At 40.8% G+C, this 72,089-nt stretch overlaps 2 protein-coding genes across 2 annotated transcripts; both read right to left on the bottom strand.

Moving 5' to 3' along the window:
- Positions 1-295: 295 nt before the first annotated feature.
- On the bottom strand, positions 296-40,562 carry LOC495464 (uncharacterized). Its single transcript, NM_001095116.1, is given in 6 exon segments — positions 296-848; positions 7,325-7,357; positions 8,960-9,073; positions 31,163-31,444; positions 39,905-40,177; positions 40,487-40,562. Coding segments are annotated over 6 exon segments (789 nt in total). The 5' UTR covers positions 40,560-40,562; the 3' UTR covers positions 296-834.
- Positions 40,563-58,121: 17,559 nt separating this feature from the next.
- On the bottom strand, positions 58,122-68,626 carry LOC121397044. The gene is made up of 2 exons (XM_041572857.1): positions 66,799-68,626; positions 58,122-61,635 (listed from the first exon to the last, which is right to left on the bottom strand). Exon 2 carries the CDS (start codon positions 60,737-60,739, stop codon positions 59,078-59,080), a length of 1,662 nt encoding a protein of 553 aa, XP_041428791.1. The 5' UTR covers positions 60,740-61,635; positions 66,799-68,626; the 3' UTR covers positions 58,122-59,077.
- Between the last annotated feature and the right edge of the window lie 3,463 nt (positions 68,627-72,089).

The following is a 72,089-nucleotide window of genomic DNA, read 5'->3' on the forward strand; positions in this document are numbered from 1 at the left end:
CAGCTGGGGAGTGTGGTTGAATGCGTGCGTACATGCAGGCAGGTGGTGGGCGGCTTTGGGGATTGATGATTTTTTTGCGGGGAGGCCAAGCACACAGTTCTTATGCCACTGGTAAAAGACAGCAGTATCAGAGGAAATGAACAAAGGTAAAGTAAGTGAGATAAGTAGAGGACAACATTTAAGAAAATAGAAATAAATGAGAGAGAAAATCTTACTGCACATTAAGTTGTATGAAATACCAATTTTAATTTGGAATTAAAAAGTAATATTAGGAACAACACACATACAAACAAAATTTTTTTTTTTTCAATCTGATCTACTGCAAATAAGTAAAGAAAACATAAAGGTAATCCAGAAAGTATTTTAGTCTGTGGTACAAAGGACTAGATCTTAGCTTCTTTGTCTTTCCAGATGGTAGAGAAGCACAGGTTTGTCATTTTGCTCCAATGCAACCATTTGGAGTCAGGTGGATTTTGGGCATAAATTACTGCAACTGCTAGTGACAGTGTCCATTAAACAAAATGACATTCTGTATGCCCAAGATCAAGCAATACTCTGCCAGTTCAAAATACTTTGCAGAAGTTATCCCAGGTACCACAGTCCTTAAAGTCCTCAAAGTCCTTGTTTTATAAAACAAAGATGGCCCATATACTGTATATGTTAAGAAAAAGTACAGAATAGTTTGTAAAAGTCACAGGGTTGAGATTTGAGTTTTAGTTGATCCCACTAAGCAGAGCATAATTTCTTGATTATGTTATGAGTTGATAGACGGTGCAAATGAAGCATAGAAAGCAGCCCACATTTGATGTTACGAATATGTCTTCTCTTGATAGATTAACTCATTAGATCTGGAAAAATAACAAAAAAATAACATGTTTTATAATAATTTACATATCATAACTCAGTTCACTGCACTGACCAACTAGCACCAAGAATGTAATATACAGGCTGCACCAGAATACAAATATAATGGGGCCCTGAACTTCATACCAGTCATAAGCAATAATACAATATTGCAAATACCTTCTTTCCTGCTAAGGTTCTGGCAATGACACTCCTAACTGCATCTATCTAAACATTTTTTTCCATTGGATGAGCTACTGGTAGCCACAAAAACACACATTTCTGTAAAATAAACCCATCAACTATATGTGACGTTATTAAAGGGCATGTAAAGGCAAAAAAATAAATCCCATTTTTACTTTCTTTAATGAAAAAGAAACCTATCTCCAATATACTTTAATTAAAAAACGTGTACCGTTTTTATAAGAAACCTGACTGTATGCAGTGAAATTCTCCCTTCATTTACTGCTGTGGATAGGAATTGTCAGGTGGTCCCTAACTGCTGAGCAGGGAAACAATCATACTTATGAACAGCAGGGGGAGCCCCCGCCTTACTTGCCAGCCATGCAGAACTCAAGCAGCTTTGTCTTAGTCTTGCAAAGATGTTTAACAAAGTCACAAGATGGTGACCCCCTGTTGCCAACTTTGAAAGCATAAATCATTTGTTTGATTAGGCTTGTGGTACAGTAAGTTCATGTTTATATTTAGTATACAAAATACAGCATTTCTAACCTTATTCTATTTTAGACTTTACATGCCCTTTAAATGAGTTCTCCATCCTACTATTCATATTATCTGTTGTTATAGTTATGGAGACAAGAAAAGCTTGTATCTTCTACACAAAGTAATTTATATAGTGATTAGACCCCTGACGCTTAAAAATTTGCATTCTTTAGTTTTTTTGTTCTCTTTCTTTGGGGTGCATTTATCAAAGAGTGAAGTTAAAGATCGCCATAGTCTGCTATAGTAAAATTCCGCCACTCTCCATTCATTTCTATGGCATTTATCAATGGGTGAAAGTGAAAATTCACCCTTCAATAAATTTGCCTTTCAAAATCCTATAGAAATGAATGGAGAATGGCGGAATTTCACTCTAGCGGACTGTGGCGATCTCTAACTTCACTTTAAGAAGTATGCCCATTAGTGTTCCTTGCAAACCAGATGAGTCTAGGGTAATGTTACCAGAAATTCAAGGACAAAGGAACATTAGAGGGCATTATAGACAGATTGTGGGGGATCTTTTCCCATAAAAAAAGATCTAAGAATCAGAGGCTACTCCAGCACTGTACTTAGGTCTGATTACACACGGAGGCAACGCATGACGTCACTTCAGCTGACTAAACATCTGGAAAAACCCTCACCCCTAGCTCTGGTGTTGGATTTCGATAGCAAGTCTCTGGTGGCTGGGGAGATTTATTTATTTATTTATTTGTTTAGAAAAAATAATCTATTATATAAGCACCCATGGGTTGCCCTCCTAGGGTGCCTATATATAAAAACAGCCCTGCTTTAGACTGGAGGAACAGAAGTTTCATTTAAAGGAGAGTAGGTGGTTCTTCACAGTGAGGACAGTGAGGTTGTGGAATGCCCTGGAGATGTTGTTGTGATGGCTGATTCAGTTAATGCCTTTAGGAGTGGCTTGGATGATTTCTTGAACAGACATAATACCAAAGGCTATTGCAAGGCTATAAAATCTACAATTAGTATAGATATTTGTATATACCGTTTAAATATCAGAGTTTATAGATAGGCCTTTACCAGTTTGTGTGTATATATATATATATATATATATATATATATATATATATATATCATTCATTTGGACTCTTCATGGAAAGGCTTTTTCAGTGCAGCTGTCGGGTGATTACTATGGAGGTAGGTGGGGGTGAGGTATTGTGAGACCTGGGTACGCCCTGTGATTTCCAGCTACCATAGTAATCACCCAGCAGCTGCACCGAAAACTTCTTTCCATATAATCCATATGTTAGTGGAGAGTGGAGCAAAGAGACGATTATTAACTTGTGTTTCTGCACCACTTAAGAACTATTTAATCACCACAAACACATTAACTGTGGTAATTGGTACTCTAGGAGGTTGTGGAATTTGAACTCTCACGATAAACCTCCTAAAGCTTTATACCACTAAACAGGGCCGGACTGGGGGTAAGAAGCAGCCTGGCAAAAAGATCAATGTAGCCCACATGTAAACACGAAATGTCTTGTACACATCCACTATATTGGGGTAAAAGTGCAAAAAATTATTTACATAAAGAGCTGCCTTTCTCACGTAAGTGTAATTCATGCAAAATATGTTAAAGAATCTGCAGCCTTGTGCCTTTATATGGTCACAGAACCCCTCGGACTTCTAATATCCCTATATTACAATAAAGCAACATTAACACTATAGTGTAATTTTTAATTAATGGAATCAAATGCAATGCCTGAAATGACCCCGCCTCACAAAACACAAAAATAAACTGAACAAAGTCCACATGTCCACTTACAGGTGCAGACCCACGTTTATCAGAGCCACTTTAAAAATGGGAATTACAATGTCATAATTTTATGGTATGTTTCTGTAAAGACAGAGAATTTAAGGGGCTGTTTCCAGCTGTATTGTGCTTAGTACAGTGGAATATTTTTGTTGCCATAGTTTTAAGGGCTCTCTCTGTACATTTTGCTGAACTGAGCTTCACAACTCTGGAATAATTTTAGTCTGAAGTAATAATCTCCAGCAAATTGCTTTGTTTGGTCAACTACAAAAACACTGCTGCCCACAACTAGTGCTTATCCTTTCCAAAACATATACAAATGGTTAAGCACAATAGATAAATCAAACAACCTTTCACAAATTTGCACACAATTAAAATAAGTATAGGTACAGTGTGGATCTAAAAGATTATCAATAGATTGAAGTTGGCAAACTCTAGTACCTGACACCATTTCATTGCTAGAGTTCTGGATCTCCATTACTGAAATGTCTGGGAGATGCTACACTTTATCCATACCTCCCAACATTTTGGAAGTAAAAAGAGGGACAAAAAATTTTTTCCGGCACATAGCGCAGCAATTTTTTGACCACACCCCTTTCTTCGGCCACACCACCTAATAACCATGTTTGTTTTACAAAATTTGGCAGGTTATGAAAGTTTGAAAATATTTCTCCTTATCTAAACTGTGTTTTTGTGTCTCAAAATTGTTACAAAGTATCTTATTTGCACCTGTTAGCTGTTCTGTGCTCTCAGCTAAAAGCCAATTAAGTGAGAAACTTTTTTTCTTTTTCTGGCTGTTCAGTGCAGAGAAAAGAGGGACTTTCCAGTACAAATGAGGGACTGCGGGTTGAGCTGTCAAAAGAGGGACTGTCCCTCTGAAAAAGGGACAGTTGGGAGGAATGCTTTATCTACTGGAAGAGCACTGTGTGTGTGTAGAGGCACAAAAGGGATGTAGCACAATCAGGGCAGGTAGACGGCTCACAAATAGTGAATCTCTGCTCCTGCGCATTCCAGCAGCCCCGTGTCCCTCAAAAGCACAGCTTTCGCCCCACCCCCACTGTACAATGTGACCAGATGATAGAGATGCTTTCCCCAACTCATCTGACACCCACCCAGCATGCTGCACCATCCCTACTGCTTTCCCACTCGATAGAGGAAACATACTCACAGCCCCCCCCCCCCATTAGTTAAGCCACTGCATACTCCATGCTGATGGTGCTGAGACACACACACAGTACTGCAGCAGGAGAGGAGTGGGAGGGGCGGAGCCACAGTGGGAGATAGCATGGAGGAGCGGTCCTAGAGCAGGCCGGATGCAGTGAAAGGAAGTTAGGTTTATCAGGTAGGTCCACTTAAACAAAATATAGAGCCACCCCTTGGGCATTTGCCAGTCCAGGCCTCCCACTAAAACAGCAAAGATAACTAGTAATACACTCTAAGTCTCTCTTGGATTTGAACTCTCACTATTAACCTCTGAAAGTTTTATACTATTAGTCTACAAAATTACTAAAACAGAAAAGATAACTGGCAATACACTCCAAGTTTTCCTTTTTTAGTTTGGACTCTTTTTTTTGGGCTACAGACATGGTGGTTCCACCTTTGAAGGAAAAACTTTTTTGAAAAGGTTTTTGTTCGAATTATTTTATCAAAAAATGGTATAGTGTTATGAATTGTGGTCAGAAGTGTGTGTGAATTCTTAAGGTCCCTCTTGTTGATTATTTTTACTAATTTATTTATGCTGTATTTATTCGCTGTTTTTAATTGTTTATGAATTAGTAGACTGGCCAGTAACTGATTATTTAGGTCATTGATTATATTGAATTAAAGAATATAATTTTTAATTCCACTATCTGTGTTTTAATTAGCCATGCAGGCTGTGTATTCCATATGTGTTTGGTTTTAAAGGGGTGAGGTGGCAACCCTATCAGTATGTAAGGCCAAAAGTATATGGAATCACCATTGTTAAGTTGGAAAGGCTCGGGAAATTCAGTTAAAGGGCATGTAAAGGCAAAAAAATAAAATCCAATTTTTACTTTTTTTAATGAAAAATAAACCTATCTCCAATATACTTTAATTAAAAAATGTGTACAGTTTTTTTTTATAAGAAACCTGACTGTATGTAGAGAAATTCTCCCTTCATTTACTGCTGTGAACAAGAATTGTCAGAGGACTCCTAAATGCTGAGCAGGGAAACAATCATACTTATGAACAGCAGGGGGCGCTCCCACCTTACTTCCCAGCCATGCAGAACTCAAGCAGCTTTGTTTTTTTCCCTGTAGAGCAGTTGTTGACTGTGTAGAGATTTGTATTGGATTTTATTTTTGCCTTTACATCCCCTTTACTGTTTTCAACTCCAGCTGCAGCGACAAAGCTCATGGAGACAGATTTAAACCAATAAACTGGGATTCTATTTGGAGGATGATTTTGCTGCAGCTACAGAGTTAAAGAAAGTTTGTATTAAATAATACAAAAACTATAAAATCCACATTAGATTACATGACCACACAGGACCCAGTGCAGTCTGCCTATTTTGATCTTTAATAGTCTTGATGTATTGGCTTCTGGCAGATATTATTTGGCTTGTGCTGTTTTTAATTTATGACAATCCCTAAGCAGCCGAGACCACATTGAGCATGTGTGCAGTCCTGGTCTTGCAAAGATGTTTAACCCGCCCCTTTATGGCACCACCCCATCACTGCCCTGCCTCTGACGACACTGGTACCACCCCCTGTCTGGATTCCAAGGTAAGGAAAGGTCTCAAGTTGGCAATCCTAGGTTTTATGCTATAAAAAATCATGCAAAGGTCAGAGGGAGAGAGCTCTCCTGGCTGCTGAATGCAATTATATTTGGAGCTTAAGGCTAAGGCCACACTAGGCGATAGCGCCGCGATTTGACTCGCGGCGACTTTTCGCCGCGACTTTTAAGCCGCAATCGCTGGGGAAACTTTTGTGCTGGCGTCTATGGGGAATCGCGAAAAATCGCCAGCGTAAAAACACACGCGGCGATCTTTTCTCTACTGTCGCTCGAAATTGCCTCGCTAAGCGATTTCGAGCGACAATAGAAAAAAGATCGCCGCGTGTGTTTTTACGCTGGCGATTTTTCGCGATTCCCCACAGACGCCAGCGCAAAAGTTTCCCCAGCGATTGCGGCTTAAAAGTCGCGGCGAAAAGTCGCCGCGAGTCAAATCGCGGCGCTATCGCCTAGTGTGGCCTTAGCCTTAAGCTCCAAATATAATTGCATTCAGCAGCCAGGAGAGCTCTCTCCCTCTGACCTTTGCATGATTTTTTATAGCATAAAACCTAGGATTGCCAACTTGAGACCTTTCCTTACCTTGGAATCCAGACAGGGGGTGGTACCAGTGTCGTCAGAGGCAGGGCAGTGATGGGGTGGTGCCATAAAGGGGCGGGTTAAACATCTTTGCAAGACCAGGACTGCACACATGCTCAATGTGGTCTCGGCTGCTTAGGGATTGTCATAAATTAAAAACAGCACAAGCCAAATAATATCGCGAGTCAAATCGCGGCGCTATCGCCTAGTGTGGCCTTAGCCTAAATCTTCCTTCTCTGATCAAACTGATTTCCAAAGACTTTGACTGTGTGGTTGATTCATAGTCTCAACATGTTACCTGTTTACATACCTTTGCATTCCATTTGTGGTCCTGTAGCAATCTCACAGCAGGACCGACAGCCACTGATTCTGACTCTCAGCTGCCAAAGCAGTGGTGTAACTACTGGGGGTAGCAGTGGCTGCTTGGCAGGCAAAAGGATGGCTTTGAATGATGAGCAAGGTATGGGGCAGATAGGCATCCCCTTCTCACCCCCTATGTGCTTTTCCCCAGCCCTTCAATAATAAAGCTCTGACTATTATGACTAACACTGTCAGCTCTGTATTAGTGAAGGGAGATTCCGGGCTTTTAAAAATAAATATACCCTAGATCTTTTTAAAGCCATCTGAAAAGAAAATCACAAATGTAAATAAAGTATCACTTACTTTCATTCTGTACCATTGAAAAGCGAGTCATAGCTGTGAAAAGAATACAATATAATTAGTTACAGAAACACAGTTCTACATAGCAGAAGCTTGTTTTTATTATTAGAAAATTAAGTTGTGTCAAGTATTAGAAGAGAGCACCTTATCCCTTACCTCATACACCCTACCACAACAAACACATTCAACATAAAAGCACACCCACAAAATAGAACACAACCCCCACACACAAAAAAATTCTTTGGGCTTTCCATCCTGTCTCCACACCTACCTGACCACTACACCTAAAATCTAAAGCATGCTAGCACCAAGCTGTAATCAGAGGGATTTTCTGCTAAAATTTTACATGGGCTGACACACTATTTGGTTGTATAATCACACTACAGCCTGAACATAGTAAGTAAATATAGTGTGACTTTTTTCTTTTTTTTTCTGCCCCCCCCCAGTTTTATTATTTACCTTTTGATGTCAACTTAGAAGTACACTGCTCTCACAATATGGAAAAACAAACAGGACATACTGATGGCATATGGATGGCTGTGACCCATTCCACTTCCACAAACCCACTGCTCTCATCAATGGGAAAAAACATACCAAAAATCACCTGAAGAGTACCTTGATGTAAAATCATGGACAACCTTCAGTTTTGTGCTTGTCCCAGTTTACCTGTGATATTGTTTGGGAGGGGGGGTCTACACAAATTTATACCCCTGCATAGATTGTTATACAATGCTGTCAATTATGTCTTTCTCTGGATAATTCTGTGTAGATTTTTGTCTGTCAATTAAAATATGACTCTGACTCCTGCATGAAAAGGTACAGATTGCTAAGAAGTGCAACCAAAGAGTGATTTAATTGTTTCAGTAAGAGTACAACACGAATCACTAACTCAGTCTCTCACTCACCTTCCACACAGGTTAGACTAGCACAAAAAGCACCACCAACACCAACCAACACCCACAAAACTCAAACAAAACTTGCTACCACCACTAGCATACTTCACACTGGTGATGAGAGAAACCAGGTACTCTAGTAGGTAAGGGTTAAGATAATTGGAACACATACTCTTCCTACCAGCAAAAAAAGGGTGGGGGAGATGGGGTGCAATCCCACAGATTGGGTATTTATGCCCTAATTTATCAGTGTGAGCCTCTATTATTTTAAAATGTATTTATATAGCGCCAACATATTGCGTAGCACTGTACCCTGTACCCTGAGAGTTGTGATACCACGATTTGACAAATAGTGGAAAAATGTTCAGAGAGATAAAATGTATGCATTCTAAATCACACTATGTGGGATATATACCGACTGCCAACTACATATTCATCATGTCAAAAATATAGATGTAGTCTCTGCACAACACACAGACTAGCATTTCCATTCAGCATGCAGAGGGCTAAGGCTAACACACTTCTGGGCTAGGGGCCTTAATGTCCCCCCCCATTTTATTAACTCTTACAGGCCTGTATCATGACAAAACCTATAACACATACCCCCACAATCAGAAGAGGAATAGAAGGGAAATAGAAGGAGGGAATGGTATATAGAGATCACAAATTTACATTTATTTTTAACACATTTTTATTTAATATGTTACTATGGTTAGTTATGTTTAGTTGGCCCAGAAATACTCACTCTTCTTACTCCGGAGGTAGACTACAAGGCCGACAACGATGAAAATGGATCCAAGCACAAACCCAACAATACCAGTCAGCATCTTATTGCGAGCAGAATCAGATACATCTGGCTCTGTGGGAAATACAGGAATCCTCTTTAATAAAGGTTCATTTTTAGAAATAATAGTTAAAGAATCAGTACTGGAATCCATTTATTTTAGAAATAAAATTAAATTTGAGGTTCTCTGCCATACTGTACAGTACTTAATCAATAGTAAATCAGTGCCAGACCAAACCCCCCACTGTAACTTTAATATTAGAAAAATTGTCACAAATACAAAAAAGAAAGTAATTGAAACCACCCAACTTAACTTTTGTATGTTAAAGAATTAATAATTCTACGCAACTTTTCAATTGGTCTTCATTAAATATTTTTCCAACTATTTCCAGCTTTCAAATGGGGGGGGGGTCAGTATCCCCATCTAAAACACAAATGCTCTGTATGGCTACAAATATATATGTTATATCTACTTTTTATTAATCCTCTTTCTATGCAGGCCCTCTTCGATTCCTATTCTAGTCCCTTATTCAAAGCAATGCATAGTTGCTAGGGGAGTTTGGACCCTTGCAACAAGATTGTTGAAACTGCAAACGGGGACTAAAAAAACCCCACCGCTCTAACCAATTTTCAATAAAACCCAAAGCTCACCCGGCATTTAAATTGACCTGCATGGCCCCAGGTTCATCTCTTAAGGGAGTAGCTTTCTCTAAAAATGGATTCAAACAGTATAAGTGTTGAAACTGCAAACCTGCTGAATAAAAAGCTAAATAACTCAAAAACCACAAGTAATAAAAAATTAAAACCACTGCAAATTGTCTGAGAATATCACTTTCTACATCATACTAAAAGTTAACTCAAAGGTGATCAACCCCTTTTTAAACTATTTGAAATTAATGCATATTTTGAAATTGAAAAAAAAAACTGTGTGGCCGATTTTTCAGCCAGATATCTGTTGAGGAGGCAGTCACGCACATGGGCATATAACCTGCCAATGGACTAATTAGCTGAAATCTGCATGTCCATGGTCAGCTTAACCTGAAAGAGAACTATCGTGAAAATGAAAATTTTATATAAGCTTCATAATAATGAAAAATTTAACTAGCCTATGTGGTGGAGGGCCGATAATAGGTCAGTTTTGGCCACTCCCCCTTTTAAACCACACCCACTGTAAACCACACCCGTTACCACAAGAACTTTTAAGATCATATCCACATTAATTGTGGTAGCACACCAAAAAACCAAATGGTTGGTTCTCACTGCAGGGAAATCCCTCAAAATTTAAGTCATGTTAAAACATACCCTTAAATCCATATGCCTCATTCTCCCCTGTGGATAATACAACAACCCCCCAACACATGATTAAACACCTTAGGAGCCCTTAACAACAATTTCCAAATGCTAACAAACCCCCAGAACAAACCCCTAACAGGCTTACATTCCACAGGTAGCGTAGGGCAAGCAGAGAATGGCACACACAGGCAGCACTGTGGCCACGCATTATTTGGAAATGGGACACAGGCTTCCCACCTTTAAATATATAGCCATAGACCATGTTCCCCCTTTGAGACGTGGGGATGATAGATCTAAAATTCTTTTACAGAGGGAAGTGTTTTGGATAAAAAAAAATTAATACTTTAGCCCCTGGAGGCATTAATGAACACTGCTCCCTCTTATGCTTCTTAAATCAGTGAATATTTTCAGCAAACTTAATATGTTACTTCCTTTGCCCTAATGTCTCTATTTATTACATGCTACAATGTTTCAGCCTTTAGATCTCAGTGGTGCTGTTTTTAATCAATGTTTCTTTTCCATTGATGTCTATATTTGCCTAATCTAAGAATTCTCTATGCGTTTCTTGATGCAGGTTTTATTTTCTTTTTGGTGAAATTACACACATGTGTCACATGTTTTAACTAGTTAAATCTTTGTCTTTTTATTCTGAATCAGGTCTCGATAAAGGTGTTAAGTGGAGACGAAAACGTTGGCCGATTTTAAATATGACAATTAAGGTTTAAATTTTATTTTTATTAAATCCCAGTGTGCACCTACTTCTTGGATGAATGAATATATATATATACACGGGCGCAAGCAAAAAGAGAATACTTCCCCCGAGGAACAAACAGGGGAAGAAGGGGAGCAAGTAGCATTTAATCTCTCTTCTTTTCAACTAAGTGAATTACAGATGGCAGTATTGGGAAAAGGTTTGAACTTTTGTTTAACGGCTCCAGTGGATCATTTCCAAATGGACATCGACCTGTACAGGTTTTATCGGACTCTACGGTTGAAGGTACATTTTTCTACTGTAGACTATAGAAACATAAAAGTAATTAATGTGGATGAGTCTTCTTTGCTCACTCCACAAAAGTTTGGTCTCCGCAGCAAAAGTAGGTTTGTTCCACCAACTACCTACCCTGCCGTGGAAACATATATTAATAACATACAACAAGACCTTGAACAATTGTATCAGCAGGGGTCTGATATCCCTAGAGTGATACATAATGTTACTAAGGCAGAAAGAGAAGCTTTAGATAATTTGATGAATGAAAACACGAACACAATCAAACCCTCAGATAAAGAGGGTGCGATTGTGATCAAGGATACTGCGTACTATATAGAGGAGATTTTGGGGCAATTATCCGACAAGGCTGTCAATAAGAAACTAGATAGAGACCCCACTACAGAGATTTCTGAGAAAATTACACACATGTTAACTGCTAAGGCACATAATAATGTGATTTCTGATAGTTTAAAAAACATATCTTACTGTCACTTTTCCACGTATACCAACTTTATATACATTACCCAAGTTCCACAAGGATCCTGTCCATCCTCCAGGTCGCCCAATTGTGTCGGGTATTAATTCTGTGTTTTGCCAGTTGGTGATATTTTTGGACAGGATCCTTGGACCCTTGGTTACCACTACACAATCCTATGTTAAGGATAGTGGGCATTTTTTTTGAAAAACTGGATAGTCTAAATATACAGGACAGTGAGTATGTCATGCTGGCCAAATTTGATGTGTCCAGCCTGTACACCTCGATACCCCATGAGGAGGGGTTAAGGGCCTGTGAGTGGTTATTACGTGCTAGTGTACAATATCAAGATGAACAAATTGATTTTTTTCTTGAAGCTTTGGAAATCATATTGAGAATTAATTATTTTATTTTTCAGGAGAATTTCTATTTACAGTTACGTGGAACCGCAATGGGATCTAATGTCACCCCGTCATATGCCAATACCTTCATGGTTTGGCTTGAAGAACAGTTTGTATATCGTGATGATCTCTACCAGATGCACGCGGTGGCCTGGTGAGATATATTGATGATATATTTGTAGTATGGCGGGGTGACGTTGGCTCCCTATCGTGGTTCCACGAACGTTTCAATGCATTTCATCCATCTATTAAATTCTCACATGTGTTTAGTACAAATGAAATTTCTTTTTTGGATGTCCTAATTTACAGAGATCATGGCTTGCAGACTAGGCTATGCTCAAAGCCCACCGATCGGAATCAAATATTACACTTTGGGAGTAATCACCCGATACACACTAAACAGTCTATACCAATTAGTCAAATGATGCAGGTGCACAGAGTAGTGAGCAATCCCACAGTGAGGGAGGCACAAGTTGGAGACATGAGGGATAGATTTAGACAGAGAGGTTACCCTTCACAGGTCCTTGAAAGAGCAGAGAAAATAGTCAAAAGTAAAAAAACAAGGAGAACCAGGGAACGGAGGACCACTTTTGTTAGCGAATATGGACCAATGAGCAACAAGATTAATGTGATTTTACGTAAACACTGGTACATACTACGTAGAGCATATCCCACAATAAGAGAGTTTGCTTTACCTCCTTTGACCTCACATAAAAGGGGCAAAACAATTGGTTCAGTGTTATCCAGAACCAAGACATCTAAGGAAGACACTGGTGCCAATACATTCTTGGGCACTAGAAATACGGATATGTATCAGTGTTTAAATTGTGTACAATGCAAACATGTAATCCGAGGAAAAAACTTTGTACATCCTGATACCGGGGAGGACTATATCTTTATACCATTGATACACATGGCTTGAGAAAGGGTCAAGATGGCTCGAAACGTCGCCGAATGATATGTGCACATACTGTATATGGTGATGTGAAGTTTTTATCTTTCAATACAGAATTTAAGCATTAACAGTGAGTGCTGTCCATCCTTTTGTCTGTACATATTATGGGAAACTAACCGGAGTATCCCGAAGGACGAGCACCACATCTATATTCACTTTAGCGTGAGTGCTGTTACTAACCTTTTGTATATCTCTCTCTCTCTCTCTATATATATATATATATATATATATATATATATATATATATATATATATATATATGTATATGTATATATATATATATATATATATATATATATATATATATATATACATATAATATATATAAATATATACACAAGTACCGTGATGGTGCTTTGGGGAATAAGGTTACCTGAGGAGTGGGCGGTGGCAGTTGAGGGCAAAAAGAAGAGGATCGTGCACAGCTACCCCCAACATTGCACTACAGGCAATTAGAGGAGAGAGAAAAAAATATTTACATACAGATAATTAATCCTCTAAAACGAATGGTGTCTCCCCAGTCCAGCAGTCAAAGAGGGCTCTCCTCCACCCTTAAAAGACACTTTTGAAAATAGGATTGCTATATACCTCAAAGGTAAAAACCATTGAGGGGGAAAAAAACAGACAAATAATATAGTGTAGTACATATATGTCCACATATACTTATACACCTTAATGCATATACATTCTGTGGAATACAATCCCCTATAAACAAAGGGTATTGAAAAGTAGAAATTGCACCCGTGGTGTCTAGTTGAAGTTTCACAAGAGCCTGCAATCCAATTTCCTAGTGAGTTTAGCAGGTGGTCATACTTACAAGAAGTAAGTTAAAGAAGGGCTTTAAGATTGCTAGGTGTCCTGGTTCGCTCATAATCTTCTTGTCTCCTTGGTGGGTAAAATGAAGCAACATGTGTGGAAGCGTTTAAACAGTTTTAATAAATAGTAAAAAATTACACTCACAAACATTTCTTCTTTAAAATCGCTTTAAGAACATTGCAGCGCATCCGTCTGGTAATCCGAGTCTGTTAGCGTCTCTCTTGTTCCAGCACACGTGTCTTGGGTCCCCGGCTGCTGCTTCCACACTCCTATTTCACCACTGACATGTTTCGCTGTCTGACTTCTTCCAAAGATCGATGTATTTTTTTTCCGGATAGTTGCTCCTTTTACCCACAAAAGTTCCAAATCTAAAAACGTTATTGTCCCCCGAGCATTAGGTTTAACTCTTAAAAACATCCCATTTATATTATTTGCAACATAGTAACTAATACAAAGTGTCCTATAAAAATACATTGTAACCTGGAAATCCTTATGTCAGAAAAGCTCTTAGATTAAACATTAAGACAATGGGGGGTATAAGGAGTTTAACCTGTGAATCCACCAATTTTCCTTTCGCAGTGTGTCATTCACCATGTCTCATCCCCTCCAGTTAATTGTAACTCTTTCAATCCTAACCATTTTAAACCTTTCGGATATTTGTTATGCTTTTCTGAAAAGTGTCTCGATATAGAGTGTTTTAGGAAACCTTTACAAATATTATTTACATGCTCGCCTATCCTTTCTTTTAGTTTTCTGTTCATTTTACCTATATATTGGAGGCCACAGGGGCACTCCAACATATAAATCACGTTTTTGGTATCACATTTGATAACTTCCTGGATTTGGAATTGTTCCCCAGTTACATTACTTTTAAAAGTTTTGGATCTCACACCAAACCTGCACGTTTTGCACAGACCACATGGAAAGAAACCTTTGACATATCTCCTTTCTTTTTTTATGTTCTCGGTTTTTGCAAGTGTGTACCAGTTTTTGTTTTAAATTAGGGGCTTTTTGGAAAATTATTTCAGGTTTCTTTGGAAGAACTGCTTGTAATTCTTTATCCAAACTCAGAACATTCCAATGTTTCTCCACTATTCTCCTTATTTTTACTGCTTTACGATTATTCTGTGTTATAAAACACATATCAAAATTTTCTTTTTCTTGTTTTATGGTATTCTGTGTTTGTTTTTCTTTTCTATACTCTATTATCTCATCTCTGTTTTCTTTTCTCACTCTGTCATATGCTTCTTCTACAGCTTTTTCTTTGTATCCCCTTTCTATAAATCTCTCTGTAAGGGTCTGAGATTTTTCATCATAGTCACTCAAATTACTGCAGTTCTTTCTTATTCTCCTGAACTGCCCCTGTGGGATGTTCTTAATCCACTGTGGGTTATGGATGCTGCTTGCCAGGACATAATTATTTGTATCTACAGTTTTAAAAAATGTACGTATATGAATTGAGCCTTCCTCTATATATATCTGTAGATCTAAAAAATCCATTCTCTCCGGGAAAATTTTAGATTGAAATCATTTTGGTTCAATAGTTTCACAATTTTTTTAAGTTCTACTTCCCCTTTATTCCAGATGATCAATACACGATCTTTATATTGTTTACATAGTGACAGACCCCCACCTGATTTGTTCTAATATGTGCTTCTCCCAGTACCCCATGAATAAGTTTGCGTAACTGGGTGCGAAACGTGTTCCCATTGCGGTCCCACAGACCTGGAGATAATATTTCCCATCATCTTATGGTTTAAGATGAATTCTATTCCTGTCACAATAAACGCCTTACACTCTGGACTCATGTTCTCATCTAGAGTTAAATAATTTTGTATAGCTTTTAGCCCTTGTTCATGTTTTATGCAGGTATAAAGGGATTTAACATCTAAGGTGACAAAAATCCATTCTGGGTTCCAATTCAAATTCTTCAGGGTGTTTAAAACTTGTGTAGAGTCTTTCAAGTATGAGGGCAAGGTATTCACATAAGGTTGTAACTTGGTATCTATATAATGGGAGAGATTACTAGTTGGTGAATGTATTCCTGAAATTATTGGTCTTCATGGGGCTATCAGTGGATTTTTATGTACTTTGGGCAAAATATAAAACAGAGGGATTTTTGGGTGTTTCGTTATTATATAATTTTTTTCATTTGTGTCTATCACATTTTCAAGTTCCGCTTTTTGTGCCAAATTTTCTAATTTCATTTGAAATGTTTCCATTGGGTTGCTCAGTGTTCTCATCCTTTATTAGTTTCTCACATTCAACTTTATACTTATCCATATCCATTATTACTGTACCCCCGCCCTTGTCTGCTGGCTTTATTATTATATTTTCATTTCCCATTAATTCTTTGAGGGCTTGTCTCCCCCTTTAGATTAGATTATTTTTATTTCTATTTCTAACGATCCTATTATGTTTTCCCAATTCCTCTGACTCTTTTAACACCAATTTTTCATATGTCTCAATTTCTTTCCCTTTTTATTGTGAGGGTATTGGATTGTCTTTTTACTTTCTTTGTTTTTAAGTCCCTATTTTCATAATTCTTTACTTCAGCATTAGTATTTTTTTAGGGTTAATTTCCTTATAAATTTCTGTGCATCAATAAAAAGATTAAAACTATTAGGTTGATTTGTTGGGGCAAAGTTGAGTCCTTTCTGAAGAACCTTTTCTTGATCTTTAGTCAATTCATATGTGCTCAAATTAAAGATACCATTAAATTCTCCTTTTTCTTATTTTGCTACATTTTTTCTTTTCTCCTTTTTTCTGTTTCCCTTGTCTCCATTTGTGTTCTCTTTTTTTGATGTGTTTCTTGATGTTCTAATGTCCATCCATTTATTCTCATCAAATCCTGGTGTTATTCTTTCTCCCTAATATGTTTCTGTCCCACCTGTATCCACCTCTTTCCCTCTCCCATTGTGTTTCCTGACCCCTCCTTAAAAAATGTTTATTCCCATTTTGCTTCGATCCTCTACTTTCCCCCTTATGTTCCTTCGATGATTTGTCTTTAAATTTAAAACTAGGATTCGTTTCCCTTACATTTTTATCAATTTTAAGTACATGCACAAAACACAGAATACCATAAAACCATGTTTTATAACACAGTAAAATCCTAAAGCAGTAGAAATAAGGAGAATAGTGGAGAAACATTGGAATGTTCTGAGTTTGGATAAAGAATTAGAAGCAGTTCTTCCAAAGAAACCTAAATAATTTTCCAGAAAGCCCCTAATTGAAAACAAAAACTGGTACTCACTTGCAACAACCGAGAGCTTAAAAAAAGAAAGGAGATATGTAAAAGGTTTCTTTCCATGTTGTCTGTGCAAAGCGTGGAGGTTTGGTGTGAAATCCAAAACTTTTAAAAGTAATGTAACTGGGGAACAATTCCAAATCCAGGAAGTTATCAAATGTGATACCAAAAACGTGATTTATATGTTGGAGTGCCCCTGTGGCCTCCAATATATAGGTAAAACAAACGGAAAACTAAAAGAAAGGACAGGAGAGCATGTAAATAATATTTGTAAAGGTTTCCTAAAACACTCTATATCGAGACACTTTTCAGAATAACATAACAAATATCCAAAATGTTTAAAATGGTTAGGATTGAAAGAGTTACAATTAACTGGAGGGGATGAGACATGGTGAATGACACACTGCGAAAGGAAAGTTGGTGGATTCTCAGGTTAAACTCCATATCCCCCCCATGGTCTTAATGTTTATTTTAATCTTAGAGCCTTTCCGACATAAGGATTTCCAGGTTACAATGTATTTTTCTAGGATACTTTGTATTAGTTACTATGTTGCAAATAATATAAATGGGATGTTTTTAAGCATTTAACGTAATGCTTAGGGGACAATAAAGTTTTTAGATTTGGAAATTTTGTGGGTAAAAGGAGCAACTATCCGGAAAAAAGATACATCGCTGGGGGCGTGGCCATGCAGTGGACCTGATAAGATGTGTTTTGTCATCTCTCCGCCCCCGGAGGACTTACAGAGCTTAAATAAGCATTAATAACAGGGCTTACCGACTCAAATAACAGGGTTACCGACTAAATCTTCATGACCTATACCTATTAGCATGCCCAGAGGCAGACAGACTAAATAGGTACAAGCTCCCGGCAAGCAAACTACAACGCCAGCTCGTCGACTTACAGCAGCGAGCAGAACCAAGATGGCGGAAAGTGTGCAATCTTCGCCATCAACTTCTCTGCACCGTGACTAGAATGCAGATAAAGCTGACTCGGATCCGGAATCTCCTGCGCAGCATTTGGGTGATAAGATCTTGATCTCCCACTTTAAGTGTCTGCTCCAAACAGTTAAACGCGGTCGCGACCAAAATCACTGACCACGTTTTTCTAGGCCAACACAAATCAGCGATTGAGGATAAAGTTGATGACCTCGTCAACAAGGCCGAATCACGGGACTTACAAATATCGCAGTTAAAAACGCAGCTCATAGAGCTTCAAGACCGAATGGAGGATTTTGAGAATCGCTCCAGGAGCTCAGAGGTCTGCCGGACTCTGTACAGAACCTAAATGAGGAGATACCACAACTTCTTAGCGCGCTGGTGCCGGACATTCCACAGTCTCAGCTAATTATCGACAGAGTCCAATGCGGCTTAGGGCCCAGGAAAGAGGAGGCTCCACCGAAAGATATAATTGCAAGGCTTCACTATTTCACTGTTAAAGAGGCCATTATGACCGCCTCCAGGGCAGCTACCCTGTTGGAATATAAATCCTTCAAATTTACAATCTTTGCAGATCTGGCAATATCTACAATACAGAAAAGGAAACTTATGAAGCCAAAAACATCTGTGCTCTTGACACAATGGATTCGATACTAATGGGGTTACCCATTTAAAATAATCTTCAACTACCAGAACCGTCAATACTCCGCAACTACCCCTCAAGATGGGTTAGACCTACTGTCTCTGCTAAAGATGCTTCCATCAGGGGAGTTTTCTCCGACCACTTCAATCCCGCAAGGCAGAGTGAGAGATCTGTTTCCCACTTATGGCATAAGAGCCCAAAACAACAGCAAAAAATAAAATGACTTTCCATTTAACACTGTTATCCTTTCAAGTCATCAGGTTAAGTCCCCCGGGGGAATTTCTTCCTTCCCCTAACTAAGGTCGTATATTAACACCTTCACTGATGTCTTACATGAATGTACATTCTTGCATATAGTCAAAGTTATATGTTTATTTTTCCTGTTAAGTATATTGTTGTTATGCACATCTTGAATGTTATCTTGGTAAAATACTTATCGTATTAATACTGATTTTTACTTGGCAATCCAATCATCAGCACCTCTTGACCCTTCACTATGGCACTTCATTGTGTTTCTCATAATGTAAAGGGGTTAAACTCCCCTGCAAAAAGATCAATGGCTTTTCGACATTATTGTAAAATAAGGGCTGACATTCTTTTCCTCCAGGAGATGCATTTTTCAAAAAATTCTACTCCAAAATATTTACATCACGCTTACCACCTTATGTATACTGCCAGCACTGTTAAGAAACACAGAGGTGTGGCCATATGTATACACAAGAAAATGAATTTTCAAACCACTAAAGTTAAAATGGACCCAGATGGCAGATTTTTGATATTAGTGGGTCAACTCCAAGATAACCCAGTTACTCTCGCATTTATATATGGTCCGAACAAGGCACAGTGTGCACATTATATGGAGTTTTTTTGCGCTCCTGGAGGAGGAGGGTAGAGGCCCAATTATATTGGCAGGGGACTTTAATGAAGTGATCAATCCCAAGGTGGACAAACAAAGCAGCAACCCCCTGATGCGGCCTAAGAAGGGCCCCCACTAATTTGCAAACTTTTTAGGTCAATATTCCCTTGTAGAAGCATGGAGAGAAGTGCACACTTTCAAACGGGATTTTACCTTTTATTCTCCTCCCCACAACTCCCAGTCAAGAATTGATATGTTTTTAATTAACAAACAAATTTCCCCAAATATTGTACGATCTGAGATACGCTCCTGCCATTGGTCTGATCATTCCATAGTCACCCTTACACTCTCTAGCATCATTAATAAACCCGCTACTTTCAGATGACGTATGGATGACACTCTGCTCTCAGACCCACTCCATAGAGAGCATATAGACAATCAAATTGCATTATATTTCTCAACCAATAATTCCCCAGATATTAGTAATGCCACATTGTGGGCCGACAATAAAGCCTATATTAGAGGCATATTGATACAATTGTGATCCCGAATTAAAAAAACCAGAAATGATAAAATACAGAATCTTATGTCTTTATTGCAACATACTGATGACCAATACAAAATAAACCCAAATAATAATAACCTTAAAAAGGAAATTGAAAAACTTAGAACACTTAGAACAGAAATCAACCTCTTGCTTACAGAAGTTGAGATTAGTAAAATGCAATGGACCAAACAAAAATACTTCCGCAAAGCAAATAAGACTGACACAATGATGGCAAGAAGCCTCTCTAACAAACTATTCCAGTCCCCCTTTACTCATCTAAAGCTGAAGGATGGCTCAATGACAGCAAATCCTAAGCAAATTGTAAAAGAATTTGCTTCCTATTATAAGTCATTATATAGAAAACATCCTGACCCAGACCCCAACAGGCTGGAAAACTTTTTACATTCCCTAAAATTACCAACCCTAACAGCGCAACAAATAACTTTAATGTCTGACCCTATTTCTCCAGAGGAAGTCAAGGAGGCAATAAAACAAATTAAATCTAAAAAATCCCCTGGTCCGGATGGCTTCTCAGGAACATATTTTAAAACATTTGCCCCAAAAATGATTCCATGGCATACACTACTATTTAACGATATCATGCTAGGTAAATGTAAATTCGGCCAAGAGGGCCTTTTAGCACAGATAGCTGTCATCCCTAAGCCTGACCAAGACCCTACTTGTTGTAAGAATTTCTGGCCCATATCCATCTTAAATATAGATACAAAACTTTTAGCTAAAGTAATGGCCACTAGACTGAACACTTTTATTGAAAGGCTTATCCATAAGGATCAATCCTGTTTTATCCCCAACAGGCAGGTCACGGACAACATTCGAAGAATTGTAAACTTAATCCACATAGCCAAAGGTAATACCACTACTTCCATGTTCCTCTCCCTCGACCTTATTAAAGGCATTTGATACCATCTCATGGCCTTACTTACAAGAAGTCTTGAAAGTTTATAAATTTCCCCAAGTCTTTTCCCAAACAATTATGGCCCTCTATGATTCACCTAAAGCGAAAGTCAACTATCTGGGCTTTAGTTCAGCAGAATTCCCTATTCTAAGAGGGACGAGGCAGGGGTGCCCATTGTCCCCCTTATTATTTGCCATAGCGATAGAACCGCTGGCATAAGCCCTTCGCAACAATGACAAAATAATGGATTAAGGTGGGACAAAAAGAATATAAGCGTGCCTTATATGCGGATGACATTGTTCTCATCTTATCCAAACGTTTGACCTCACTGCCATACCTCTATGAGTTGTTATCAACATACGCTAACCTTTTAGGATTGGAGGTGAACCCAACTAAATTGGAGGCCCTCAATATTAATCTCCCAAACTATTATAAGAAATTATTAGAGATAAATTTTGGATTACACTGGCAACCCAAAACAATAAAATATTTAGGTACAAATATACCCACGGAATACACGATGCTGGCACAGGTCAATTCTACTAAAACTGGCCAGAGGGTACATGCTATGATAAAATCTTGGGGAAAACTGAACCTCTCATGGCTGGGAAGAGTAACTGCTCTAAAAATGACTGCCCTTCCTTTGCTATTGTATCTATTTCGCACTCTACCGACGTCTTCTCCTAAAGGCTTACTCGAAGCCCTGCAGAAAGCCTTTAACCATTTCATTTGGAATGGGAAGAGGGCTAGATTGAACTTTACCACGGCCTGTCGTAACCGCCAGAAAGGCGGCCTAGGTATTCCTAATTTAAAAGGCTATTATCTAGCTGCACAATTAGCCCATCTAGTTTCTTGGCACCAGGAAGATGAAGCTCCACTTTGGGCCCAAATTGAACAAGATTCCATGCCAGAAGTCAATATGAGAAATCTACTCTGGTCAACAAATTCTACAGTAAAATCTTATAGCAACCCAATAATAGCCCATTCTATGAAAATTTGGTCCGAAGCAAAAGGGTCATATAATCTAGTTTCTCCTCATAAACCAGCTATGAGTTTACTAAATAATCTGGAGCAGTCCCATTTAATCACTATACATTCGCTCACCCGGATGAACAAAATGGTGTCATTCCCACGCTTACAATACACCTATAAAGCTCCTCAGACTGAATGGCTACGTTACAGCCAAATTACGCACTATATAAAATCACTACATGAAGGGTCTGTGTTCCCTCTTCCCACTGCATTTGAGAGGTTATGTTTACAACTTTTACCCAATAAAGGGTCATTATCTTACCTGTATGATCACATGATTCACATGAAACCAATTAAATCATTAAAATTTGTAAAACAATGGGAAAAGGTATAGCGACAGTGTTTTGATAATTATACTTGAAATGGCATATTTAGAGACACAGAGAAATGTCTGTTAATGTATTAATACAAGAGACCTCCAAAAAGGTCCTACATCAATGGTACTTAGTGCCTGAAAGACTGTCTCAGTGGTACCCAACCTCTGCCATGCTGTGCTTCAGGGCTTGTAATCAGACGCTTGGTCACTTATATTTTTTCCGCAGCCAAACAAACGATTGCCAAACCCTGGAAATCAACCACACTTACATCCAATCCGTGAAAACCAGACTGGACAATCTGTTAATAATGGAATGACTCACCAGTATTGAAACTGTTCAATCCAAAACATATAATAGAATCTGGGGCCCCTGGTTGGCCTAACGTAACATTTCCCAAGGTCTACGAACGTGAATTTATTGGAATTCACAGGACTATGCCAAGTCGCTAAGCAACCTTATAGCCTGAACTTTGATAAGTAACATCAAGCCCTTTAATTGCCTAATGAGTACACTCAAGATGTGTCTATTTCTCTAACCCTTTTTACTCACTTATATTCCTCTCTCTCTCACTTTTTCCTATTTTTCTTTTCTTCAATCTGGTTGAATATTTAACTTAAGCACAATACTGATTCACTTGTTGTTATTTGTGTATGGACAATCACTGTACCAAAATAGCTTATACCCCGGGAAATCCTGGCAAGTACATTTAAATATTGACATATGTTTAAAACACAAATAAAAATATTTGAAAGAAAAAGATACATCACTCTTTGGAAGAAGCCAGATGGCAAAACATGTCAGTGGTGAAATAGGAGTGTGGAAGCAGCAGCCGGGGACCCAAGACACGTGTGCTGGAACAAGAGAGACGCTAACAGACTCGGAGACGGATGCGCTGCAATGTTCTTAAAGCGATTTTAAAGAAGAAATGTTTGTGAGTGTAATTTTTACTACTTATTAAAACTGTTTAAACGCTTCCACACATGTTGCTTCATTTTACCCACTAAGGAGACAAGAAGATTACGAGCGAACCAGGACACCTAGCAATCTTAAAGCCTTTCTTTAACTTACTTCTTGTAAGTATGATCACCTGCTAAACTCACTAGGAAATCGGATTGTGGGCTTTTGTGGAACTACAACTAGACACAACGGGTGCAATTTTTACTTTTCAATACCCTTTGTTTATAGGGGATTGTATTCCACAGAATGTATATGTATTAAGGTGGCATGCAAAGAAAAGTTTGGGTGTGAACTTAGCACTTAGAACAACTTTTAGCGTATATGTGGACATTTTACTCACACTATATTATTTGTCTGTTTTTTTCCCCCTCAATGGTTTTTACCTTTGAGGTAAACAGCAATCCTATCTTGAAAAATTGCACTCCAGGCACCTGCCTCTTCTGTCTACCCAAAGTTCCGGTCCTGATAAAATAATTTTCCTGCCCGACTTGTTAATGGATTCTGGGACTTAAAGCCCCTCTGCTCTCCATAGCAGGAGGTGCACAGGTTCCCTGGAAAATAGAGAGACTGAAGAATCCCAGAATCCATCACTTCACAATGGAACAAGATGAGAAAAGGGTGCTTAACTTTCTAAGCATAAGGGTTATATTGAAATGGTCCCCGCTAGCACAGATGGGTTCCTTTCAAAACAAATTTTGTCCCCACTACTGTGGTTTGGTTTTCCTGAAATTTCTGTAAATGCACATTTTAGATTGGAGGGGGTCTAAAGGGTGTGGCTATAAAAAGTGGAAGTTCTTTGCCGTAGTATGCAGCCTACCCTTCTCTTCCTGGCACTCAGGCAAAAAGCATCTTCTGCTGCCTATGCCTAGCATTAAAGGGACGGTAACTTTCAAAAAGGTTTTAAAAAAATGACAGTATAATGTACTGTGCCCTGCATTGGTAAAATGGTTGTGTTTGCTTCAAAACCCCAACTATAGTTTATTTAAACAAGCTGCTGTGTAGCCATGGGGGCAGCAATTCAATCAAAGGATACAGAGTAGATAAATAAATTCTGAAGAATCACATTGTATACTACAGAGCATATCTGTTATCTGCTGTGTATCCTGTGCATTTTCTCCTTTTTCAGCTTTGAATTGCTGTCCGCATGGCTACACAGAAGGTTGTTTATTTAGAGCTTCTTAAGCAAACAAGCCCATTTTACTAGTGCAACAAAACAGGAATTATTTGCATTAATGCATGTATCTGCATGCAATTTCAGGCTGAAGGGGCAGATTATTGCTCGCTACAGGTATAAAAGAGCGTGTAAGCAGGGGCATTATTACAGAGGAAGCAGACCGTGCAGTTGTAAGGGGGCCCAGAAGTGTAGGAGGCCTAGTGAGAACTTAATTAATAAGCAATTTCAATACATCTTGGCGGAGTAAGTCAACTTACCCATCCTTTGGGGCCCTAAACTTGCTGTGGGCCCTGTAACATCTAGTACTGGTAGTCGACAAGGGACCCATAGCAGTGAGGGAACTCACCAAAGATGTGAAGGTAGCACTCAGAGGACAGGTTTTATTTTTACTTGTTTTGTATGCTAAATGGTGATCCCTGTTTATAAATACATTGCCTTAAACTGATGAAAAGTGTCTGTTGTGGATCCCACAAGTTTACAAGTTTACACCTTACTCAAGTCAGACTTTTTATAATGCAACCACATGGATCACAATTACAGTAAATACTATACTACAAGCATTTTAAAGGAGAACTAAACTTTAAAATTGAATATGACTAGAAATGCCATATTTTATATAATGACCCTATCAATCCAGCTTAGGTTGAATTAAAGTTGTCACAGGAGCTTTCCATTTTGGATTTTGTTAGGAGTGTCTGCGACATGCACATGCTCAGAGTGCTTTGCCCAACTGTTGAGAAGCTAAGCTTCAGAGTTGTCACAAATCGTCAAGCAGCAATGAGGTTTTCCTATCATATAAATTGATGCTACAGGGATGATTATTAAATTCTGATGCTATTTGTGCTGGTTTCTGAACCACCATATACCAATAATTATTTACTAATCAGCATCAGCTTTATTTTGTGAAGTTTATATGACATATATATTCAGTATTTAGTGCGTTGGTCCCTAAGCTCAGTTACTAATATCAGCACAGAACATGTGCAGTGAATCAGCAGAAAAGAAGTTGGGGAGCTACTTAATTTTGGAGGTCCAGCTCTTTATGTTTAAAGAGACAGATAAAACCTCCTTTAAAGGGGAACTAAAGTCTAAAATAGAATAATGCTAGAAATGCTGTATTTTGAATACTAAACATAAACATGAACTTACTGCACCAGAAGCCTAATTAAACTAATGATTTATGTTTTCAAGTTAGCCATATGGGGGTCACCATCTTGTAACTTTGTTAAACATCTATTCAAGACCAAGACATGTGCACATGTGGTTTGGGCAAATCATATCTGCCAGAAGCCGATACAGCAAGACTGACTAATCAGAATTAGGGATGGGCGAATTTGACCTGTTTCGCCAAAAAATTCACCACCGGCGAATTGTCGCAGACGGCCATTAAAGTCTGTGGGCGACAAAAAAATTTTGTTGTGCGGCGAAATTTTTTTGACGCGCGTCTTGTTTTTTTTTTTGACGCATGCCGCCATACAAGTCTATTGGCGTCATTTTTTCTGCGAAAAAATTTGCCCATCCCTAATCAGAATATACAGACTGCACTGGGTCCTGTGTTGTCATGTAATCTAATGTGGATTTTATAGTTTTTGTATTGTTTAATACAAACTTTCTCCAACTCTGCAGAACCAGTGGCTGCAGCAAAATAATCCTTCAATGAGAATCCCAGTTTATCTGTTTAAATCTGGCTCCATGATCTTTGTTCCTGCCACTGGAGTTGGAAACATTAAAGGGAATGTTAAAGAGATACGGACACCAGATTATTATTATCTATTATAATTATCTATTATAATATTGGCTTTGTAATCAACTTATAACTTTGCCATAAAGTATTTGCACAATGCTTTTACATTACCTGTCTGATGCCCCATGTTCCTGTATGAGGGGGCTGCCATATTTGTGCAGCAGGAGTCCGTTAGTATTAGAAACTCTTACTGACAGGCTGAGATGGGACAGTCAGGTTGGCAAAACAGTCAGGTTTAGAAACTTCAACTAACAATAACTTACAAAAACAAACCTCTCAGCAAAAAATGATCAACATGACTTCTAGGTAACTTTTAATGTACATTCATATATTAAAAAGTAGTTTTTTAGTGCTAGTATCACTTTAAGGCTATATTAAAATAAATCTCTACACAGTCGCCGACTGCTCTACAGGGAAACAAACAAAGCTCTGCACGACTGGGAAGTAAGGTGGGGGGTTCCCCCCCGCTGTTTCAAGGTGTGATAGTTTCCCTGCAGAGCAGTTAGGGACCGTCTGCTATCCACAGCAGTCAGAGAAAGTAAAATAAAGGGGGGATTTCACTGCATACAGTCAGGTTTCTTATAAAATGGTACACATTTTTAATAAAAGTATAATGGAGATAGGTTTGTTTTCATTAAAGAAATTAAAAATGGGATTTAATTTTTTTGCCTTTACATCCTATTTAAAGTTCACCTTTAGTTTTTAACTTTTAGAATGATGTTTCCAATTGGTCTTCATTGTTTGTTTTTTTTAATTTAGATTTTTGTTAGTGTTCTGGTTGCTAGGGTCCAATATATTATATTGAGGCAGTTGCTGGGATGAGAGACTAGAATATGAATAGTAGCTGGACTAAATTAAAAGATAAATAATAAAAAGTAGCAAAAACAAAGTTGTAGCTACACAGAGCCATAGGTTTTTGGGTGCTGGGTCAGAGATCCCCATTTGAGGAATGGGAAGAGGCAACAGAGGAAGGAAAATAATTCAGAAACCTTAAAAAATAAAACATGAAGTCTAATTGAAAAGCTGCTTTGTATAGGTCAATTTACAAAATACTAAAAGTTAACTTAAAGATGACCTACCCCTCTTTATGCAAATAATTGTGGATTTGTGTTAATCCTCAGCATATCTACAGCTGCATAATTCACAATGATCATGTTTCAGATTCAGTTTGAATTTAAACTGTGATAAATAAGACCCTAATCACATTAAATGAAAAATACACCCCAAACAATAGTTACATAGTTACATAGTTAAATCGGGTTGAAAAAAGTTCAGGTTCAACCCCTCCAAATGAAAACCCAACATCCATACACACACCCTCCCTAATTTTACATAAATTCTATATACCCATACCTATACTAACTATAGAGCTTAGTATCATAATTAGGGATGTCGCGGACTGTTCACCCGCGAACTAGTTTGCGCGAACATCGACTGTTTGCGTTCGCCGAATGTTCACGAACGTTGCGCGACGTTCGCCAATTTGGGTTCGCCTTAGCTGGCGCTTTTTTTTGTCATTTCTCCCCCCGACCAGCAGATACATGGCAGCCAATCAGGAAGCTCTCCCTCCTGGACCATCCCCACACCCCCTGGACCACACCCCTTCCATATATAAACTGAAGCCCTGCAGCGTTTTTTCATTCTGCCTGTGTGTGCTTGGTAGAGCTAGTGTAGGGAGAGAGCTGTTTAGTGATTTGAGGGACAGTTGATAGTAACTTTGCTGGCTAGTAATCTACTTGATACTGCTCTGTATTGTAGGGACAGAACTCTGCAGGGATTTGAGGGACAGTGAGTTTAGGTTAGTTAGCTTTGCTGACTAGTAATCTACCTTCTACTGCAGTGCTCTGTATGTAGCTGCTGTGGGCAGCTGTCCTGCTGCTGATCTCTCATCTGCTGACTGCTGCCTGTAACCCAATAGTCCTTGTAAGGACTGCTTTTATTTTCTTTTTTGTTTTTTTACTTTGCTACTATAAGAGCCCAGTGCTATTAGTCTAGCTGTGTTGGGGAGTGGGACTGGTGTGCTGCTCCTCCTAGTAGTTCACCACTACCAGCACCAACCAGAGTCAAAATTGTTACAAAGTATCTTATTTGCACCTGTTAGCTGTTCTGAGCTCTCTGCCAAAAGCCAATTAAGTTAGAAACTGTTTTTTTTCTGGCTGTTCAGTGCAGAGAAAAGAGGGACTTTCCAGTACAAAAGAGGGACAGGGGGTTGAGTGGTCAAAAGAGGGACAGTTGGGAGGTATGCAAGTGCCACCTAGCTTTGTGAGCTTTTTCACATTCTGTCTAAATAACAATAATAATTCCGAGTCCAAAACTGCACTGCATACTCCAGATGAGGCCTTACCAGGGACCTATAAAGAGGCATAATTATGTTTTCATCCCTTGAGTTGATGCCCTTTTTTATGCAAGACAGAACTTTATTTGCTTTAGTAGCCACAGAATGACACTGCCCAGAATTAGGCAACTTTTTATCTACAAAAACCCCTAGATCCTTCTCATTTAAGGAAACTCCCAACACATTGCCATTTAGTGTATAACTTGCATTTATATTATTTTTGCCAAAGTGCATAACCTTGCATTTATCAACATTTAACCTCATTTTCCAGTTTGCTGCCCAGTTTTCCAACTTAGACAAATCACTCTGCAAAGTGGCAGCATCCTGCATGGAACCTATAGTTCTGCACAATTTAGTATCATCTGCAAAAATAGAAACAGTACTTTCAATCCCCACCTCCGGGTCATTAATAAACAAGTTGAAAAGCAAGGGACCTAGTACAGAGCCCTGCGGTACTCCACTAAAAACACTGATCAAATTAGAAAATGTTCCATTTACCACCACTCTTTGTAGTCTATCTTTTAGCCAGTTCTCTATCCAGGTACAGATACTATGTTCCAGGCCAACATTCCTTAATTTAACCAGTAACCTTCTGTGTGACACTGTATCAAATGCTTTAGCAAAGTCTAAGTAAATCACATCCACTGCCATCCCAGAATCGAGGTCTCTACTTACCTTCTCATAAAAAGAAATTAAGTTAGTCTGGCAAGATCTATTATGCATAAAACCATGCTGGCACAAACTCATAGTATTATGATTTGCTATGAAGTCCAGTATTTTATCCTTTATTAACCATTTTAAAAGCTTTCCTACCACTGACATCAACTGGCCTATAGTTTTGAGGCTGAGAACGGGATCCTTTTTTGAATAGAGGCACCACATTAGCAATTCGCCAGTCTCAATGAATCCTGAAAAATTAAGTAAAGAGGTTTGGCAATCACAGAGCTAAACTCGCTAAGTATCCTGGGATGAATACTATCTGGACCTTTGTTAATCTTAACATGTTCTAGTCTCTTTTGAATTTCCTCATGTGTGAACCAAGCATCATTAGTTGTTTTATTAGAATTGGGACTATTAAGAAGGAAACCTTCACTTACCTGGTTCCTCATTTGTGTAGGTATCTATAAAAATATATTGCATTAAACAATTCATATGTAAAACCCTGCTTCCTCTTAATAAATTATATATATATATTCATAATGATATACTTTTTCAGCAGTATGTGCCATTAGGTAATCCTAAATAGGAAATTTCAATTTTAAGTACTAAGAGCCAACCCCTGGGTTCATACAATTCACAGTGCACAAAAACATGTTTGGTCATACTATCCAATTAATAGACAAAGTTCTGTCTTTTACTTCTACATTTCTTCCTGTTACAGTTGGAGCTGCAGTATTCCTGGTCAGGTGATCTCTAAGGGGAAAATTCACTAAGATGTGAAGTTGCGCCAGGCGCAACTTCGCCGCACTTCGCCAGGCGTAGTTTCGCCAGCGCTTCACAAATTCACTAAAATCCGGAGTTGCGCACAGGGGTAGCGTAAGGTTGCGGAGTTGCGCTAGCGTTGTTTCGCTATATAAAGCGAAGTTGCGCTAGCGAAGGCTAATTTGCATACGGCGCGAAATTCAAATTTCAATGGAGGAACACGTATCTGCACTACAAATGCCTAGAAAACCTTCAAATCTGCAAATAAAAATTTTATTTTGCCCTACACATGTGCCCCCTGTCTAGGTAAGTTGCCATGAGTCAGGAAATGTAGGGGGGAGGAAGGGGAGTCCCAAAAAATTTTCAATCTTTTTCAACCTATCAGCCATCATGTAGAAAACACGCCAGCGTTTTTTGGGACTTAGAAAAAAAATTGACTTTTTTTTTAAACAATCCCTATCTACTCTATTGCGCTTTGCCAGGTCTGAGGTGGCGAAGGAAGTCTAGCGTAAAAGGTAGCGTTCACTACACTGCGCAAGTTAGTGAATTTGCGTAGTTTCGTCGCTAGCGAAGATTCGCCTGGCGTAAGGTTGCGAAGTAACACTAGCGAAACTACGCCAGCGTTCGTTAGTGAATTTGCGCAGTAGCGAAAATGCCAAACGCTAGCGAATTAACGCTAGCGTTCGGCGCTTCGCGCCTTAGTGAATTTGCCCCTAAGGGAGAACACAAACCCATCACAAAATGGTGGATCAAGGTAAATGAAATAAAAGGGCAATATTTACTTCTATATATTTCAGTTTGGCAAGATTCTTTCATAGGGCACTAAATCTAAAGATAATATTAAACCTCATGGTTACAACCACTTATTGCAAAACTAATAAATAGCATATGTTACCTCCATGTTTGAAGGTAAAAATGTAGCAGGGCTTACAGAAATAGGGTGTTGCTAGAGTGCATTATCTAATGTTTCTTATAATATGATGGTATGTGGTGAAGAATGGGGTGGAGCATAAAGCTTTTACAGATGATCAAGACAAAATTAATATCATATGATGCAATTGGTGTTTACAATTCAAATCTTGCTCTGGATATTTATCTGCTATAACATACCCCAGTTTACAGATACAGGTTGCTGAAGGCTGCTGTGCTCCACCCGGCAGGTGAAAGTGTCACCATGTTTAATGGTTGTCTCCAGCATCACATGGATTTCAAATGTCCAGTCTCCATTCTGTAGTAACTCTGAGGACGTGACCTGTTCTCCCTCTTCAATCCCATTCTTCAGCCAAGTCACCTTTATCATAGGAGGAAAGAACCCATCTACCAAACAGGTTATTAGGTTTTCATGTTCCAGATCTAGCGTCTTTCTGTTTACAATCTTCACATTGGGTTGAGCTGGGAAATACAGTTAAAATGCAAATATGGATATATTTAAAAACAAAATATTTATGATTTAAGGTCATTTAAGATTTTATCAGAGTAAACGGCCTATTTAGCATGCTGTGTAAAACATTGGTCTTTTGAGAAATGGATTTCAGTGCAGAATTCTGCTGGAACAGCACTATTAACTGATGTGTTTTGGAAAAAAACATGTTTTTCCATGACAGTATCCCATTCACCATCCAAACAGTGTGGTGTTTCAGTCTGGCAGCTCAGTGATTCATGTGCAAACTCTAAACTGTTACAATTTTGTAACATTTATTTGATACATTTCTCAGCAGTATCTCTGGAGTATTAGCAACTATTGTATCAATTCAACAGCCGCCTGTAATGAAACCCAGAGATTCTGCTCAGCATGGACAAAGATATGAAATGTATCAACTAAATGTATCAATTAAAACAGTTTACAGAGTTGGCGACACCAACACTTTACACTTCAATATTAGAAAAATGGTAACATAGTAAATAGAAAGTAATTAGAAAAAGTCGTTATTTCTGGTGATCTATCAGAAAACAAATAGTTGTTTGAAGGTGAACACCCCCTTTAATATGAGAGGAGCAAAGCAAGTGTTCTGGACAAGCAAAGGGGCACGATCGTTACCAAGTATTTAGGACGGAAGGCAACATCAACTTCCCAAGGTATAATGAGAAACAGCGAGATCAGGCAGGCAAGGGTCGGTTCAGGCAGAGTTCAAGCGAGATCAAACAGGCCGAGGTTGGTACAGGCATAGTTCAAGAATAGTCAGGCAGGCAGAGGTGGGTATAGGCAGAGTTCAAGAAGAGTCAGGCAGGCAGAGGTCGGTATCAGCCACTTTTTACCCTCTTCCAAGAATGTTTTTATTTTCACCAAAAGGTGGTGGGCTTGTTCAATGGGAGGTTCTCTCCAAGAAAAGTCTAACCCAACAGAGGTTCAGCAAACCCTACCCCTTAAAGGAAGATGACATTAAAGAATGTTGTTTGGTTCCTGGGGTCAATGCTACAGTCCTTAACCCATCAGAAAGGTTTTGACAGACCTTACAGCCATTTACATCCCTGGCTGCAAGAACAATCAAGCGTATTTCCACAGCCTTCAAAGACATGAGTCCAGAGTTGGGGTCAGCCAGCTGCGGATCTCATGGACAATTCAAAAAACAAGAAATGCTGCCTGTTTTACGCAAGGGAGTCAGATCCAGCAGCCATAGTGTTAAATGCTTTCTGCAAGAAGTGGAACCAGACTTTAGATCTTTCTTCCTTTGCCTTCAGAGTGATGTAGAAGATCAGGGAGGACAGGTCAGAGCTAATACACATAGTCCCAACTTGGCCGAGACATCCATGGTACCCTCAGCTGCTGCAACTATCAATGGAGCCTACATGGAAACTTCCTCTCTCAGGTCCCTTGTTAGTTCATGTGCCATTTGTCCAGCCAGACATGTGTCTGTTGGCCGTAACAGCATGGCACAAGTTCTATCAGGAACTGTAGTTAAAACTCTATTGAGGTCCAGAATAATTTCAACCTACCAGCAGATACGAGAAGGTCTGGGAAGTGTTTCTGCAGTGGGGCAGGGAAAAAGACTTATAATTGAGAGGTGGTGTGGCTCTGCAGTTCTCAAGCCTCACAGCAGTGTTTATTATGGACTGGAGAGGTGACAGTCTCTGGAGGGGAAGGCCAGTTAAAAGAGAGTTACAGTAGTCTAGACGCGATATGATGAGAGTGAATAAGAATTTTGGCAGCATCTTGGGTGATAAATGATCATATTTTGGATATGTTCCTTAGGTGGAAGCGACATGATTTAATAAGTGGCTGTATATGAGGAGTGACAGGGCAGAATCTAGGATAACCCCAAGGCACCAGGCCTGGGGAGAGGGGGTGATAGTTGAATTGTTAACTATGATGGATACTTCCAGGATGTTATTGGTGTTAGTTGGAGGAAAGAGAACCATTTCAGTTTTAGAGAGGTTTAATTTAAGGTAGCGTTGCGACATCCAGGTAGAGATAGTGGACAGGCAGGAGGAGACGCGAGTTAGGAGTTCTGGGTTGAGATCAGGAGATGAGAGATAGATCTGAGTATCGTCAGCATAGAGGTGGTAGTGGAAACCATACGAGTTGATTAATTTGCAGAGGGAGGAAGTATAGAGGGAGAATAGTAATGGTCCCAGGACAAAGCCTTGAGAAACTACAACAGAAAGAGGTAGGGGAGAAGATGCTACTCTATTGTAGGAGATACTGAAGGAACGATTGGTGATGTAAGAAGAGAACCAGGACAGGGCTGTGTCACGAAGGCCAAGCGAATGGAGGGACTGGAGGAGGAGAGGGTGATCTACAGTGTCAAATGCGGCTCAGAGATCAAGCAGTATTAGTAGTGAGAAATGATTGTTGGCCTTAGCGGTTAAAAGGTCATTAGTTAATCGAGTCAGGACAGTTTCCGTGGAGTGTTGTGGCTTAAAACCATTGTAGGGGGTCCAGCAGGTTATTGTCAGAGAGGAATGAGGTTAGTCGGTTGTAGACTAGGCACTCAAGTAGTTTAGAGATGAAAGGTAGCAGAGAGATAGTTTGGAGGTTGTCAAGATTGGAGGGATCAAGAGAGGGTTTTTTCAGAATGGGGGTGGCATGAGCATGTTTTAGTTGAGAAGGAAACAGTCCAGTTGAGAGCAAAAGATTAAATAGGTGAGTTAAGGCTTTGATTAGACAAGGATTGGTATTGCAGAGGAGTTTTGAGGGAATTGGATGAAGCGGGCAGGTGGTAAAGTGAGAGGCCAGGTCCTCATCAGTAACAGGGGTGAAGGAGCACAGGAGAGACTAGGGAGTAGGGAGGGTGGTGGAAGTCTAGGGGGGTTGAGTAGTGTAATGTCCCTTCTGATCAATGTCAATGTCAATTTTGTTTTTGAATGCTCAGCATCTTGAGCAGAGACAGATGTGCATGGAGGGGAGGAGAAGGGGAAAGGAGAGCGTTAAAGGTGGAGAAAAGTTGTGTTGGTTTTTTAGAAAGGGAGTTGAGTGAAGTAAAGTATGTTTGTTTGGCTTGGAAGAGGCTGGTGTTATAGGAGCGCAGGGCAGATTTGTAGCTCCAAAAGTCTGATTCTGAACAGGATTTGCGCCAGCGACGATCAAGTGCACGTGAGTGTCTTTGGAGCTCTTTTGTATGAGCAGTATGCCAAGGTTGAAGTGGTTTGGGTCTAGAACGTTTAGTTTTTATAGGAGCAAGCTCATTTAGGGCAGTGGTGAGAGTACTATAGAAGACAGAGTTAGTCAGATTAGGACATGAGATGGCTGAAATATTAGAGTGAAGAGAGTCAAAGGAAGAAGAGAGATGTGACACGTCTACAGCTTGCAAGTCACGGTAAGTACGTGTTTGGGGAATAGCAGGGGGTGAGGAGGGAGTTAGTGAGAGTTGAAATGTGAGCATATTGTGGTCCGAGAGGGGAAATGGTGAGTTAGTAAAATTGGTGGTTGAACAGAGTCTGGTAAACATGAGATCCAGAGCATTACCATTGGAGTGAGAGAGGGAGTCTGAGCACAAAGATAAGCCTAGGGAGGAGGTTAGTGAGAGAAGTTTAGAGACAGAAGAGTTGTTAATGTTGTTAACTGGTATATTAAAGTCCCCTTATATGATGGATGGGATGTTAGATGAAAGAAAGTAAGGAAGCCAGGCAGCAAAGTTGTCCAGAAATTGTGCAGTTGGTCCTGGTGGTCGATATATAACAGCAATGCAGAGTGAAACAGGAGAAAAGAGCCTAATGCAGTGAGCCTCAAATGAGGAGAATGATAAAGAGGGAACAGTACAGCGTGGAGAGAGAAGCAAACCTACCCCACCTTCAGGTCTGTTACCAGGTCTGGGAGTATGAGTAAGGTGTAGGCCCCCATAGGACAGGGCAGCAGGTGAGGCGGTGTCAGTTGGAGAAAGCCAGATTTCAGTAAGTGCGAGTAGGTTAAAGGAATTTGCAATGAAATGGTCGTGTATAGCGGTGAGCTTGTTGCAGACAGATCTGGCATTCCAGAGAGCACAGGAAAGATTAACTGGGCTTTTGGGTATAGGAGTAAGAGTTCTGTACTGTTGGAATTTGCACCGGAGAGAAAGACCTCTTGGCCGTGATATAACTGGGATGGGGTAAGGGCCAGGGTTTGGGGAAATGTCCCCAGCTGCCAGTAATAGAAAGGAAAGATAGACTAAGTGAGAGCGGGATTTGTAAGTTCTTAGTTTGTATGAAAAGGAGGAGTTTTGTGGAATAGCTAAACAGAGTACATTTTATGTATGGAAAGGGAAGGAGAGGAGAGTAGAGAGGCTGAAATCACACGTAAAGTGTGATAAGTACTATATGTACTTTGCGAGATTTATAGTTTATTAACAGCCAACGGGTCTATAGAGAGGGAGTTACTCTCATGTATATTGTTGCTTTATACAGTGAGGTACTGGTTCGCCTGCTTACAGCTGTTGAAGGTTGTTTACTATAACGCTCTTTAGAATTTGCAGCGATCACTGTGTAGAGCCCTGAGCAGTCCCCTATAGCTAAACAGGAGCTTATTCAATAAACTATAGTAGTGTTTCTGAAGCAAAAGCACCAGTGTAGAGGAACAGTAAATTAATAGTACTACCTTATATTTTAATTACTTTAAAACTTTTTAGCAGTTTGCTTTTTTTACACATATTTTGCAGTTAATGCTTCTTTAATATGAAGATTAAAGCAATAGCAAACAGCTTTGATATTCTGGCCTTTGTCAACTCCATTGAGCCTGTCTGTACTGACTTTTCACTTTTCCCTGACTTTTTCAGTTTGACATTACATAATTTTCTTTCATTTTAATTCATATATCAATTATAGACTATGTGTGAGGACTGACTGCACTATAGTAGGCAAGTAAACTCCACTGTTGCCTGATTACCTAGCCTACTAACTTGGCCCCTACCCCACTGACTCAGTTGCCTCAGCTGCTTCTGTATCTTCTGCACTGATCCTGTAGTACATTTGAATGAGATTGCATAGGTGGTGCTCCTGTTGTAGTCACAATTGGACAATTGGACAAGATAAAGTAAGTAAAAATGAATTCATATCCTTTGCTTTTGTGTTCCTGACTGATTCTCATTGTGCTGTATTGCACTCATTAGGTTGTGGCGTTGTTTTCTTAGATATGGCTTTTTGTGACTCGCATCACTGATGCGGGCCCTACAATGGAACCATTTTGCGGGCTAAGGTCGGATGCGGGTTGAGTTTTTCCTGACCCACACATCACTACTGAGGACTGCGCACGCCCGGTAAGAAGCTGTAGGCAATTTTCCATGCGTCCTCAGTGCATTTGCAGATGGTGCGGCTGGGGCAGCATGCCGCCCCTGAAATCAGGCCTTGCCACAAATCCGAGCCTGTACACACCATTATTAAAACTTTAAAAAAATTTTTTACATGGTAGAGTGAATTATTTGCAGTGTAAACAGTGTAATTTAGAAATAAAAACTACACCATAAAAATCATGACACCATATTATGGTTTATATCCGAAAAGCCCCAGGTCCCAAGAATTCTGGATAATAGGTCCCATACCTATATTTTATTTTAGTGAAACTAATTGTTACCACCAGGAAATGCTCCTATAGTAAAATGGCAAAAATGTTCTAGACACAGCTGAAAGTGGGTGCAAATGGAATGCAAAATTCTGCTGGCACTACAAAGGCAATGTGTTCTAAAACAGGGGTCCCCAACCTTTTTTGGACCAGGGGACTATAGGTCGCGGGGCCCGGGTGCAGGCCATGCACTGTCTGAGTTTTATACCTACATTAACAGTATACAGTCATATGAAAAAGTTTGGGAACCCCTCTCAGCATGCATAATAATTCATGCGTTGGGCCACACGCATGAATGTGCACCCAGCGCGCATGCGCGAACATCGGTGCGCAGACGTCGCTGCGCGGCGCCGAAAGAAACTTTTTTTAAGCATTCCTATATCAGAAGAGGGGTCTGGCCCGGCGGGGGCCCATGAGGGTTGGGCCCACCGGGTTTTTCCCAACACTGCACTCATCAAAGGCTATAGGAGGCATCTAGAGGCTGTTACATTTGCAAAAGGAGGCTCAACTAAGTATTAATGCAATATCTCTGTTGGGGTGCCCAAATTTATGCACCTGTCTAATTTTGTTATGATGTATATTGCATATTTTCTGTTAATCCAATAAACTTTGTCACGGTTCAAATACTACTGTTTCCATAAGGCATATTATATATTAAAAGGAAGTTGCTACTTTGAAAGCTCAGCCAATGATAAAACAAAACTCCAAAGAATTAGGGGGTTCCCAAACTTTTTCATATGACTGTACATGTATACAGTTAAATCAAATATGGATGTGAGTCCCTTAACGGTTAAAGGAACAGTAACACCAAAAAATGAAAGGGTTTTAAAGTAATGAAAATATCATGTACGGTTGCCCTGCACTGGTAAAACTGATGTGTTTGCTTCAGAAACACTACTATAGTTCATATAAACAAGCTGCTGAATAGCAATGGTGGAAATTGAAAAACGGCTATATGGCACAGGCTAAATAGTGGATAACAGATAATATTATGTTCTACAGAGCTTATATGCTATCTGCTCTGTAACTTGAACCTTTTATCCTTTGAATAGCTGCCCCCATTGCTACACAGCAGCTTATTTATATAAACAATAATAGTGTTTCGGAAGCAAACACAGCAGTTTTACCAGTGCAGGACAACACTGCATTATATTCGTATTTCTTTAATACAATTTCACTTTTTGATGTTACTGTTCCTTTAACTATCTGGACACACAAGTAATTTTCAAAGATGGACTATTTGTAACTGATCTATATTAAAACCCACGGATAGAAATAATGTTGAGACATGACAGTTTCCACCCAAGGATCTTCCAAAAAGCCAGATAAGGGTAAGAAGGATCACTTTAACAGAAATGTTATTACAAACAAACAGATAACTTGATCAAAAAAATTTACTGAAAGGTTGTATGACAAAACACAAGGTTAGTGTCCCTTAAGAATCATATACTATAATTAAAAAGGGATTATCGGATAAAGGATAAAAAAGGCAATAAGACAAAAACAGGGCATACCATTTGTAACTACCTTTGGCCCTCATTCCACTTTCATTAAAAGTAATCACAAAGCATTGGCCAATTTTACAAAATTACAAGTGCTTATATATGACCCTGGTTAGTGCAATGTGTAACATGGAAATCTACCTTGATGAACAATTAAAAAGTATATATAAGGGGTTGTTCAACTTGAAATTAACTTTTAGTATGATCTAGAGAATGATATTTGAGTCAATTTGCAATTGGTTTTAATTATTATTATTTGTGTTTTTTGAGTTTTTTAGCTTCAGTGTGCCATTTCAGCCATCTGGTTGCTAGGATGCAAATTCCCCTAGCAACCATGCATCGATTTGAATAAGAGACTGGAATATGAATAGGAGAGGCCTAAATAGAATGTTGAGTCATACAAAGTAGCAATAACAATATATTTGTAGCTTTGCGGAGTACGTGTTTTTTTAGATGGGGTCAGTGAAAGCTGGAAAGAGGCAAAAAATTCAAAAACTAATAGTGAAGACCAATTAAAAAGTTGCTTAGAATTGGTTTACAGCAGCAAACAGTGACTGAGATTTATCAGAGCACAAGTCACATGACTTGGGGCAGCTGGGAAACTGACAATATGTCTTTTGAGAAAAGGATTTCAGTGCAGAATTCTGCTGAAACAGCACTATAAACTGATGCGTTTTGAAAAAAACATTTTTCCCATGACAGTATCCCTTTAAGGTGAACCACCCCTTTAAGTACAAGTCATATTCACTGAATTGAAAGAGATTTAAGAGGAAGCAGACCCTGCGACTGCTCTTGATTATTGAATGGGTACATATAAGTTGTATAATAAACTATAAATGGTGGATTTTACAGGATTATATTGTTATATATTATTGTGTCTTTACAGACCAGAGCAACCAAAAAGGCAAGGTACTTTGAAGGAAACAGAGTTGTTTCCCTGATTGGTTAACATTATTAAGCCTTTGATACTGCTGAGATATGCCAGCATTTAAACGAGTTTTGTGCAACCCTGTATCCATTCACCCACTGATTTGCACACTAATAATGCAATGCTATTTTATATGACAACAAAAAACTTTCTTTGAATGTCATTATCTCTGTAGAACTGCAGAAAGTTGTGAAAATGTGAATCACGGTGAATGGATACAAAGGGCTGATCCGGCCCAGTGATACATGGCATTCAGCAAGCTGTTACCTGCACAGTGATAGTGTAAAAGACTTTCTGGCAGCTCCAAGCTTCAGTGCAATGTGATAGTTTTTAGATGTGGCAATGAAATACAGAATTAAAGGAATAAAAAAGTACAATACAATATAGGAACAGTGTATGATTTCCAGGGCTGGAACAGAGAGACAGGTGAGTTAGTGCAGGTGCGGGATACTCACATTTCCTGTCTATAGTGTAGGGTTTATATAGCTGATAGTTGTGTCTGCAGACTGTATCCACCTCAGCCCGTTTCTGCTCTAGGGTCTCCTTCTGGCTGTTCCAATAATCCGCAAAATGAACTTTCCCCAGCTCGGTTTTAGCGATAAACAAACCCACATCACTGTCAAAGTAGACGCACTCCTCCTGATTATAAATGTAGCGCACCAGAAGCCTGACATTGTCGGTGCCGTTCCTGTAGTAACACTGACCCTTCATCTGAACCACGTAATCCTCTGCGGGGAGAGAACAGGAGTCGGTCAGTGAGTGTATAGGGAAATCTCACAGTACCGACACATTATCCATAAACACAACAAATAGCACTTACCGACTCTGCACTCTTTGTTATTCACTGCATATTATCTGCTCGCGTATTATATACTAATATACTATTAGTTAGATACATATTCTTTGGACCTTAATTTTAAGAGGTTGATTTATCCCCCTGGAACTGTCTGTAGTTGTTACATTTGTGTTTGTTGCGGCTAAACAAGCACAAATATTACTAAGTACATAGACATCGGTGCACACGTTCTATACATTACCTGGGGGTGAGGAACAGAGACACACACTGAGGGTCAGTAGTACGGACACAACTCGCACTGATACCCCACACATCCTTAGATCCAGAGAGAAAGTCATAAAGCAAAATAACAGAGATGTGGGTAAGGCCACTCGTATTAGTCTGACTCAAATTCTGCACAGAATGCTGAAACCAATCAGCTGCTCCATCGATGTCATCGTCGCGTGTTACTAAGGAGAGACACAAACTGTTTGTGATAATTTACAGTGTAATTATAATGATCTCATTGTACAGGAACATACAATAATATAATAAACGAGCATTATGTGATGAAATGGAAGCATTAGAGGGAATGTGCAGATTATTCATTGTAGCATCAGTGAAGTGGACCCACTCCAATGCTAAAAGTTGATAGCGCGGAGCAGAAGTGGGGGAAACATCGGTACAGTACAGAGTCAGGATCCAGAAGAGTGGTCAAATAACAGGCAAGGGTCGGTTCAGGCCGTGATACAGCAAAGGTCAAAAACAGGCAAGGGTCAGGAATACAAGATCAGATACAGAGCACCAGAGCAGGGCCAACCCAGCCAGGCGCCCTAGGCAACCTGGCCAGGTACGGTGCCGGCTGCTTGGGTGCGCATGCACGAAAGTGCACTTGAGCACGCATGCACAAAAGTACGTGCGCTCGAGTGCGCATGCGCAAAAGTACTTGCGCACATGCGCAGAAGCGCATTATTACAAAAAAATATTCATGGCAGTCAGGCACGTGCCTACTCTGCCTACCCCTAGTTCCGGCCCTGCAGAGCACACCCAGGAACTATCAAACAAAGACCTACGTTGGGCAATGAGTCAGTTAGGAGAAGGGGGTTTTATAGCCAGACTAATGGCATACACAGATCACCTGTGGCCAGATTGGCAAACAGCACAGAAACACCAGGTCCTTGGTTCAACTCCAGGCAGGATGTTACACATAGAACCCCATGGCAACTGTGTGCCAGTTATGGGTCGAACTGGTGGCCCAGATCCGCAATTTGGAAGCTTCTTAATGCCGCAAAAACATTGTGTGCATGCACACACACTTGGTGCAGTGGCCCCACGCCCCCCAGTCCAACCCTTTCCGACAGACCGAGTAGGCAGCTTATTGGCCCGTGTGTGGGGCCATCCGATGGGCTTCCCTGATCGATATCTGGCTAAAAAGGCAGCCAGATCTTGATTGGGCATGTTAAAAAATCCCATTGGATCGCAGGCGCATCTGCGTGTTTATGCGGTCCCATGATCCGACCACCCGTATTGGATGCATTATGATCCAATCATTGGGCCCTAGGGCCCACAATCGGATCAGCCCGATATCGCCCACTTCAATATGAGCATATCGGGGAGAGATCTGCTCGTTTGGCAACATCACCAAATGAGCGGATCTCTACGTCTATGTCCACCTTAAGAAGTGTTTATTGTGTAACTGAAATTTGCTGGTCAATTGGCTCCAATTTGCCCCTGTGAATCTGTGAGAAGTTGTTTAATAAAAGTCTGGCTTGGTTCATCGTATCAACATGTGCCATGCCTAGTTCTTATAGCAAAGGCCCATATGGTGCCCTGACTGGGAGCGTACCAGTCATGGGTACCAACTTTGCACAGGTGGGTGGAGCTAGCACCCCATCAATGAACCTATATGGTCCTTGCTCCGAAGGGATATTAAATCTATCCAACTGATACTCCACTTTTGCTCCTCTTCTGAAAAGGCGACATGGCGATGATCCATCTGGCGGCGCTCGATTTCTCCTCCCTGGCTATCTCCTATAGAAGGCAGGGAGCAGAAATCGAGCGCCGCCCGATGGATTGTCGACATGTCGCCTTTTCGGAAGAGGAGCACATGAGGAGTATTGGTAAAATATAAATAATAAATAATAAATATAAATATTAACAAATTTTTTATAGAAAAAATTTCATATTACTGTTCCTTTAACCTTAGCTTGAAACAGAGAAAAGATGATATTGTACACCCTAATCCAGAATCTGGATATAAGTACACCATATATAATACACAGAAAACAGATGTGGACAGCCTCTAAAACAGTTATGGTTAGCTGTCTCAATGTATTTAGCTATTTGTTCTGGAGTTAAGTACCACCTTAATAAAACTTTATACAAAGCTTCCAAAAAGATCTTGTTAATTTAACTCACTGTAATTGTTAACCAAATTGCAGATCAGACATCGGGATCTATGGCGCAATTAAAATCACTTTTCCATGCCTAGACATAATGATGGTCTTGAAGGCATGTTATTTTACAAAATGCAAAAACAACATGGAGACCATCCAGGGGTAATATTTGCTGGATGCTTTAGTCCAATAGGCATTTATGCAATGTAATGATTTGGCTAGCTCTAAAATGTTTAGCGTTCTGTAATTGGTCTTAAAAGTATGTGAAGGACTCAGGGCCCCTTCCTACAAAAAAAGATTAATCTGGGTCAACCATTTATCAAGGCTGTTGAGTGTAGCTCGGGATAAATGAGGTATTCTGAAACACAGGAACAGCGGCAACCGAGACGTCATAAACCAAGAGTATTCACCCTATCCCAGATCCAAACATGGACTAAAAGTAAGAGTTTGAAGTCTCATGGGAGACCATACTATAGATTCTGCACTAAAAAGGATATAAAAGGGATGTTCAAGCCCTAATGAACAGTGATCAGTAGGGATGGGCGAATAAATTCGACATAGTTAAATTCGCGGCGAATTTCTGTGTTTCGCCGCGGGCAAATTTTTTGCAAAATTGCGCCAAAAATTTGGCTTGAAGCTCGTCGCGCGATGAGCCGTGATGCAGAGAGAGTGCGTCAAAAAAAAAAAGACGCGTGACAAACTGAACGTCACCCACAGCAGCCAATTAGATGTGAGCCATCCCACTGTCTATATAAGGAGCTTCAGAGGCGGCCATTACCGTGGCGTTTTTGGTAGAGGTAGAGAGAGCAGGATAGTGAGAGATTTGTGTGTGATTTAGCTAGTGGAGTTTGTGTAGAGAGCTTTTCTTTTTTCTGAGTCAGTGCAAGTGCAGGTTGTGGATTTTAGTTTACTGTTTTCCCTCTTCTGCTTGCCTGCTCACTACCCAATAGCCCTTTTTACGGCTAACTGTCTTTGTCTTTGTCTGTGCTGGTGTGTACTTCTGCTGAGGGGATTTAGTTGAGGGTTTTATTTTTTTCTCCTTTCCTTCCCCAAAATATCCCCCCCTTATTTTTTTTTTTTAGTTTAGTTGCCCAATATGATGGGCCGTGGGAGAGGGGGGAGGGGTGGTGGTGGTGGTGGTGGGAAGAAGGGTGGGATAGGGAGGGGTGGCCGAGGAAGAGGCCGTGGTGCTAGCCGTGGGCATCCAACCCCACAACAACCCAGCCCATGTGCCATGCCCAGTCTGGGCACTGTAGCGCAGCACAAGCTGCCATCAAAGCAGCTGCCATCACAGCAGCAGCTGCAACAACAACAGCAGCAGCTGCAACAACAGCAGCAGCAAATGCCACAGCAGCAGGTGGCTTTGGGTCGCAGTGTAGGACTGTGCCAGATTTTTTTGCCACTGCTTCACGACCCATACACTCGTAGCAGGCAGAGGCAGTGGTAGACTGGCTGACCCATGCTACCTCGTCTGCAGCGGGCACCAGTGAGCGGCAGGAAGTGGCATCACCTGCTAGCTCAGTGTGGGATGACACCCCATCCCTCTTATTTGATCCTGAGGTGGACTTGGGCCCAGACACCCAGGATCTTTTTGATGATCAGGTAGGAATGGGGGGGGCATTCATGTCTGATGAAGAGGAGGAGGTCATGTCACATCCCACATCAGTAGGGGATATTGGGCAGGGTCCCCTTATGGCAGGGCAGCAGGTTGCTGGTGTGGGGTCAGACACCAGCATGCTGGATGTGGGTATCAATGCCATGTATGAGGCAGGGTCTGGTCTGGGGGAGGATGATGACAGGGACAGAATCTGGGAGCCGGCTCCAGAGGATAACAGCAGCAGTTCAGGGGGGGAACTGTTTGTTGTTGATGAGGATGATGAGCCGACTCCACCAAACACTGCTGGGTGGGCAGGCAACAGGGCAGCACTGTGCCTCGGTCCAAAGCCTATGGGCGTACGGGTGGGGACCATCCCCAACCCTCCACAGCAGGCACGGCACTGGCCCGCACTTCAGCAGTGTGGGCTTTTTTCATGTGCCAGGCAGAGGACCAGGTAGTAGCAGTGTGCCAGCTCTGCCGGCAGAAGGTTCGAAGGGGGCAGGCAGGGTCACATATCAGCTTTAAGTTCCCATATGAAACGTCATCACAGGATGACGTGGGAGCAGCACCAAAGTGGCAGGGCACCGGGGGGCAGCGGTGCTTCCTGTCCACCTCCTCCCATTCCTCAGGGAAGAGGTGCTAGCTCCCCAGACCCTGCAGCAAGGGAAGAGGATTCTGGGGCTCACAGTCGGAGGCTAGGGATGTAGCGAACTGCCGATTTGGTGTTCGCGAACGCAGTTCGCGAACACCGGCAAAAAATGCGAACGTTCGCGAACAGTTTGCGAACCTCGAACACCCGCTAAAATCATTCGATTCGAACGATCGAAGGATTTTAATCGTTCGATCGAACGATTTTCATTCAAATCGAACGATCGAATGCTTTTCATTCGATCGAATGCTTACAATCGTTCGAACGAATGGAAATCGTTCGATTTTTAGCAGTCGAAGGAATTAGAATGGTCGAACGGTCGAACGACTTGTATTCGAATCGAAAGCGAACTCAAAATGCGAACGTCGCGCGACGTTCGCGAACATTCGGCGGACGCGAACGGTCGAAGTTCGCTACATCCCTATCGGAGGCAGCCACTGTGTAGCTCAGCCTCTTCTGCAGCCTCCTCCTCCTCAATGTGGCCCCTGTCCCGCCAGGTTTCCCTCCCCCAGTTCCTCACCCGCAAGACGCCTCTCTCCCCCAGCCACCCCCAAGTGCAGAGGATTAATGACTAACTGGCAAAACTTCTAGCAGTGCAGCTGCTGCCCTATCAGCTAGTCGAAGCAGCCCCCTTCCGACAGCTGATGGCTTGTGCTGCCCCTAACTGGCGGATCCCCAGCCGCCATTATTTTGCCAGGAAGTCTGTCCCTGCCCTCCACCAGCAGGTGGTGGAGAATGTGTCCCTGTCGCTGGATCATGCTGTCGGCGGCAGGGTGCACTGCACCACTGACACGTGGACCAGCAGGCACGGGCAGGGGAGGTACATAACCTACACTGCACACTGGGTCACCCTGATGAGTGCTGGGGAGGGTGCAAGCCGGGGTGCTCCCCTCAGGCTACAGGTGCCTCCCCGTGGGGTACAGGGCAAACCCCACATGCCCACTTCCTCCTCCTCCTCCACTATGGATGAGCCACCGCTGAAGCGTCCCCGCAGCACAGGCGATGTCAGGCTGTGCTGCAACTCCTCTCCCTGGGCGAGAGGAGTCATACTGCACCTGAGCTCATGGCTGCCTTCCAGACTCATGTGCAGCGGTGGTTCACTCCCCGCCAGCTCCAAGCAGGTAACATTGTTTGCGACAACGGTCGCAACCTGCTGGCCACCATCCACCTAGGCCACCTGACCCACGTGCCTTGCTTTGCACATGTCCTCAACCTTGTGGTGCAGCGCTTCCTCAAGAGCTACCAAGGGTTGGGTGACATGCTGGAGAAGGTACGTAGGGTATGTGCCCATTTTTGCAGGTCCCCCACCACCAGCGCGTCTTTGGCACGGATGCAGCGGCAGCATAATCTGCCATCCCACTGGCTCATCTGTGACCTGCCGACGCGCTGGAATTCTACCCTGCACATGGTGGAGTGCCTCGTAGAGCAGTGCTGGGCGGTCAGCAATTACCTGCTGGAGCACAGTGCCAGGGGTACTCAGGGGGCAGATTTGGGGTACTTTAGTGCAGAGAAGTGGCAGCAAATGAGGTAGCTCTGCCAAGTACTTGCCCCCTTTGAGCAGGCGACACGCTTTGTTAGCAGGGACAATGCCTTAGTGATGTGATACCCCTGGTGTTCCTCCTCAAGCACACGTTGGATGGGCTGCTAGATGAGGGTGACATGCCTGAGGAGGAGGAGAGTAGGCCCCATAGGCAGGCAGAGGGGGCTGAGGAGGAAATGGTGCCCGATGAGGAGGATGAGGGAGAGGAGGACTGGGTGCCTGCGCAGCATGGGGAGCAGGGCACATGCCACCCAACCACCCCAGCTATTGTCCACGGCTGGGAGGGTACAGAGCAGGGGCAGGTCGAGCCAGATGACCTGCTGTATCTGGAGGGCAGTCACGAAGAGGTTGGTCGGGGGCACCTCTTTTACATGGCTGCCCATATGCAGACTTGCCTCCGAAGCGATCCCTGGGTCTGTTCTATCAAAGACCGGGAGGATTATTGGGTGGCTACTTTGCTTGACTCCACGGTACAAGGGAAAGGTGGGGGAGTTCCTTGTCCCCAGCCAGAGAGAGAGGAGGATGGGTCAATTGAGGAGGGCTCTGTGCTCAAAATTAGTGGAGGCCTTCCCCCAGATTGACACTTCTCAGGCCTCCACTACTCCACACACCCAGCAGAGACAGGGGCCTAGCAGCAGCAGCAAGAGCGGAGATCTCATGGGTGTGTGGAAGAGCTTTTTCGAGCCTCAACGGCCAGCAGCAGGCCGAGTCAGCACCCAAAGCCACCACCAGCAGCGGGTGGAGCATATGGTGGCTGAATACATGCAGGATGCCATTCGCCCTGATGATGACCCCATGCATTATTGGGTTTCGAGGCTCGACCAGTGGCCAGAACTGGCACAGTACGCTCTGGAGGTGGCTTGCCCCCCTGCCAGTGTCCTGTCAGAGCGTGTCTTCAGTGCCGCAGGTGGGGTGGTCACTGAGAAGTGGACACGGCTATCCACTGGCAGCGTGGATAAGCTGACATTTATTAGAATAAATGAGGCATGGATAAGCGGGGATATCCAAGTGCCCATTGCAGACAGCAGTGACTAGCCTCCTCTCCTCCTCCACAGATTTAGCCTCCTCTCTCCATTGCTGCCCATACTCTCCTCCTCAGTAGTATTGAATAATGTTACTTCTAATAGTGCCTAATTAGCAAATATAGTGTGACTTAATATCAAAATTTATTTAAAAAACCAATGTATTTGAGTGTTACAGTAGTCAATTTATAAATTTTAGCGCCGTTGCGACGAAATTCGGTACGCGCATAGCAAACTAGGTTGCGCATGCGTGAGTGGGCGTGTGCGTCATGTGACGAGCGCGTCAAAAATGGGCGTCACCTCTATAAATAGCCCCGCCCTTGCTTACAGTTGTAGGAGTGCAGTTAGAAAATGGCAGGACCTGACATGATGACAAGCCAGCAGCTGCAGTACTTCGTCAAGTACCTGCACCAGGAGGGATACGACAATATCCCTCCTGGTGTGAGAGGTATCCAAGCACTCCTCTGCAGTATCATGGAGTGGCTGAGGTGCAGGGACTTTCGCGTGCGCCTAAGTCTGAGAGAGCTCCAGAGGATCTGGAGCATTTTGTTGAAGAACTGCGCGTGGAGGTTGAAGGTAGAGAAAGAAAACATCTTAGAATGATTTGCTATTTTACAGCAAAAATGTATTTAAGTGAATACTGTAATTAGGATTGGAACAGTTGACTTTGACTGACTGTCATAATTGCAGACAAGTAAGATAACAAGTAAATGAGCTGTCAAATGGAGAATATTTAAACAGATTATAATAGATTTATTTAAACAGAATACATGGGTTTTCTTTCTTAACTACAATAAAGCCACTTGATTCCTATTTATTTTGGTATTTTGGAGCAAATGTGTATTTGTTTAGGCCTGTGGCAAGGCTAATAAGAATTTTACTTCACATAAAGGTAGATTTATTTAAACGGAATAAATAGGTTTCCCTTCTTAACTACAATAAAGTTTATTTTCCTGTAGTTACAACATGACACCTTATCCTGTATAATTCATACTGTACAAATGCAATTGCTGTGTTACTCAAACAGAAATTCATTCATTGCCAGCTGAGTGGATCCAGGATGATCCTCCTGATGATGATGACAATGCAGCAGCACCACCTGACCAGGCAGCACCACCACCACCTGACCAGGCAGCACTGCCAGCTGTCCAGGCACCACCACCTCACCAGGCAGCGCCACTACCCGAACGGACGGCACCACCACTAGAACGGGCACCACCACCTGACCGGGCAGCACCACCTAACCAGGGGCTCAGTGTAGGCACTCAGACTGGGAATGCCTATTATGACCACACTGAGCTCCTGGTCACCCTGGTCCACCAGGTGAATGCCATCAGGCAGGATCTGGCAGAGGTCAGGGATATGGTGGAGTCCCTGCAGAGGGTCATTGCTCCTCCTCCTCCTCCTCCTCCTCCACTGTAATATTTTTTGGCCTAGCAGCACCATTGTGCTATTTTGTATATATAAAAGTTTTTTTATATCTCTATATTTTGAGTTAATTTTTCATTTAACTAAACTAATACTCACACATGAAAAATTCGTGAAACGGCGGCGGCGTCTGGTTTTTTATGCCGGCGCCCATATTTGATGCCGGCGCCTGTGTTTTTTGACACCGGCAGCCGTTTTTGACTTGAATTTTGCTGGGCATTTCGCAAATTTATTCGCTGGCGGCGAATCGCGCAAATTCGCCCATCACTAACTATCTGTTCAGATTTATGAGTTGTACTTGTGTTAGTAATCTACTATTAGATATATAAAGTACAGATGGTACCTTTTGGTTAAACAGTGATATAGAGTAGTAGTAGATACTGTGGAAGGAAAAGTCTTGCAGGCCTTGCTTGGCCCCCTTAATGGAGTGAACAGTTTCTAGGTGCCCATGAGGCCCTTCTAGAAACTGTTCAAGGTTATGTGTAACATCTGTGAGAAGGTTCATATTACTGTTATGTTTTTGTTCTCAGTAACAAGGTGCAATATCTTTGAAGCTCGCACATAGTGGTACTCCCTTTATTTTCACATAACTAGCTAATCACACTGACTTGTACTCCTCCTCACTCCCTATACTCCCTTCCGTACTCCTTTCACATACCATTCCCATGAAGTTCCCCACCAGAGGGTATATAATGTGTGGTCAATCTTTTGTTTCTCAGTTCTGACCTACTTGTGTATCAGAACCCACGGAGCTCGTGTATGTTTATTATATAAATAATAAACTTGGATTATTCCTTTTACCTCGGTGATCTCCGGTCTTTGGATTATTCCCTAACAATACCATTACCAGTTGACCAGAGGTAATGTAAAAAAATCCACAAACGTTAAAAGTTTAAGAAACTTGCAAAATGGGAGCCATTTTTTTTAAGATAGGAGTCCTCTAACAATGCAGGGCATGTGTGTAGCAGTATACTAAGTGAAACACGCGTGTGTATTGGTCTTCCCAATGAGTCCAATTCAGCACATTCAGACACAAAGCAAAAAATACCATATTCATTTATCATCACAGAGTACAAAGCTTGAAACTAAGGGAAAATATTTTTTTTCGTAGCCCCAAAGGTGAAAAAAGGTAATAACGTCACGCGCTAAAACACTTATATGCGCCCGCGACAAAATTATATGAACGCGCAAGAAATTGGGCTGTGTGTCTCGTTTCGCGGATTTTTCGCCGTTCCGCGAATTTCACTGGAAATTTGCGAATTATTTGGCGAAGCGAAACGCGACAGATTCGCCCATCACTAGTGATCAGCGAATTTGTCCTGAAGAATGAAAATTCCTGAAATGCATTAAATTCAGTGGGAATTTTTTCTTAAGCAAAATATGCAAGTCAGTGGGTGCTTTTTTCGCTCATTTCACTACTAATGAATTTTATTTTCATGCATACAGTATAATAAATATACATGTTTCAATTCTGCTCTGTCAAGGACAAAACAAGAGTACTACAATACACTCATAAACAATAACATCTAATCCACAACAGTGTCTGACTGGTCCACTGGGAAAAAATCCCTGTGGGCCCTGCCTCCTGCCCGCAACTACTTCAGAAAGAGTTGAACAAAAAAGATGGCTGTGTGTTTCACAGTGGGACCTGACATTGGTAGCTGCATGTTGCAAGGTAGTGGGGGCAGAAAGGGGGCAGGTTGTGGCATTTCAGTAATGTGGGTGGGCCCTGGGTACCCAAGTCATACACTGATTCAGGCGCCGTAGGCAAACTGGCCAGCCACTGGACCGAATAGACGTGTGCATGAATAGGCTTGCATGCACGTGCATGCATGTAGGCGCTGCGTTTGAAGTAAACTGAATCAAGGCCTTGAGACATTACAAAGATGGGGAAAACAGGCAGAAGCCAAGTACCGCAATAACAATTACCAGGGAGGACAGGTGAAAAAGATATTTCCAATTGTGCCAGTTATCTGAGGTATCTTACAATTGTACAATACTAGCAATTGCATTTTACACTCAATACATATCCGCCGAAAGAAAAATCATAGAAAGCGTACAAGTGGGGGAAGGGTTAACAGAAAATAGGAATAAGCTCTACGGAATGTCATTAAATACGCATGAAGGAGATAGCACAGATAGTCATTCTCTTACACATATACAGATCAAAAAATGATTCTTCAGCCATCATAGGAGTGAGCTTCAGCAGTTGTTAGGAAGTAGTCCCAATTAACCCATATTTTATTGTGTAAGTGCAAATGTCTTATTACTATCAAGCCTGAAAATAACTTCCCTAATTGTGGGGATTACTGGGGACTTCCATTTGGAAGTGATTGCCAGTCATGCTACCGTCAACACCTGATTAACCCACTTTTGGGCTGCATTCCCAATTCCAGTGATAGGGAGGGCTAATAGCAAGTGGAGCATCTCTATATTTAAAGAGGTTTTAAAAACCTTTGTTATTAAATTAACAATTTCCACCCAAAAGTGTGTCAGTTTTGGACATTCCCATAATATATGGAATAGTGTGCCCTTATGTTGGCAGCCTCTCCAGCACATAGGACTGCTTTGTGTAAACATTTTAGAGAGCCGGTCTGGGGTGAGGTACCACTTCATCATGGTTTTATAAACACTCTCTTTCTGTTGAGTACACACCGTAATTTTCCTTGCGTTCTCCCACATTCTCCCCCATTGGGATTGGGTCCATTCCTTTCCCCAAGCTTTTTCCCAGTATTGCATATAGGTGTGTTTAGGGAATGGCTCGTCCGGCATGGTATTTAGTAGGTTATATAATTGTGAGATCACCCTTTGTAGGGAAAGCTGCCACCTAATATTTTCTCGAATGGAGATAGCTGTATCTGGGATTGTTGCCCATACAATGTTGTAATATAATGTTTAATCTGGAGATATTCCAGCTTTTTCCCTGTACTCCAATTACATTTTCTTAACAGTTCGTCATATGTGTATAACTGCTTCCTCAATGGGTTAATAAAGTCATTTATTCTATTAAGTGCATGTGCCGCCCAATCTAGTTGGTATGATTTCCCTTGGCCAGGCTGGAATTCCAGATTAGCGGAGAGCAATAACAAGGCTGATGGGTATTTTGTAATACGATATTTCTTTTGGCATTGTTTCCCGATTGAGAGAGTAAATTTTATAGGCTTTGGGGCTGAAACTGACAGTTGGACTCTAGGGTGGTTTGTTAATATCAAGTTGCTGATATGATAAGGGAGTGTTAATGTGGCTTCTAATTGTGCCAACTTAGTAGGCGCTCGTGGCTGTAACCAGGCCAAAGTTTGGCGCTGGTGTGAAGCCTCGTAATATTTGCTTATATCTGGTACTGCAAGGCCTCCCTGATTCCTCCCTGCTAAGAGCACTGAACGTGGAATTCTAGATTTTGTCGCACCCCATATGTATTTAAATATCAATTTTTGAATATGGTCCAATTTAGTAACAGGAATTTGAACTGGGATAGTTTCAAACAAGTAGAGTAATTTGGGAAGTACTGTCATTTTAACTGCGGCTATACGCCCAAACCAAGATATACTATGAGACACCCATTCCCACCAAAGGCCCAAAATTCGCTTGATAAAACTGATGGTAATGTGGTGTCAGTTTAACTCCTAGATAATTTATGTGTGATGTCTGCCATTTATAATGGAAATTCTCCTGGAGAGTCCTCTTTGCTGATCCACCTATGTGGAACATGAGGGCCTCTGATTTAGCCCAATTAATTTTGTATCCCGCCACTTGACTATACTTTTGTATAATATGGTGAAGATTGGGTAATGAGATAAAGGGATTGCTAAGAGTGAGCAGGACATCGTCAGCAAAGAGTGATACTTTATAAACATCAGCGCCTACCTTTATTCCCGTAATATCTGGATGTTCCCTTATTTTGGCAGCCAACGCTTCTATACTGAGAGCGTAAAGCAGGGGGGAAAGCGGGCAGCCCTGCCGTGTACCATTCCTAATATGGATTGGTGTACCAACATCACCATTTAATTTCAGATAGGCAGATGGGGTCGTGTATAGTGATTTAATAGCTTGGAGGAAAGGTCCATGGAATCCCATATACTGGAGCAGTCGAGTCATATATGTCCAGTCCAGCCTATCAAAGGCTTTCTCTGCGTCTAAACTCAAAACTACAGATGGAGTGCCTTGGGATTGAATAATATCTATAAGATCTATTGCCCTGCGAGTGTTATCTTCTGCTTGTCTACCCAATACAAAACCTACTTGGTCTGGGTCTATCAGTCTGGGTAAGAGTTGGGCTAGTCGCTGGGCTAACAATTTAGTAAAAATTTTTAGGTCGCTGTTTAAGAGTGCTATAGGCCTGTAGTTTCCGCACTGTGATAGATCCTTGCCCTCCTTGGGAAGTACCGTTATGTATGATGAAAGCATAGAGTTTGGCATTTGTTCTTTTCCCTGCAGGAAGATGTTAAAGAACTCTGCCAGGATTGGTGCAAGGGTATCCCTAAAGATTTTATAGTACATATTAATGAACCCATCAGGCCCTGGAGACTTGTGAAGAGGGAGAGCTTTCAGAACTTCAAGGACTTCTTCCCCTGTAACCTCCTTATTTAATTCCTCTAGTTCCTCCTCTGTCAATTTGGATAATTGACATCCCTCTAGAAACTGAGCAAGATGTTGTGATTTAGTATCATTTGTATGGGTGGTTGTTGGGAATAGATTATATAGCGTGGAATAATAGGAGTGGAAAGCTTGTGAGATTTGAGTTGGATTGTGGAGAGCCTCCCCACTGCTGGATCGGATTGTTAAAATTTGGGATTGCCTGGCACGCCGTTTTAATTGATTTGCTAATAAAGTGTGGGCCTTGTTCCCCATTTTATAATATTTCCTTTTAGTCCATATCAGTGTTTTCTCTGCTTCCTGCATGGCAATTTGTTTTAAAGAGGAGCCTAAATTGTAAATTTCTCGCATTGTCGTAGGATCTGGATTTTGGTGATTTTTAGATTCTAGCTTATATAGTTTGGATTCCAATTTGTAAATTTCTTATTTTCTATTGCATTTCCTTGCGGTAGAGATTGAAATAATGTGACCCCTAATAACAGCTTTATGAGCTTCCCAAGTTAAAGCTATGGAATCTATAGATCCCTTGTTCTGCATAAAATACTCTTTCAGGTGATTCCCTATTACTTCCTTAGTGTGAGGGTCATTGAGAATTGGCTCGTTTAATCTCCAGTGTGACTGCTTTGGTATTATCGGAGGAATTGAAATAATTAAGGTGATAGGGGCATGATCCGAACATGAAATAGCTTGGATAGAAGTGGTAATTGGATATTTCAGACAATTTTGAGATACAAAGAAATAGTCCAGTCTCACTTAGGTCTGATAAGTTGAGGAGTAAAAGTTATATCTGCGGTCTCTAGGGTTATTGATGCGCCATGTGTCAAACAGGGCGTTTGATCTAATAACAGCTCGGAATTGTTTGGCCTTCTGTGGGACCTGAGAGGTGCATGAGGGGCAGATGTCTCTATCAACTTTTTCAGAGAAAACTAAATTAAAGTCACCCCCTATTATTAAAATTGTGGAGGAATATTTGTTTGCCAGAGATAAAATTTTGCGTATCGTATGGAGTTGTTTGTTGGGTATAAAAATTAATTAAAGTTATTGGAGTACCAACGTAAGAGCCCTGTAAAAGCAAATAATGACCGGTCTGGGATTTGTCTTGTTATTGTCAAGTGGCAATCTTTATGTATCAGAGTCATAACCCCTGCTCTCTTATGGGGGCCAGATGCCTGATAGGTCCTAGTGTACTGCGGAGAGTTAAGTTTATTATTGCCAGATGCTTTGAAGTGTGTTTCTTGAAGGAACGCCACTTCAGTTTTAAATCTCCGGATTTCTTTCAAAGCTAGTGCTCTTTTCCAGGGCCTATTAAGTCATTTTACATTTAACCATTTTAAGGCTTTGGAATAGAATGCTATACTAGAGGGCTCATATGTTGGTGGAGTTATACATTGCATAAAAACAGTAGCATAGAAATCAACATCAATCATATTTAACAACCTACCAAAGCATGTAACAGACCTCTGTAGGCCAATATAGGGACTGTTCTGCCCCGTTGTGTATCTTCTAGAGTCCACTGAAAGTGTGGTCCTTTCCGGACTACAAAACGACATTCCAAAAATATTGATGAACAAAAAAGCTATAGGTATGGCTCAAGTGAGTTTGCCATCCGGGGCTTATAGAGGTAAGCAAAGAAAAAAAAGACTCAGGAGACATTGAACCAAAAATAACAGTTAACAAAATGAAACTCAAAGTATGTACAAACAATGGTATTACCTGAACCTGGTAACCTGGGACACTATAAGTATACCCCATCTGTGTACCAGTGTCGAGGGAAGCGTCTAGGCAAAAAACAACAAGTGAAGGAATCTGTCCCTCCACAGTCAAGGCTTGCTAGGCAAATATTTTAGATCGAATCCCGTACAGCCTCATATCCTCCCATGAGGTCAAGAACAATATTCTTTCTTCTCAGACTTTCTCACGTGGGTGAGCCGGATCTTTGCAGTGGAGTAGATGGTGAACGGGCCTTGGAAGAGCTTGTCGTTTCCCATTCCGGAGTCATTCTAAGTGATCAGGAAGTCGTAGTTTCCTTGGATGTCGGCAAAATTGGCAAACCAAGATTATTCAGAAACATGTTGCTTTTCTATAGGTCTGAGGGAATGTGTTGTTGTCCTTTTATAGAAACAATTAATTTGAAGGGGAACCCCCATCTATATGGAGTGTTGTGCACTCTTAGATGCTGAGTGACAGGTCTAAAGTCCCTTCTTTTGGCCAGCGTGATAGGGGATATGTCGTTGTAGATTTGTATCTTTGCCCCCTGGAATTCAATGTGTGTTGAGTTCCGTGTTTCCTGAAGAACTTTCTCCTTACTCTCAAAATAGTGACAACAGATTACAATGTCTCTTGGAGCCAACTGGCCGGGTTTCTTAGGGCCCAGCGCTCTGTGTGCCCTATCAAATCTCCAAGCCTCTACTGGTAAATCCGGGCAAAGTTTAGAAAACAGAGCTCTGAGGTAGTGCCTGATATCTTTTGGTAGGATGCTTCAGGTACACCTCATATACGAAGATTCTGTCTTCGGTTTCTGTTTTCCAGATCTTCGCAGTGTGATTTAAGATTGGCCAGCTCTTCTTGTATAGTGAGCTGATCATCTTTTAGAGTGTTATGCCTTACGATCAAGTTATCTGAAATAGTTTCTAGCTTATCCACTCGTTGGCCCAGCGAATGTAGCTCTGTCTTAAACTCGTGTACTGCGTCTTTAACTGCACCCGCTATAGCAGCAGTTAGTGAATTATGTAGACCCGAAAGCTGAAGTGGTAGTATGTCAGCTGTAATAGGTCTGGAAGTGTGGATTTCCTGCACCCTGTTGGAGGACGTTTCCATCCAGTTGTCTGGAGTGCATGGGCGTGAGGGAGTATAGGGGCCTGCATCATGTTCTAAATCCATGCCGCCATCTTTGGCCTTACTCAGCCTGTCTGTGGCTGCATGTTTAGGTTGAGGTAATATCTGTGAGTGGGCCCCATATGGGGAACTAGAGGCAGAGGTTTGACTAATTTTCTGGTCCTCAATATCATTCCGAACCCTAAGCACCTTGTCAGCAGCCATATATGCGTGTTGTGCGGGAGCCCATGCAGGGTGACTAGTGGGGGAGCTGGAGGCTGAAGTATTTCTGTGGTCCGGTCCTCTCCGCCTTCCCTGGTCCTGCGTGGCATGTCAGCGGCTGCTAGTTTGTGTAGCGATGCTGCCCGCTTGTGCGAGCTTTTTGGCGTTCTGTCTGGTGTGGTGTGCTCCGGATCTGAGTCCGCGCCACCATCTTGGATTCTTCGGTGCCTGTTGGATGCAGCAGATTTGTGTAGACATGGTGTCAGAGTGCCTGTCGGTTCTAGGGTTTTCTTCTTCCCCATGTCTATAGGCTGTAGCTGCGGGGTTCCCCGATCGTTTGTTTGCTAAATGCCGCTAATATTCGGGGATTTATGGCCTCTGACTGCGCCCCCAAGCAGATTGTTTAAGAAGTGACTACCTAAAGATTTGAACTGCTGAACTTCATTTCCATAATGTATACAAGGATTATATTACATTTCCTTATTTTTTTGGTTTTGTTTTTAATTTTTATATATACTTTTTAAAAAAAAAAAATTTTGTCTGTTCTGGTTCACCCCCCTTAATAATTATCTTATGTGGCCAATCAGGTTGATACTTCATGAATATATAATGGCTTCCCCTACAAAGCCTCTCTCAATTGATAATCCTCCCCCGCCCAAAACTATAGGGCCAATTAATCCCAGGAGTGGGCCTCTACCCCACATATGTCTGGCACAGCCTAACAGAGACCCAAGGTTCTAAAGCCAAACCCCCTCTCAATTTTTCCCTTCCCATTGTTGGAATACACCACTTTGAATACACCATATTGAAATGTGTTAACGGTATAACAGCTGGGAAATTTCATAGGTTATGGAGTGTAAAATCATAAGCTATAACATTATTAGAATAAACAACCCTGTTAAAAGGGCACAAATAGTGGGTGAATGTAAGAGATTGGGTTCAAAAATCACAATGCTCCAGGAAACCCATTTTAACAGTGGACATGTATAGTGATGGGCGAATTTATTCGACAGGCGCGAATTTGCGTGATTCACCGCCAGCAAATAAATTCGCGAAACGCCCGTGAAAATTCACGGAAAAAATTCGCCGGTGTCAAAAAATGTTTTTTAGAAAAAACGGCTGCTGGCGTCGAAAAAACAGGCGCCGGCGTCAAAAACGAGATGCCGGCGCCGTTTCGCAAATTTTTCGCCGTTTCGCGAATTTCGCGCGAAATTCGAGAATTTTTCGGCGAAGCGCAATGCCGCAAATTCGCCCATCACTGGACATGTACCTCAACTAAAGTTTAAACAATATACCAATGTATGTACTAGTAATAATCCTGAGAGGAAAAGTTTAGGAGTTATGCTCTTAATACATAAAGACTTACCGTTGGTGATAACTGACCAAAAAATAGATCAAGAGGGTAGATATGTGATTTTAAAGGGGAAATAGCTCACAACAAAATTAACTTAGCCACCCTAACGTCATTTGCTGAAAGCACTATTATTTTAGGAGACTTAAAATTCACCACTTAATCCTCTGTTTGACACATCAACAAAAAAAAGCAATATATCATATAAGGTGCTGAAAAAGGTGAAAAAATCCTTTAATGACATGCTGTTAGAAATTTGATCCGTCTAACAACAATTCAGTCCAATTTAGGCTTAGCAATGGAAGGATTTATTCAAGCAATGCAAGACAGAGAGTATGACTTGTATATAACAGTTCTTAAATTACCACTACTGGGGAAAGAAATAGATTGTTTTTTAAAGCATTTTTGTTTGTAGTTTTTAATACCTTTCCTTTTCTTCTGGTGAATAGTTGTTTTCCCGGCGTTTATATGTGAGCTCTGGATGTTCAGGTTCTTGATGGTATCAGAAGTCAAGATGAGCTGTACTGCTGTTTGAGAGCAGTCCATTTATACAAATTTCCCTGAAGAATTCCTTTGATGAACTTTGAACCAATGAGAAAAGAGTTCTTTGTCTTTAAGGCAAAAGTCCTTTTGTGTAACCACCAGAAGATGGCACTGTCGTATTACTTATGTTACAAAGTCCACATTTCCCCATCTTGCAAGTCCTTTCAAGGATCCCGAAATCTTACTATTATAACAGGAAACCATTTAAAGAAAAACATATACACATCAAACTAACTAGTATAAATATTAAGAACCTAAAATACATACAAAATACAAAACATACAATGAATATGTAATAAAAACCTAGAGATAGATGTATGTATAAATATATTTCCTTCTTAAAAAGGATTGGAATCTTGACCAGTTGTCTTTGAATTCACAGTTGTTCGACCCCTTTGACCCCAGGCATCAGATATATCTTTTAGTATAGGTTCTCATACCCTTAAATGTCAACTAAATATACCTTTGTTTTTACATCTGTTTCTCCAAGATACAATTTCTGTCATTCTCAGACACCCAGTCTACATCAGATCCTTAAATAACCTCAGGCCTGTTCCCAGTTTATAACTAATATACCCAATTTTCTTCAAGCCCCCCTTTTTATGGTCTGATGTAGTAATTTTTATAATCACTTTCACACTTCATTCGTATCACAGTCATTCTTGACAGACTATTGTATCCCGGAGAACATAATATAATCAACATTTTCGATTTACCATTTCTCTGAGAATAACTTCCCCTTGATTAATAGATTTCTTCATACGTTTATACATACATCTTACTCTACAAACTAAAAATAATTGTATAACAATACATCCTATGGCTAATATAAACACAATAATTAAAGGATGAAAAAGAATATTACTAACAACGGTGCCTGTAGAGGTTTTAGCCCACATATTAACAGATTTCACCATTTTCCTCCACCAGGTAGACCCTGACATTTCTGAATATTCGTGCTCTATAGCTTTTAACTTTCCTTCTTCATGTTGGAAAATAATTTCCGCCTCTTGTAACTGTTTTTGTAAATTATATAATAATCCTTTATCTTCTTGAATTTGTTTGGCCCATTCAAACCAAGGGAATTCATTTACTACAGTAAGATTAAACTGAATCGGTACCACATTTATATCTTTAACATGGAACTGTGGAATATTTATATAAGTTCCTTGTAAAGTCAATGCTGTTGGATTATTATTGATGCAATATAATCCTCTATCCAAATTGGGCTTTGCCATACAAGTAGGATATAAAACCTTTACCGATTCAATTTTTTTCATTATTTGAAAACATATTTTTCCTTTTTCAAGAGGGGTCATTAATTCCATTGTAGTTTTAACATTTTCAACTCTAGCAGCACACATAATTGGTCTTATCTGGTGTGGTAAACATAAAATCTTAAAATTAAAATGTAAACATGCGGATAAATCCACCTGTTCAGGCTTCGTTGTTGTTGGATTCCCAATAAAATCTTTATACGTTAAACTATAAAATAATAATTGAGATTCACTAACTGGAATTCCTAAAACAGTCATTGAGTATATTGACATCTCCTCTCCCGCAATTGGTATAAGAGAAGTCGCAATACATTCAAGGTTCTTACATCCAACCCATTTATTCACCCACAAATCCGAATGGTTAAGGGCTTTTTCATATTCTTGAGGTAAACTATTTTGTAGTGATAAAGGAGTTATCCCACCCTGTAGAGCTTGTGCTGTTATTTTAAAATCTGTGGAGTATTCAGTCTGAATCTCCATACAAGCTCTTGATACCTGTGCAGCATTCTCACTGTCCAATAATCCTAATGTAATATGTTGGAGGTGTAGCAAGGAAGGTCCAAATACTGAAGCAGACTTAACAACCATCTGATTCAGAATTTGATTTAAGCCTCTTTGAACATGCAATGACTTGCTGTTCAATAATCCTGCACCTTCTAAATCTTTCTGTAGAGAAGTAATCTCGATACTATTGGCAACTGTGCCTATAGTACCAATACCTCCAAGAATTTTATCTATTACATCTCTTTTTGATCTTGAATTATCTAATTTACCAAACCAATGTTCCATTCCTTGTTCCATATTTAAAAGATATTTCTTACATTGTGGGAATCTAGTAGAGATTTTCCACTGAGAAATATTAAAATGCCAAATTATAGTAATATATTGGCCATCTTTTAAAAGTGGTTTAGAATGAAAATGGTTAATTTGGAATGGACTTGATGGAACAATAGGATTATTTGCACAGGTTACATTTACAGGATGTGGATATACTACAACACTAATCTTTTCACATGTTATATTATTAGATAACGATAGGCAACATTGATAATCTCCCTGGTCTTCTATTCTTAGATTTTCCATTTTATAGGTAAGGTTTGGTTATACCATTGTATCTTCCCAATGGGACCTTTATGTAAAATTATCTCAGAATCATAATTCATACTTCCTCGAAAATCATCTTCCTTGAACCATGATATGATCGAACCCAGAGGTAACCTTATTTCCGTACCACAAGTCAATTGTAAATCTTGGCCTTCTTGTACTTTTACATTTTTAGGCCATACCTTGACTTTAGGAATTACAACATCTGTATCAATCAATATCACTTCAATATTTACTGGAAGAGATCTTTCCCTACTTATTTTAATTTGCCACTCCTTTTTACGATTCTCCTCAGAGTCATGTTTGGATGAATTCTCTGGTAAGAGATATTTGTACCATACTCTGGCATAATATATATCCAATGGTATAACTGTACCCATTTTGGTTTCACCTGGTTCACCTATTTCAGGATTGCTGGTTATTTGTAAGGAGCTTTCCCCTTTAACCATTAAAATCCATTTGATAGAATCACCAAGATTACATTCCGAAAACTCTGTATGATTATTTTGTGTATATCAACCCTTTAACCACTTGTATCCTTTTTTTTGGTCCTATAGATGCATTAATATACACACTGTCACCTGAATCGAATTCAATTTTGATGCAACATGTTAATATTATCCCAGTTTGACTTCCTATACATATTTGACCCTTTATGTCATTTGTTAGATTAAAGTTTGATAACTGATCCTGAGTTAAGTACATAGATTCCTCTTGTTGTTGAATAATGGCTTGACCATAAGGCAATAGGTATCCCATCATCAGAAAAGTCATCATTATTATGGATTTGATGCAAGATCTTTCATGGTTGTCCCATCTTTGGTGTTCTTTCATTTTCCTGTTTCCTTGGAATTCCATTTAATGAATTCTTTATCCTGAAAAAATAAATATGCAGTATCACTGAGTTGGCATATAAAGTTTGCATTGATCTGCATGAACCCAGAATATTTGCTGTCTGCGTCTGTTTTGCTTTGAATCAGGTGGTCTTTGTACCTGAATCATAGCTTGACCCATTGTGTTCAATACATTATATGGGCCTTCCCAATTGGCTTCCCATGGTCCTGTTTTCCTAAATGACTTTATCATAACCATACCTCCTTTTTTAAATTTTGAAAATTCAGGAGGAGTGGTTTTTTGCATTTTAGTGCAGCATATGATAAAACAGAATCAAGATTATTTTGCAATAATTGTAACCAATGGGATTTTGCAATTGCATCCTTCTGTGGGGTGGTTAATTTTGGTTCACCTGGGAATGTTAAAGACATTTTCCTACCCGTCATTAACTCAAAAGGTGTATATTGGGTAGCTGAGGAGGTTGTGCCTCGAATACTCATTAACACTGCTGGGAGTGCTTCCACCCAAGTATTCCCCCTGTCAAGCAACATCTTTGCTATCCTGGATTTTATGGTCCTGTTCATTCTCTCCACAATTCCAGCTGATTGTGGATGATAAGGGACATGGAACCTTTGTTGAATTCCCAGGATTGCACATGTTGCTTGCATCACTTGTCCTGTAAAATGTGTACCTCTATCGGATTCTAAAATCTGAGGAAACCCCCATCTGGAAAAAATATGTTCCCACAGAACTTTTGCAGTTGACAATGCATCATCTCTTTTTACAGGGATAACCTCCACCCATTTAGAAAATATGTCCACCACCACCAATGCATATTTTAACCCATACCTTCCAGATTGCAGTGGTCCAATGTAATCTATTTGGAGAGTAGCCCATGGACCATCCGCAGGTGCAATATGTTGTATTGGTATTTTCTGGCCTTTGGGGCGTGGATTTACCTGGGCACATATTAGACAAGTATTTACTACCTGCTCTATTGTGTCTTTCATTTTGTCCCAGTAAAATTTGTCTCGTAGAACTTCATAAAGTCGTTGTTGCCCTATGTGTCCTAAACTCTCATGATTGTATTTTGTGAATGGGATTTGTAAGTGTTGTGGTACTACAGGACGCAACTTCCCATCTTGGTCATAACATAACATTCCGTTCTCCTGAACAAAGGGAAATGTTAAATTAACCCGAAGATCAACCAAATTTTGATCTTTGGCTTGTTCCTCAGAAAATGATGGAAGCTGTGTGTCTGTCTTCCTGACCGGTAGTACTAATTTGGATTCCAAAGGGATTACAGTATCTCCAGTTAAAGCTGCTTCCTTAGCTAATGCATCAGCCATGATATTTCCTGCACTGAGTGAGTCTTCACCTTTCCTGTGTGCAGGCACCTTGACTACAGCATGTAAACCCGGATTTTGTGCTGCCAAATCAAATATTCCCTCTAATGTTTCCTTTTGTATGAGGGTTTTATTAGAGGCATCTACAAATCCTCTACGCTGCCACACCACTAAATATTCAGTTAAAGATCTTACTACATAAGAACTGTCACTATATATTACTAGTGGATGTTTTTCCTTATCCTTGTCAAGCATGAGAACAGTTTTAACAGCTTCTACTTCTGCCCTCTGAGCTGAATAATGCCCTGGAAGTTTATGCTTAACTGAAACATTCCTGTTTGGATACCAAATGGAGTAACCTGTATAGTATTTTCCTTCTGAGAAAAATCTGGATCCATCTACAAATACAGGTTCATCTATTTCACTTGCTTCTCTGCGAAACAGAATAGAATAAGCATCTTCCACATTTACTTCACATTCATGACATTGGCCTTCATATTGCATTAATTGTGGAAGCACATATTTTGCTTTCTGATCCACTTTAATAGGCTTGGTTGACAAAGTCACTAACCAATGTGAAAACCTTTGTGGTGAGACTCCAGAAATTCCTTTTTCTATCAATAACTTGAGAGGTGTATGTGGTGTTTGTAAGCATATATCTTTAAAACCCACGATATGCTCTGAAGCAATCACAGCAAAATGGACCCCCAACAAATGTCTTGTACAGATATCAAAACCTTTTTCAACAGGTGACAGCACCTTTGAAAAATATCCTACTGGTCTCCATACATTACCTTGCAATTGCAGGAGCACTGCTGAAACAGCCGTTTCAGAAGTGTGCACCTGTAATGCAAAAGGAGCAGAGGAATCTACTGTAGCTAATGTTGGAGCCATTTGCAGTTCCCTCTTAAGTGTCTCAAACGCAATTTGTTGTTCTTGAGTCCAAGGACCAAATGCAGAATCATTACCCTTGAGAATATCATATAAAGGTTTTGCTTTTTCTGCAAATGATTCGATGAAGTCTCTGGAAAAATTTACTAATCCTAGGAATTGTCTTAAGGCTTTTACGGTCGTTGGAACTGGAAGTTTGGAAATAGCCTTAATTCTTTCTTGTAGTGGCTTTTTGTAACCAGGACCAATTTGAATACCAAGGTATTCAATCTCTGGTTGCAAAAACACTACCTTTTTTGTGTTCATTTTGAGTCCTGAGTTACATATCAGCTCAAATAGTTCCTCTAACAATTCTAAGTGTTCCTCCTCTGAGACTGTTTGGAGCAATATGTCATCCACATATTGTAACAAACATTCTGGTTTTGAAAATATGGATAAAACATTTGCCAAACCTTGATGAAAAAAACTCCCAGAAGAACTCATATCCTGTGGTAGTTTTTTGAATAAGAATTGCTGATTTTGAAATGTAAAAGCAAATTTGTATTGACAGGACTCAGTTAGACTAATGCTGAAGTATCCATTCGCTATGTCTATTTTTGAAAAGAATCGTGCATTTGCCATCAATCTAGACATAACATCAGGGATATCAGCAACAATTTGAACCGAGGGAGGTGTGTATTTATTCAACATCCTCAGATCAATTGTTAATCTCCATGACCCATCTTGTTTTTTCACAGGCCATAAAGGATTATTGCATTTTGAATTTCCTTTCCTTATGACACCTGCTGCTTCCAGATCAGAAATGACCTTGGCAATTGAATCAAATGATTCAGGAGGGAGTCTGTACTGCCTCTGTGGTGGAGGGTCTGGGCCTTTAATATCAACCAGAACCCCTTTCAAATTGCCACAATCATTTTTGCCCTGGGCCCACAATTTTGGAAATCTTTTCACCAATTCTTTAAGTTTAGGATTTTCCCCAGTGTTGGGCCACATGAATTCCTCTGGGGAAACATTCACTGGACAAATTGCTTTCACATGTTCAAAATCAGTAGGATCTATTACAACAGGATTTTTACCTTTTGCATCTTTCCAGATGGCTTTATTTCCTAGATCCACAATCCAACCACGTTTTTCCATAATGTCTGTTCCAAGTATGCTGTCCACTCCCTTACAATACCAGATGTCAATCTTAGTTTTAAGCCATCCTGGTATTGTTAATGGAATGTCAGACACCATGGTTGCTATGGACCTTCCCCCACCATTGAAACCTACAATGGTACAAGAAGGTGAACCTGTCTGTAAAGGAATTTTCTTGCTAGTAACACTTAATTGTGCTCCTGTGTCAATCAAAAATTCAGTTTCAAATTCCCCTAATACAGCTTTAACAAAAGGCCTACCACAATCATCAAGATATACTGGTGCTAGGTATTCAAGGGGACGAGATTTAGGCGTTTCTAGTCATTGATTATTTGGCATTTTGTGATGTTCAGTAGATGTTTTAACTGAATTATAACCTGCTTCAGTTACTAATTCCCTAATTTGTCTCAACAGAGGTGCATATGGTGACTCATGTGTTGGATTTTGTGCCTCTGCAGGAGGTGCTGTGGCCTGCCTCACAAATCCATTTTCCTTTCCTAAATCTTTGTGATTTATCTCATTCTCAGGAGTCCTACAGTTCCTTTTCAAATGTCCCCTTCTATGACATCTGAAACACTTCAGGTTCTGTAGGCCTGAGAATGGTCTGTTCTCCCCCTTCCCATTCTTATATGTGTTATTATAGGAGGATCTATTTGCTGGTTTTACAATTTCCGCTATTTTAGCTTTTGGAGTGCTTGCCTTTAAATGTCTCCTAAATTTGTCAATATATGCAGCAGCATCTTCAAGATTATCAAGGGCACATGCAAATATTATGGCACCTGTATCTAGATATTTAAATTTTTTAACAAAGGCATGTATCATCTGTTGAGGAACTTGATCATCTTCAATTCCCATAACCAGTCTATAAGCTGGTTCAAACATTACTAAAAATGCAAAGGGGTCTTCATTTATAGAAGTTTTCAAATTATCAAGAACCTCATTAGTTGGTACACTCTCCCCTGTGGTGATTTGTATTAACTGTTTAAGTCTATCCCTACTTGTGCCATGTACTTCCTGGCCATTTTGATCAATTTCTGGGGCATTAATAGGAATTACAAGTCTTCTAGCCATATGAGTAGGAATCCAAAATTTAAAAATTTTATTGATTTGTTCATCAGACAAATCATATCTGGATACATGTGCTTGAAACACATCATGGTTAAAAAATGCATCCTTAGCAACATTGTATGAAGGTAAATCCTTAACTATCTTCATCAACTGTTCATGTATTTTAATTTTAATTTTGGCTGCTCTTGTTAATAATTCTTTCTTCCTTTTCTGTTTGCCTCTTTCTTCCTCAGCCCCCCCTACTGCTTCATCCTCCTCCTCCTCTTCTTCTTCTATTTCTGGGATATCTAAGGGTCCTTTAACTTTTTTCCCTGCACATATCTCCCTTGTATTTTTCCTGAGCTGGCATACCATCTCAGTCCTTACTTGTATCTGATCTTCTAACTCTTGTACATGTTGCATTAATATGTCACAGTTAGGGCAATCAGATACATTATCCTGAACTCCAGGACTTCCTCCCATATCTGTATTGGCAACATCTGATTCATTATTTATAACTTCTGTTTTTGTGGCCATGCAAACAACTTGTGTGGATTCTTTTTTACAAATCATGGTATTAAAAATATGTATCATTTTAAGAATATTTGTTAACTTTTTCTTATCTCGATTTATGCATAACAATTTCTTATCCAGTAGTTGGTTTGCATGATCACATTGTTCATATAAACTATGCCATAAATCAGCATCTGCTCTAGTACAACCATTAAATTCAAACATTACATTACTGTTTTTTGCATGCTTAGTAATTAACTCCATACTCACCTGATATGAAGTTTCGTAGTCCCTTTGCCTTTAAAATGTGCACTCTTTCCAGGAAGGATACTACGCCTCTTGAATCTCTCCGTGGATCCAAGAAAAAATATGAAGATACAACGCGTCTTCCCGCTTTACACAGTGGCCACTGTTTTTCTTCTCCCCTTCCTTTCTTTGCCCAATGGACTGTTGACTCTAGGTTCTTTTACTTTGCAAAAAATCCTCTTCTCTTGAATAACTCTCTGTGGTTATTTAGATAACTCTCTGTGGTTATCGAACTCCCCCCTTTTGTAAGATTTAAACCTGAAAGTTTTAATCTTAAACCTCCTGCTGAACAGGAAAAAAAATATGGGGTTTGCTCCCAAGATTGGGGAAATAGCAAAAACTGGCTGGGTTGCCAAATCTGTTAGAAATTTGATCCGTCTAACAACAATTCAGTCCAATTTAGGCTTAGCAATGGAAGGATTTATTCAAGCAATGCAAGACAGAGAGTATGACTTGTATATAACAGTTCTTAAAAACTACAAACAAAAATGCTTTAAAAAACAATCTATTTCTTTCCCCAGTAGTGGTAATTTAATACCTTTCCTTTTCTTCTGGTGAATAGTTGTTTTCCCGGCGTTTATATGTGAGCTCTGGATGTTCAGGTTCTTGATGGTATCAGAAGTCAAGATGAGCTGTACTGCTGTTTGAGAGCAGTCCATTTATACAAATTTCCCTGAAGAATTCCTTTGATGAACTTTGAACCAATGAGAAAAGAGTTCTTTGTCTTTAAGGCAAAAGTCCTTTTGTGTAACCACCAGAAGATGGCACTGTCGTATTACTTATGTTACAAAGTCCACATTTCCCCATCTTGCAAGTCCTTTCAAGGATCCCGAAATCTTACTATTATAACAGGAAACCATTTAAAGAAAAACATATACACATCAAACTAACTAGTATAAATATTAAGAACCTAAAATACATACAAAATACAAAACATACAATGAATATGTAATAAAAACCTAGAGATAGATGTATGTATAAATATATTTCCTTCTTAAAAAGGATTGGAATCTTGACCAGTTGTCTTTGAATTCACAGTTGTTCGACCCCTTTGACCCCAGGCATCAGATATATCTTTTAGTATAGGTTCTCATACCCTTAAATGTCAACTAAATATACCTTTGTTTTTACATCTGTTTCTCCAAGATACAATTTCTGTCATTCTCAGACACCCAGTCTACATCAGATCCTTAAATAACCTCAGGCCTGTTCCCAGTTTATAACTAATATACCCAATTTTCTTCACATGCTACTGGTGGATGCCTGGAGGTGCTTCAACTCGCACATCACAGATTATTCACATTATTCAAAAACACATTTATGTTATTCGAGGATAGACTATATATTTGCATCTCATCAATGGCTTTTTTTTTTTTGTCGGGATGCTAAAATATCTCAATGTACCTTTTCGGATCACTCACCAGTTGCAGTATCATTAATAATTCTTAACTCTATCAAACTGGAGTTTAACTGGAAGTTAAATAACACAATCGATCAATAGCTATAAATACACAGAGAGTACTTGAGGAGAAAGAACTTCAATTAAAAGCTATATTAGATAAATACTCCTATAAAGCCTATCCAAGATGCAAACAAAAGACATACGAATTGGGTGACAAAAATACAAAACATTTTGCTAGCATTCTTAAGAAGCTACAACCTAATACATTAATTCCAGTAATCAAAAGCAAAAAGGATAGACCTTGCTATACAACACCACAGATAGCAAAATGCTTCCAACAGTTTTATCAGGACTAGTGATGGGCGAATTTGCGCCGTTTCGCTTCGCCGAAAAATTCGCGAATTTCGCACGAAATTCGCGAAACGGCGAAAAATTCGCGAAACGGCGCCGGCGCCCGTTTTTTCGACGCCGGCGCCCGTTTTTGACGCCGGCGCCCGTTTTTGACGCCGGCGTCCGTCTTTCGAAAAAAAAAATTTTTGACGCCGGCGAATTTTTTCGGCGAATTTTCGCGGGCGTTTCGCGAATTTATTCGCTCGACGCGAATCGCGCAAATTCGCCGCGAATTCGCGCCTGGCGAATAAATTCGCCCATCACTAATCAGGACCTATACAGTTTAGAAAAACCTAATTACCTGTGTATTAAATCTGAGATAGGTACATTTATAAAAGAGGCTATAACCTTCCTACCATATCAGAGATGCAAAGTCAGGTAATTGATGAACCTTTTAATATGACAGAAATTATAGAAACATTACATTTTATTCCAACTAATAAAAGTCAAGGTCCGGACGGTTTCAGCTCTCTCTATTATAAGGTATTCTCTAATGAACTGTCCACATTTATGTTGCAGTATTTTAATTCTGTAGATCAAGGGCATAAATTTCCAATCCAAGCAAAAGAAGCACATATCACGGTGATACCCAAACAAGAAAAAGATCCACAAAGTTGTACTCACAGGAACTGCTAGAAAGACCTCTTTCCAAAATATACAAAATATACAAACTTTTGCAATTAAATAAGACATCAAGTAATCCTAAATATCTGGATGAATGGGAAAAATAATTAGACACAAGATTCCCCACTACATTTAAGAAGAATATACTACTAAATATTCATAAATCATCTAGGGCTTCTAGAATTAGAGAAATGTTATATAAAATCACCACTAGGTGGTATTATGTTCCTGGGAGACTGCATAAATTATTTCCATCATCCTCAGAGAAATATTGGAGATGTGCTCCTTTAAACATATTTGGTTTACATGCCCGATCATCTCCACATATTGGGAACAAATTTGTAAGACCATTAATCATGTAATTGGGACTAGTTACCAGCACACAGATATACCGCTGATTCTATTCCAGTTTTATAAAAAATCCGGAGGAATAATAACTGATAAACTCACCACACACCTCTTTTGTGCAGCACTAGCAATGATTCCTAAGAGGTGGAAAAATGGTAATGCTTCAATAAAAAGTGGATAAATTTAGTAGAAGAGACTAGGAAACTAGAAGAAATCACTTGTTTAATACAAAACAACTTAACGCAATACAGATTAACATGGGAACCTTGGTTAGAGAATTTTAAGTTAGGTTGGCTTAAGCTGGCCATAGATGTAAAGATTTTTAAAAGATCCGATCGTCATCGATCCTCAAGTAAAATTCTTATCTTTCTAGAGGAAGTCCTGCTCCTTTCAGAGAAAGAACACTTTCTGAGTGCTCCTCCAGTTGAGCAAGTTTCGGAGATCATTTTCTTCCTGCTAGAAGATAGAGCTCGTTCCTGGGCCGAGAATTTACTGTGCAGTAAATCCCCTTTAATCTACAATACTGCCCAGTTTGTGTTGCCATTCCTAGATAAATTTGCTTCAGTTCCCGGGCCTGCTACCCCTCAGCTGTCTGCTTCAGTTCCCGGGCCTGCTGCCCCTCAGATGTCTGCTTCAGTTCCCGGGCCTGCTACCCCTCAGCTGTCTGCTTCAGTTCCCGGGCCTGCTACCCCTCAGCTATCTGCTTCAGTTCCCGGGCCTGCTACTCCTCAGCTGTCTGCTTCAGTTCACGGGCCTGCTACCCCTCAGCTGTCTGCTTCAGTTCCCGGGCCTGCTGCCCCTCAGCTGTCTGCTTCAGTTCCTGGGCCTGCTGCCCCTCAGCTGTCTGCTTCAGTTCCCGGGCCTGCTACCCCTCAGCTGTCTGCTTCAGTTCCAGGCCTGCTACCCCTCAGCTGTCTGCTTCAGTTCCCGGGCCTGCTACCCCTCCGCAACTGCTTCCTCTGCAGCCTTGGCTGCCTACAGCTCCAGAGGGCTTTTCCCAGCAGCCTCGGTTGCCTACAGCTCCAGAGGGGCTTCCCCAGCAGCCTCTGCTGCCTACAGCTCCAGAGGGGCCTACCCAGCAGCATCGGCTGCCCACAGCTCCAGAGGGGCCTACCCAGCAGCATCGGCTGCCCACAGCTCCAGAGGGGCCTACCCAGCAGCATCGGCTGCCCACAGCTCCAGAGGGGCCTACCCAGCAGCATCGGCTGCCCACGGCTCCAGAGGGGCCTACCCAGCAGCCACCATTGCCTTCAGCTCCAGAGCCAGTTCCCCAGCAGCCTTCGCTTCCCATGGCTTCAGCTAGGCTTCCCCGGCGACTGGCTCCCCACTGGCTGCCTCCTGCACTTGCGCCGGCTCCCCAGCAGCTGCCTCCTGTACCCATGCCGTGTCCTGTGCCCCCAGAAGAGGGGCTTCTGCCGTGTCCTGTGCCCCCAGAAGAGGGGCTTCTGCCATGTCCTGTGCCCCGAGGAGGGGGGCTTCTGCCGTGTCTTAACACAGTGACTGTAACAACTCAAAAAATAACGTCCAAAAACCAGGCACTCATGTGGAGGGCACCCGCAAGGGTGGAGTTGCCTGTACCATTCCCTGAACCCAAGGCACTCATGTGGAGGGCACCCGCGAGGTGCTTCTAAGTCCCAGGGCACCCAGTGCGTGGCTCTGCCAAATACCTGGGCACCCGCCAGGGTGGCTCTGCCGAGACCCAGAGCACCCGCCAGGGTGGCTCTGCCGAGTCCCAGAGCACCCACCAGGGTGGCTCTGCTAAGTTCCAGGGTGGCTAATACTATAGCATTACCTCCTAGTTGGGCACCCGTGTGGGTAGTTCTGCCCATAGCATTGCCAGTTCCCCAGGCGCATGAAAATGTTGGTCACTGTGGCGCCTGGGAGTCGCCTTGTGAGGGGGGGATACTGTCAGGTATTGCTGGGATTCGAGCCGGAGACCTTTGGGTTTCTGGCTCGATACCTTAACCATTTGGCCAGGTGAGCAGCCTGTAGGGTTGCTCGCTATGTGTAACCTGGCCTCTGCAGTGCCAGCCCAGCTGCCGCCTGATTGGCCTCTCCAGTTCAGCTGCAGCCTGTTTGGCATCTACAGCCAGGACTGCCATCAGAAATCGCAGGACCATATACAGAGCCGGACTGGGAGCAAAAAGCAGCCCGGGCAAAAAACAAACAAAGCAGCCCACATGTAAACACACATACACAAACACACACATACAAAGAGACACACAAACACGGAGAGACACACACACACACAGAGACACAAACACACACAGACACACAAACACAGAGACACACACAGAGACACAAACACACAAAAAGACACAAACACAGAGAAACACACAGATACACACAGAGACACACAAACACAGAGAGACACACAAACACAGAGAGACACACAAACACAGAGAGACACACACACACACAGAGACACACACACACAAAAAGACACACAGACAGAGAGACAAACACAGAGACACACACACAGAGACACACA

The sequence above is a fragment of the Xenopus laevis genome, chromosome 8L (genome assembly GCF_017654675.1).
Source record: "Xenopus laevis strain J_2021 chromosome 8L, Xenopus_laevis_v10.1, whole genome shotgun sequence".
Classification (NCBI taxonomy): Eukaryota; Metazoa; Chordata; class Amphibia; order Anura; family Pipidae; genus Xenopus; species Xenopus laevis.

Coding starts and splice junctions, on each gene's coding strand:
- LOC121397044 (XM_041572857.1), bottom strand. CDS start 60,739: ATGGAAAATCTAAGAATAGAAGACCAGGGAGATTATCAATGTTGCCTA.